We start from the raw sequence: 70,100 nt of genomic DNA, 5'->3' as shown, positions 1-70,100 counted from the left end.
AGTACTTGTTTATTATTTCTTTTTATCTATTAAATTTTAATTATGATTAGACTATATTGCCCCTCCTTTTCCTCTTATCTATCTATCTCACTCTCTCTCAACTCTCACGGGCGTTTGGGGAGAGGGCGACCGGTGACCGACGTTGGAGGGGGCGGAGAGCGGCAGCAGCGTCGACAACGGCGTTGGGGAGAGGCGGCATCGGCGATGGCGGTGGGGGAGAGAGGCAGCGTAGGCGGTGGCGGCGACGGCTGCGCGTCGGGCTGGGAAAGGAGGCGACGGAGTTGGGCTAGGGGTGGCCGAGTCATCGTCGGGCCGTGACAAGGCAAGGATGGCGGCACACTGCGGAGAGGAGAAGGAGGTGCGGTGAGGCGGCGTCAGGCTAGGGGGAGGAGGCGGCGTTAGGCTAGGAAGAGGAACTGGCGATGGCGACGGGCTGGGGGTGGCCAAGTCGTCGTTAGGCTAGGGCGAGGCGGCGGTGGTAGCGCACTGGCGTAGGTGAGGCGAGGCGGCGTCAGGTTGGGGGAGACGGCGGCGTACTGCTGGGTCGGCGGCGGCGGCGGTGGCAGCGCATTGCTTGGGCCTAGGGAGGCACTCAAGTCGTCGTCGGCCAGATGGTTATACTGGCGAAATTTTGAATGAATGATCGAAATATATGTTGTTATGCTGTCAAATTGTGTAAAATCATCTATAATGATCGTATATATTACATTCATCATTTGAAATGAATAAAATCTGAGATTATGTGCTACAATTTCGAATTTTATTAATTTAAGTTGAAATTATTGAATTTGAAATTATATATATCAAATTAACCTCAAATCTATCAAATAAAAACCAAATTTCGAAGTATATTAATTTATGTTCAAATTTATCGAATTTAACATTATATATATATATATATATCAAACTAGCCTCGAATCTATCAAATAAAAACTAAATTTTGAATTATATTAATTTAAGTACAAATTTATCGAATTTGAAATTATATATATCAAACTAACATCAAATCTATCAAATATAGTTCAAACTTTATTCCAATATTTCTGAATAAATATTTACATTTATTTTCTTTAAGTTAACATACAATAGGGTCAAAAGAGCAAGAGCAAATCGGTCAAGTCGCTCTCCATTTAACACCATCATATGGCTTTCATGGAGTAGGGTCACTCAACTGCTTCGTTTTTAAAAAAGATGGCAAAATCTGCAAAGCTAAAAAAATAGGGTCAAATCCGTAGTTCGCGTTTAAAGTAGGGTCAGATTTACAATTGCCCCTTTATTATTATGTTTTGTGCGCCGACATAACTAAGGGCATTCACACTGCACCGACGTGGCGAGGAGCCCCAGCCCGCCACGTTGGCTATAGTGCACATGGGCCCACACTTTCATCGCCTCGCAGAGGACACCGGTTCTTCACGAAGACGCATGGCTCTTCACCTCGGGCTCGACGAAGGCACGAGCTGGCAACGCACTGTGAACGAAGTGGCTTCAGCGTCGGCTTCCGAGAGAGGGTTCGTCGGCGAAGGGAGGCGTGGCGTCGGCCGAGGCCCGCCCAATGTCGGCGCCGTCGTCTTCACCCGGCCTCTGACTCGAGCACCATCGGCTTCACGCCGCCTCGAGCGTCGCGATTGGAGGACGAAGAGGATGACATCAATCCACGTCGACCCGAGGTTCGCAGCCGCCCGACCATCAGATCTGCGTCGTCTCCGCCGAATATGCACCGCCCGCCGCCGGATCTACGAGGAGCCCTAGCCTACGCTATCATCGTCGCCCGCGGCTGCTATGCGCTGTCCACCGTCCGCTAACCCGAGGTGAAGATCTGGCAGACGGCCACTTCGCCTTGGCTGCACAAGCTAGCGCCGTCCGTTGCTGACACCCTCTCGGTGAACAGTGAGAGAGAGGGGAAAAGGTGGAGAGAGAAGGCTAAAATAAAAAAAGATAAAAAATAATGTGGGTCTCACTTGTAAGTAACCTCCACGGTGTGAAGGTGTCTTTTGGAGTGGATAAAGAGGGTGTACCCCACTGAATGCCCTAAGAGCAGGTACAATAGTAGACCATAAGCTAGCTATAAGCATATTTTAAAGAGATAAGAGAAGAGCGATGGACTACTAATTTATAGCTAGCTACAGGACATGCCGTAAGAAGTGGCGTGTATCACGTGCGAGACTATCTGCTAACCGTCTGCACCCCACTCCCGAGCACGGCCTCAGTCAACTCACTCTGTCGTATCACCTCGCCCAAAAAATCCCCATTCCCCTTGATCTCGCGATAATGGAGGAACTAATGGATGACAACGGATGGTCGCTGCCGGCGGCGATCGCCAGGGTCGTCGGCAAGCTGCGTCTCTACCTGGGGAACATCGGCGACTCCCACAAGTACAAGGGAACCATGAAGGTTCTCGATTCGCTGGAGGACAAGCTCAAGATCCTCCATGGCGAGAACCTGCTGCGTGTCGACGCCGACAGGGACGAAGAGATGGCCGCGTGGCTGCGGCAGGTGAAGGAGGCCGCCGCCGAAGCGGAGGAGCTGGTCAAGGCCATGGAGGCCGAGGCGGCGGCCGGCGAGTCTAGCAACCTCCTCCTCAGGGTGAAGTACACCGTCGGTAAGCTCGTTGGCGCGTGCTGTGAAGTCGAATCGCTTCTCGCCGTGCCGGACCTGGACGTGGATCGCCTGGAAAGCCGGGGAGATGATATCGCCTCTTTGACCCCTGACCAACCCTTTGTTGTTGGGCGAGATGAGGAAATAGGCATCATATTGGACATGGTACTGAATGATGCCTGTTTCGTGGCAGATGAATCAGGCGAGGGCAGAGCCAGTGCTGATGGATCACGGATTTCTCAGAAAGGATGGATCATCGAGGCCCTCCGGAGCATAGATCTATCTGACCAGAGAAAGCAAGCTGCAGAAGCTGCTGCCTGCCAGAAAGAAATGGGCAGCAGAGTGAAATATACCAGGGTACAAAACGGGAGTGTTAGTAGAATGTGCAATCCAACTATCATTCCCATTGTTGGAGTAGGTGGAGTGGGCAAAACAGCCCTTGCTCAGTTCATCTACAACGATAGCAGGGTCCAGGAGCACTTCAGCGGTCAGTCTGCCTGGGTCTATTTTACTGACAGCATTAGAAAAGAAGAACTGATGGCGCAAATCTTCGTGTCATTGCAACCTGAGCACAATATTCTGGATCATGCTTTCAGTCTAAACAGCCTCCGTATTCAACTTCAGAGTGTCACAGAAGGCAAGAAATTTTTGCTTGTTCTTGATGATGTATCTGATGAGATTCGTGCAATATGGGGTGATTTAAGGAGTGCACTGAAAAAAGGAGCACCTGGAAGTGTTGTCTTGGTAACAACCCAAATGTATAGTGTGGCCAGCTTTGTGGGTACTACAACTCCGATATTTTTGGATTCTCTTCATTGTGATGACCAGTGGAAACTTTTTAAGCATCATGCATTTGCTGGTGATCAATGTACAGAAGCTCTGGAATCAATTGGTAGAAAAATAGTAGATAAATTTCATGGATCTCTTTTGGCAGCGAAATTTATTGGGGCATCATTAAGAAATTGTTTACATGAAGCACATTGGGGGAGACTCTTAGAAAGTTGGTGGTGGAATATTTCAAGCAGCAGCTTTGATATTCACATAATATCATCTCTCGGAATTTGTTACAGTGAATTACCTGCATATTTGAGGCAATGCTTGGTGTTTTGTTCAATCTTTCCTAGAAATTATTTATTTGAAAAATATGAGTTGATCCAAATGTGGATAGCTAATGGTTTTGTTGAACTGGACAACACTACTGGTCCAAGAATACTGGAGGATATAGCTGGTGAATGGTTTGATGAACTAGTCAATAAATGCTTCCTGCAACCGACTGTTTGGAAGGTTTGGTATATTATGCATAGTTGGCTTAGAGACTTTGTGATTGCCTTATCTTCTAATGAATATCGGGGTGTTGATTCTACTCTGGGAGATCTTCCACTGAGTGTCCGCCATTTATCCATAGATATGGATGTTATGAATGTAACATGGACTGACTATGGCATTAAACAGTTGCGGTCATTAATATTATTCAGTGGCTTCTGTCATACCAACTCTAGCAAAGGCTTCAACAATGTTGACATCATTTTGGATAGCAGTTATGATGCTGTTGATAGCATTTCTGAGAGATCTTACAACACTACTGACAATGACACCATTGACAACATTTCTGATTGGTCTTCTTTCACTTTTGAGGATGAAGTTGATCTTGTTGCTATTATTTTGAAAAGGTATTGTGACATTATTGGTAGCATTCTAAATAGGTCAAGAAGCTTGCGCTTGTTGAGTTTATCTAACTTGAGAGCAAATTCAGCAACAGCATGCGTTGGTGATTATCCACTTGAAGAAGATGGCATTGCGCAATTTGTGGAGTTCACTACAGCACATCAGATGCTGCCATATTTGACTCACCTCAGATACTTGGATTTTTCACACAGTGGGATAACCAAACTCCCTGATTCAATATGTAGCTTGTGCAATCTCCAAGTTCTTGGTTTGAGAGGCTGTAGATTCGCTCAACTACCAAGAAGAATGAACTCACTAGTTGGTCTACGGCACTTGCATGCAGATGCAGATACAGTTGCTTTAATTCATGGCATTGGACAGCTAACCAGGCTCCAGGACTTATATGAATACCGTGTTAAAGCAGAAGATGGTCACACGCTAATTGAGTTAAAGGACATGAGGTATATCCAAGGATCCCTTTGTATATCAGATCTACAATTGGTGGCTAATCGAGCAGAGGCAATTCAAGCTAACTTGGGAAGTAAGGAGAATGTTAACTGTTTAGTTCTGAAGTGGGACAGAAATCAGTCTTCTAGAGGTAAACATAATCTATATGGAATGAAGTTGAATCAATATGATAGAGGTCAAAAGGAGCCACTTCAAGCTAGCTTAGTTGAGAAGATCTCTACTCCTTCAGATATGTCAGGATGTCTGATCAATCCACTAGAGATAATTAAACCTGATCAAGACATGGAGATATTAGAGTGTTTGTCTCCACAAAGGAATCTGCAGAAGATACATTTTTTTGGCTACACAGGGTTGGCTTTTCCAGATTGGGTTGTACAACTCCGTTATATAAAAGTCATTGAGATAAACCATTGCACAGAACTCCAGGTACTTCCTCCTTTTGGACAGCTTGAGCATCTTAGTAAGCTAATTTTGCATGAGTTGCCCTCCATAAAGGATGTTAGTTCTGATGTCTATGGAAACTCATATGTGGCCTTTCGATCTTTGGAAATCCTGAGTTTTGAGTCTATGGCAAAATTAGAAAAATGGGCAGATGCAGGGAACGAAGAAAGCTTTTCAAACCTGCAAAACCTGCAGATTAATAGATGTGACAACTTGAGGGAACTACCTTCGATGTCATTGGGCTTAGCTACCAGAAGGCTTTCTCTTACGGGTTGTGGATCATATGCTGGAACAGTCTCAAGGTATTTGGAAAGACTAACTAGCCTCACACACTTAAACATAAATGATTGCTCCCAGAAGTTAATCCTTCCTTGTCAACACCTGATACCGTTGGAGTACCTACACCTTTCAAATTGTAAGGAGCTATACTTTGAGGGTGGAATTCTTTGTCTCAACAACCTGAAAAGCTTACATATTTCTGGCTGCCGCAAAATTATATCGGATCTTGAGGAAGAGATTAACCAACTGTTTTCTAATTGGGAAATAAGGTTGGGCAAAGATCAATCACTAGTTCTCAAAAGTAGATTGCTCAAGCTAGCCAAAGATCTGGGAACAAAAAGGAGGGAGCTCCCCCTTCCTGGTTCTCCACCTAAAGAAGACTGTATTCATGCTTTGCAGTCTCTCACTGAACTTACAATGGATAACCTTTCCCAGTCTTTAAATCTTGATAATTTTCTTTGCAAGCTTTCAGCACTACGAACTCTGTGTCTCCACAAGATCCATGTAATCTCTCTCCAGCAAGAGAAGTGGCTTGAGCAGATTACATCCCTAGAAGAACTTGAGTTTTCTTGTTGCTACGTGCTAAGGCAGCTCCCATCAAACTTGGCCGCTCTGTCATCCCTGAAGAAGTTAAATATGCAGTCATGTTTCCAAATTCACTCGCTACCGTTGAAAGGCCTACCAGGTAACCTAAAAGAGTTACAGATATTAGGATGCTCGCCAATACTAGAGGCGCGATGCCAGAAGTTAGATGGAGAGACATGGGTGGAGAAGAAGAGAGGTGAATGGCAGAAAGAGACAATAAACGAGTACCGACAGAAGAAAACATGTGAGTTCTGGAATGGGTGGTTAGAGTATGAGGAAGAGTGGGTGAAGAGTGCAACAGGGGATCTGAACGACAAGGGAGGGTGGTTGAATGAAGAAGAGGACTGGCTGAAGTGTAATACAGAGGAACTGGAAAATAACGAAGACGTGTGGCTCAAGAGTAGGGGAGAAGACTGGCCAAAGATTGCTCATATTCCTTATATCCGTGTGAATGGAGATATTATACAGAATTCTTATCTCTGAAACTGCAGAGGCAGCTTTCCAAAAATGTGTAAAGGTGTTATCCGGACCTAATTAAATTATGGTAGTGTTTAATCTTTTTTTGTATGTCTTCTGTCGTTATAATTTCCTTTCATTTGCTCATGTTGCCGCCTGCCTACTTGGCTACGTGGTTCACTTTTATTCACCTTGTCACTGAATTTTTTTTTTGTTTGCCCACTTATTACTGCGGTAAATCAAATGCAAACTATGGATACTTGCTGTGCCGTTTATATGCCAACCCTAATTATGTTGTCACCAGATAAGCTTGAAATATTCCCCCAAAATAATTGCATTAATAGAGTTTGGCTTGGATATATTATAAGGTATTGATACTGAGCCAACTTTAGCATGATTTTTTATTTTCCGGAATAAACACGGAATACACTCATTATCATTTTTTTATAAATCACAAAAATAACATTCAAATTAGATACGATAGTACAGATGGTCAAGTTTATTTGGGAAAAAGATGGCAAATTTCAAACATAATTTCTGCACATCTATGTCGTTGGCTAGGGTATTATTTCAATTCTTTTTTTATGTCTGCACTTTGTCGTTTGGTTGAGAATAAAGTGTTGTTTTGTACGCATGGTCTCCAAAATGCAACTCGGAACACTAATTTGTATTGTAAATTTATAATATGCTTATATAAGCTAGTAAATTGTAGTGTTACGCAAATGCTCCTCAAGATAAATCTACACGTGATTGGTGGGGTGTTTCGTGGAAAAAAGCCAAACAATATATTTACAAATAAAAAATAATTTATTAATAAAAATTTTATAACGTACTCTTAAGGTTGGTTGGAAAATAAATTTTGGTGAGAAAAAAACTTTAAAATTAACTCTAAATTTAATGTTAAAAATTTAAAATTTGATTTATAAGCATGCATACAGCTGATTTCATGCATCCCAATAATACACTATTTTCTCATTTGTGCGCGCGCGCACGAGAGAGAATCTTTTATAGGCTTGTATTTTTGTAGAGATTTATATGGATAATCCTCGTTGCTTGTCAGTGAGTTGAGAGCAGTCTCAGTGCCTTAAGCCCTTAACTGTTGTATCACGGAACTTATTCAGAATTAACAAAACGAACCAGGTTAAATGGGTGCTAGTGTTAGTGTTGATCAGTAACATTTGACCTATCTAACATATTTCCTTTTATGAATTCTTAGCCTATCTTAAACAGATGATCAGTAACATTTGACCTTTAAGATTTGTGCGTGCCTTTTATTTCGTTTGAAGGAGATGTCGATTCTAGAATTTACCTGATGCTGTATCAGGGGAATTTTTTTTATTAAATAAATTTTTTTCGAAATAATTTTATTACTAAACCACCATGAAAAAATTTTTAAAGCTGAACTCTTTGGCCACGCCAGCTAGACTGGCGTGGGCAAATGACACAGCCACGCCAGCTAGACTGGCATTGCAAACGTGCCACCGTGGCAGTCAGCGCCCGTGGACTCGTCGGCCTGCGCTGATGTGGAGTTCCTTTGCCAGAATCGCTATTGTTTTCGTATGAACATGAAATTTGAGGTTAGTTACACTTAACAAAACATATAAATATTTTGCTTTAGGCAAAGTAGATAGGACTTTATGGATAGCAGTTCATTAGATAGAATTCGGTACTGATGTTGTACTGAAACTTGTGACCATGAAATCGATACAGGCGTACAATAACAAGCAGTACAGGGGGTTGGGTTGGCTAGGGTGACACCAGTACAGCATGCAATAACAGTTAGTGCGTAATGCCTCCGGTTCCCTTCTTCGACGTTCTGCGCGTAGTAAGACCTCTTCTGCTTTCCGTCACTTATACTCTTTATGTGTCTCTGCCTCAGTAATTCTATGGTAGTTGTAATTTGGAGAGATACCATCCATCCATAATGTGAATCCGCACAATCTAGAATTGTCCTAAAAAAATTAACAGACAATTACTCACATTATGCGTAGTGTCACTAATTGTGCTGTATAGGAAAAAAAAACCAAATATTTGTAACATACAACCTATTTTTTATTTCAGGGTTTAGGCCGTTCTTATCCAACCCGACCCCAACATATTCCGTTGTAAACCTTACACTAGACAGAGATGAACTCCAGCAGGGAAAGGAGGAGCATAGATGGCGACTTCCTCGCATTAAGATAGCATATATATATATATAGGTGCGTCTTAAAAACACTTTAATAAAATAAACATTTACTTACTTTCTTTATATATATATATACTACTTTAAAAATATTAACATTTTTGTCTTGGTACGTCGTGTTTTTTTATCATTTGTGGCCTACTGTGCCAAGATCGTCATGGCCTCATGGCATGATGGTGCCCAACGATGGGGCTGGGCTTTCGTATTTACTTTATGGCCCTTTTTACTGGCCCCTGGAGGACTGCCTGACTGGCATTATTTTGTTAATTCCTAATCAGCTTATATCACTTGTACTAAATTACTCGTTAAATTTACTCTCTCTCTCTCTCTCTCCTATTTTAAGCTATTGATTATTCCCTTTGGGTGATCGTTAGTATGGTGTATTATAATCGATCGTTGACTTGTGATTCCACTGGAGGTGCCGTGACATGTCCTTGTCCAATGTTACCTCTCTTCCATGCTTAAGCTTCAATTGAGCACTATTTTTTTTCAAGTACTCCCTTAATTCTAAAATATAAGTATTTTAGTATTTGAACATAGTATTTGTACCATGATACAATACTACTTGTCATGTTAATCACATCTTATTCTAATTTGTTTTTATTTTATCCATATCTACCCTCTCACACCCATAAAAGCTAGAGACAATAGAAATGATAAGTTAATTTGCATGATATGTCAGGTATCTCCACCATTGCAAGTTTTCAATACACTGACATTTTGCCAGTATTAATAAAAAAATATAATCATAGATATGTTTTAAATACTATGTCATTGTTCAAAACAATAGGATTACTAAACTGGAGAGTAGTTAACTTGAGAGTAGGTTTATCATCTTTGAAGAAATATATCTATCGGTATTAAATTTTGCGCTAGAAAAATTGGCTAGAGCTGTGTAGTATTTAAAGGTATTAAATTTTAGACTAGAAAAATGCAGTGCCTCAATAACCTTCTTAATGATGTAAAATTGCCCTAACTTGAGACCTCGTGTCGACGCACAATCGCTGACTAGATAAACGCAAAGCCGAAGACAAGGAGGCCGACGAACAAGGTGACGGCCATCCTCCAGAGCAGCACGCCGGCGAGGCTCGACCGCACCGGCCTCGCCACGTGCTTGGCCACGTGCGGGCTGAGCGGCTCCTCGAAGACCCCGACCCCCACCACTAGCACGCCACGCCGGAGCATCGCCGGGACGGCCCGCAGCAGCGACAGCGGCTCCCAGTCCGCCAGGTTCCCGGCGAGCACCAGGAGCAGGGTCAGCGCCATCACCGGCGGCGCCATCCTCTTGTCCACCGGCAACAGCAGGAAGTAGAGGCCGAGCGAGAACGCGACCAGCATGCTCCTCGCCGCGTGCTTCATCAGCACGATGGCCTGCCGGAGGTTGCGGCTCCGGACCCTCGGGTCGACGCTGTCCGAGGCGGCGTACGTGAGCCAGACCGTGGCGACGATGGAGCACAGGAAGGCGAGGGAGTCCGACAGCAGCAGCGCCTTGAAGAGGTACTGGCCGGCGCGGGAGGTGGTGGCGCCGGCGTCCGCTGCTCTGCCGACGAGGCCGAAGAAGGCGGAGAAGGAGGCGGTGGCGATGAGCGCGGAGACCATGGTGAGGTTCTTGGGGATGTTCTCCAGCTTCCTCTGCTCTGCGTCGGCGTTCTCGCCGATGTCGAAGTCGTCGATCAAGTGGTCCAGCCGGCGAGGGCCTAGCCGAGCGGCCGTCCATGCCAGTTGGCGCAAGATGTCCATTTGTGCGTTCTGGTGGTAAATATCAATTCAGAGTATCAATCATCTTAGCAATTTTAAAGCACAGGAATTTTGGTACCATATATTTATCTCTTTTTGACAATTATATGTACAGTTCACCATGAGAGTTTACCCATGTACTGAAGCCGAGGTGTTTAACGTCATTAATGTGTGAAAAAATAATCACGATGGTAAAAACTAAAACAATAGTAAATTTATCCGGTACAAAATAAAAATATAGTTTTGAGTGTGGTCCAAAGTAAAACTTTGGTTATAAAATGTGTCCCAAAATATAATTTAATCTTTTAAAAATTTGTGTATATAATTATCAATTATTTTCTGTGATTGGATTTATTACTATGTGTATTTTAATTATAACTTATATTTTATATTACGTAAATATTTTAAATAAGATGAATGGAGTGGCATATATTGAAATATGGATGGAGTATCACTAAACTATTAACAATAGTAGAACTTATAAATAAACAATTAAGATCAACTTAACTAATAATCTAAACTCTCTCCATTTCATAAACTTATAATTTATAAATTTATTATAATATAAATATATGATCAAAGTTAACCGCAATATATATTCTTGAATTAAGGGGTAACTATAAAACTTTATTCTCTTGAGACCGTACGTATACCAAGAGCAGGGGCGGATCTAGCATGGGGGCGACGGTGGCTCAAGCCCCCGCTTCCCTCGCTGACGCCATTAGAGTACTAAAATTTTATGGCAAAGATCAATAGAAAAAGAACTAAAACTCTATCTAACATGTTTAGATCACTCTAACCTCGTTAGCCAGATCAGTCACTAACTAAGAGTACTCACCAGAGTGTAGACAAAGCCATGATCCATCCCTTTCACGACGAGGTCGAGAGGGGTCAGGCGATCGCCGTTGACGAGGCTCATGTCAACCTCCGTGTTCGCCGCAAGAACCTGGACACACTTGTGGTGCTTCCCTCTCACGGCGAGGTGCAGCGCCGTGTTCCCTTCGCTGTCCCTGGCGTTCAGGGCGCTCGCCGGCAGCAGCCTGCTCCCGTGGCTCGCGAGCTCGACGACGGGGAGCCGGCCCCACGCCGCCGCGACATGGAGGAAGCTCCTCCCGCCCTTGCCGAGCAGCTCGTAGCTGTCGGGGCACTTCTCCAGGAGCAGCCTCACGACGTGGTCGTTCCCCATCCTCGCAGCGACATGTATGGGGTACTCGCCGGAGTTGTCCGGCCGGTACACAGAGGAGACGTTGCGCGTCAACAGCACGACGACCATGGAAGCCTCCCCGATGGATGCGGCAAAGTGGAGGGGAGTGCTCCATCTAGAGTCCACCCTGGTCGTCAGTGAGCTATCCCAGTCTACTAGTAGTCTGGCAATATCTGCATGCAACAAATACAACATATCGATAGTAAAAAAAGTTAACGGTATCGTATAAAAAAATAGAGACTACGTGTGGATATATTGCATCTGGTGGTATACCTAGGAACTTAAAACAGGTTTTTTTTTTGTGAGAAACCTAACATTCATTACAATGAAACATAATTTAGGGTGATAAGCCCCCACTCCCCGTACACATCTCCAAACAGAGAAGGGGAAAGCAAAGAACCACCCATTTGCATGGAATGGCAGCCTACACTAAGAGCAAGATCAATATCAATAGAAGAGCTAACCACTAGCTTTAAAATATTTTTATGCCACTAAGAGCTAAAATAGAGTCAACTTATACAATAGTTGCACACAAACATATGTTGTATCATTAATGTATTATTCATCTATCAGACACACACAACGTCATGAGGGTTGTGCTACAGCTGGCTGTAAATCTGTAGTTCACTTTTATTCTCTCTCCTCTATGTAGGTATAAATATGGCATGACAATTTTTAGAGCCTGCTTAATTACATCACTTATTGTACTCCCTCTGAGACTACAAACTTCTTAATGAAACCAAACAGCAGTATGGATGGAAATGGTTATGGTATGGATTAACCTAAACCTTTTTTTATTGAGTTCATAAACCTACATTTCAATAGGGTCAATCCATATTGAGCTCATTGCGTGAATAGATTATCTATGGATAACCATATCAGTAGGAGAAAAGACATATGTGGGTCCCACATGTAGAAACAGATCAAAATTTATATTGCTCTGGTACATAATAAAACATCTCACCAAATTTCAATCAAATTTGATAAAATTTTATAGTGCGAAAGCGTTTAAAAATTTTAGGTCCGAGTTTATTCGTATGAATAGAATGGTTAAAATGAGTATAACAAGTAGAAGGATCAATCCATACATCATAAGGTTATTAAGGTTAGAACATTTGGTTCGATAAATTTTAGGCGCATCATTTCAAATCCATCGGAACATATTATAGATAGGTTCAAGCCAATAAGCAGATTGAAACCTAACCATTCTCACCCTAAAACGGCAGTATACGGGCAACCAGTTGGGAGCTGTGGCGTTGGCATGACGTTCGCATCGTTGGGCCTCCTTTGGTAAACCAATAATTCCGTTAGGTCACTCCACGGGGAATGACACAGTCTAGAGGTTTTCTTGTCGTATCGTAGATTTTGGTGTGGGTTTCGCCGGACTCGGTTAAGGATTTCTAGGAGCTCGTAGATGAATCTGATCGAGAAGCTTAATTATGCTCAACCCAAATAGCAAATCACGCATGGATAATACCGCCAGGGACCAAAGAGCAAGAAGCTATATATCCAAGTCCATCCACCCTTGTGTTCTTTGATGAGCTCGAGAGGCGGCCAAAAGAAATCTCGTCTTCTTGGATCAATAGGGAAGGTTGGGAGAGTGGAAGCCCGTAGATTATGGTTGTCTATCTAAGGATGAACCCTGTACGCTTGCTTCCAATCCATCAAAGGCAAGGTGTCAAGCACGTTGGCGAGGATGACCCCTAACCTTGGACTGCTGGATAAGTTGAGTGTCAGGGAGAGTAGATTCTAGACTCTCCAGGAAACATCCCATCATCTATTGCATGCCATCTAAATAGTTATAAAAAATTTTAAAAAAATAAAGATATATTAATATGATATATGTCACTCCACAAACATGCAAGTTTAATTTAACAAATTTAAACTCTGAATATTATAAGTGTCGATGATTTGCATCGGCAATATATATGCGGTGGCTAGCGAGGTGCAAAGATTGATGGCTAGGATGAAAACATAGGGTTATCCAGGTTCAGGCTCTCGGCTAGCGAGATAATACTCTATTCCTGCTTAGCGATTGTATTCAATTGTGGGCAGATCAACTAGAGAATAGTCAATCTGAATATGTCGTGTCCCCCTTATATAGTGGGGAATAGAGCTTATAGATATGGTAAAGTCATAATTTAATAAGACTAAGATCTATCCTAATACGGTTACAATCCAGATCCGGTACGTGCGGCATGCAATCCGGCAGTTACCAAATTCTGATCGATACCATACAGATATAATTGCTTTACTATTCAGTAACCCCCTACCATATGTATATGTATAGTCTACAGATACCCCTAGTACAGGTATTTCACAGCAGCCTCCGGAGTCGTACATAGCCGCGCAAATTATACGTGTAGATTGTTGATCATCAGGCGTATCTTCACGCAGTATGCTTGACGTTATCCGAGTGCTTCCTGGGCGCTCCCCTCTCCGAGTGCTTCTCGAGTGATCTCAAGTACTCTGTGATGATTGTAGAGGTCGTGGAGAGCTTCCGTATGAAGAAAAAAGATAGGTGCATCGCACCTAATAGGTGTAGCCTCCGACTCTATGTTTAAATGTGTAACAATTAAACATAGTGTCTTCTATGGACTGTTACTTAAAGGCATTCCTCGAAATATCGAGAGTCCCATCTCGAGCAGCACTGTTCTGAGTGCTTTCGGACCCGAGTAGTACCAGTTCTGGTTGCTCTTTTCGAGCGATTTGAACCTGAGTAGTTTGGAGACAAATAGTTGTCGTGTTTACTCAAACAAGTATTACAGTTATCTTGCCTGAGGGGTTATGCTGAATAGCTTAACCGTTACAGCCGAGTAGTTAGTACCGAGTAGATTTGGGATTACAGATATGGCAGAGTTCTAATCTGATAAGACTAAGATCTATCCTAATGCGGTTATAATCCAGATCTGGTACGTGCGGCATGCAATCCAGCAGTTACCAAATTCCGGTTGATACCATACAGATATAATTTCTTTCATATTCGGTAACTCCCTACCATACGTATATGTATAGTCTATGGATACCCCTAGTACGAGTATTTCACAATAGGTATATTTATAGTCATATTTGTTATATTTGTTATAATTTGTAAAAGTCATATTTAAACTTGAATGTTTGTGGAATTGTATATTTAGTATTAATATATCTTCATAATTTTTTTTAATTTTTTGATAATTATTTGGATGATATGTAATAGATGAGGAGATGTCCACCAAGGAGTAAAGAGTTTAGAATAGTTTTCAAGTGTTAGGCACCGTTGCCAACAACTATTGATAAAGTAGTGATGACCTGTGTCACTAGCCAGAGAATGGAGTTGGCATTACTTCCACTGCCAGAGGTTCGGTCAACACAGCCAAACCACGGTGTGTGCAAAGAGGAGCTCTCGCCGCCGGCCATGTTGCAAACCCACATAGGCTTGACAACCCCACGATAGCCAGTCGTGCATCTGAATCTCCTCCCCATCGCTCCTGGCTCTTAGAGCATCTTCAATGGAGTGGATATTTGTCTCTTCGAGCTAAATTTTAGTAATTTTAATCGAAATCTAAGCTTTAATAGACTTCTCAACCCGATGGTTAGCCAAACTGTTCCTCGTGCTAGCCAAAGTAGGCCAGCCAAAATTGTTTTACCAATCATGGCCCCACGTATGGCCCTACCCATCTTTACTATCTCCCCTTCTGTCTCATACTCTCTCTTTCTCCTAGATCGATCGTGCATCTCCAGATCGAGCGCACAGCTCGTCGCCCCTCCGTCGGCCCTGTTGTCCGCCGCCATCCTAAACCGAGACATGTCGTCCTTGGATCAAGTGGTCGCCACCGTCGTCCCAGATAGACATCCTCGTGTTAGGGTTATCTCTAGGATCACCTAGATCTAGCATTAGTCGGGACTCTATCGGATCAATGGATGACATTGTGAGTGAGGGGGAAAAGGGTTAGTTACTGACCGGTCGAGTTGCTCGTGGAGGATGAGGATGCGCCGACCATCGTCGTCTTCGCTGCGGCTTGGAGCTGATGGCGATGACGGTGGTCGGGGTAGTCCGATCGAGGTCGCGACACCGCGGTGGCGTGGCCAGTGCAGTTCGGTCAAGGTCACGGTGGTGGCGAGTTCCCGTCACTGGCGGCGTCCCCTCTAGATCGGCTAGGGTTTTGTGGGGTGGAGTGGCGGCGGTGATGAACCTCGTGTTGTGTGCCGAGCCGGCCTCCACCCCCTGTTTATATAGCGCAGGGTGACAGGGGGCCCACCAACCTATTGGGCTGGACACCCCCGATCATGGCACGGTCAAAGCCCTCTTGAGCCGTTGGGCTCAAGAGGTGGAGATCAATCTAACACGTCGACCCTGGATCAAGAGCTTGCCATCATCCTCCGGTTTCCACCATCGTCAACAACCCTACCCTTGCTACTATACATGTCACTGGGGAGGATATTGGGTAACACATACCCATACCCAAATTTACCCTTATCCATTTTTAAGAAAATTATCTATACCCAAACTAAATGGGTATTATCTAATGGTATGGGTAACTAATAGGTAAGGGAAGAGACATGTGTGGGTCCCACAAGCAGAAATTGATCAAAATTTACACAAAGTTGCTCTTATATATAATATAAATTATCCCACCATATTTTAGTCATATTTGATAAACTTTTATAGTGTGAACGCGAGTTTGAAAATTTTAGCTCCGAGTTTATACGCACTAAATGGATATGAATAAAGCAGTTAAAATGGCTAATACCCTCCCTATACCCAAAATTTCAATGGGTAATTATTTTTTACCCATATCCTATCCAAATGACATAGGTATGTGTATGGGGTAGATAATGAATAACCAGTGGTAGATCTACTTGCTACCCAATCTACTCGGACGCCTACAACCTATTGGTAAATAACCATAAAGATGAAAATAAAGTTGTTGTTGTTGTAGTATGTAGCAGATCTGAAAAGAAATCTTTTTAGCCAGTTGGCCAAATAAATAGATAGAGAGCTAAAAATAGTTATGCCGTCGAAGATGTTCATATCAGACCATCAAGAGGATCCTCAGCTAGATTTACTCCAGGAGTTTTCTCATGCTTCACATCGAAGTCGATCTCCATTGACAGATTTCACCACAAAGCAACGCCTCCACCACCATTAACCACCGCCAGGGTCGTCGGATGGTCTGCCGACCATCCGGTCAAGAAGAAGAAGACGAAGAAGAACGGCTAGCGGAATAGGAAAACAATTAGCCCCTCCCTAGCATGTGGCTGGATCCCGTCCTCCCTCTTCATATCTCTTCCGCTCATGCTCACTAACTCTCTCTTGCTAACTTTTTTGCTTGGTTTTTTTATCATCCTTAGAAAAGTTTTACTCTTATTCTTTCTTTTGTACCTCGAGGTACCGGTATCTCGAGATACCAAATCGTTTCTCACCATTAAATCTAGCTAAGTAGAATATACACTGTTGGATCCAACGATCAGAAACGATTTGGTACCACGAGGTACCGGTTTCTCTAGGTATAAAAGGAAGGATATTAGTAAAACTCTCCTTAAAAAGTACCTTCATGTACAAAAAATTTTAATACAAACTTTTGGTATCTTAAGGTACAATGTATCTTAAGGTATCACACTTTTTACACTACAAAATATGATAACTTGAGATAATTTTTCAAGAATCGTAAAAAAAAACTCTTTTTGCTTAAGTGGTAGTAAGTCAGCTAGTCAAAGGAGGATGTGGCATTGTCACCGTATCCTCAAACGTCAAACCACCCAGAACGGATCGGATTGGGTTAAATGAACTGTTTACATCTTTTGACTTTTGGCTTGCAGTCAGAAAAAAAAGTCAACTTTATGTTTATAAATTAAATTTTATATATGTGTTTTTAGTGGTTAAAAGAAAAACTAAAAAATAAATTGCGATGAAAAAACTGTAAATTTAGATTAAGAATATTTTCATGTATAATTTGGTCTTACCCTAATGTTTAAAAAACAAAACTTGCTGAGTTGAGTCACTTGCCTTTATTCCGTAGCAGAACGGCCGCATGTAAGGCCGTTTGTCCATCAACCCCAGCGGACGACACCGCTGACGGCGTGACTTTCGTCCCCTCCGGCGACCGGTGCAGAAGCCACCGAACGACGGCCTCATGCCCCGACATCGCGGCCAGGTAAAGCGCTGAGACGCCCTCATTGCTCACTACGCCGGCGAGGTCCTCGTCCTTGTCCAGCAGCAGCTTCACCACGTCCTCGTGGCCGCCACGCGCGGCCTCGTGCAGCGCCGTCTCCCCGCTACGGTTCACCGCCCTCACCACCACCGCGGCATCCGCCGGCAGGTAGTGCAGGAGGTATCCGGCGATGCGCGCGTTGCCGGCCTTCGCCGCGCAGTGCAGCGGCGTCTCCCCCGCGCGGTTCCTCTCCGTGAGGAGTGGCCACTCCGCCTGGCACAGGAACAGCGCCAGGTCGGCGTGGCCGAGGCCGGCGGCGATGTGCAGCGCCGTGTTGCCGCCGCACGTCCTCGCCCCGTCGAGGCCGGGGCTGGGGACGACGTCGGCACCGCGGTGGCAGAGCGGGGAGAACGCCGCGGCGGCCGAGCACCTGGCGGGCGCCTGGGCGACGGCGAAGGACGACGATCGTCCGCGCTGCCTTCGGAGATGCTTGAACCTCTCCACATCGCCGGCTCTCGCCGCATCCAGGACTTCGCGCGTCCACGGGCTCTCGTAGCCCGACGAGACCAGCGGCGCCGCCATGGAAGCAAACTGGGAGCGTGAGACTGCGCGGTCGCGTCGCCGCCGTCGCGTCGCGTGGGAGTCAAACAGGAGGCGGGAAGCAACGACGAGGACACTGTACAGCGACTTGTCGGAGAAATTAAAAGGAACCAAGTTTTCAAGGGGAGCGTATACGAGAGCGGCAAAGGGAATCAAGTGGTTTGGGAGGAGACCAAATTGGCATGTTACTATGCAAGTCTCAAGTGCTAATTAAGCTGAGCAGCTTGCATGATGCCATGCCCCACTTGAAAGTGATTCCTGATTTTACGTTGATACCATTCTTGGTAGGAGTACTACTGAAGATAAAATTCAGTTCTGCTAGAAGGTACTCCCTCCGTCTCAAAAAAACTAATTTTTCATTTTTTTAGCATTTGACCATCCATCTTATTTAAAAAAAATTAAGAAATTTTAAAAAAATAGTCATACATAAAGTACTATTTATATTTTGTCATCTAATAAAAATAAAAAAATATTAATCGTAAAAACTTTTTGAATAAGACGAAGAGTTAAATATTGTATCTAAAAATTAAAAAGTTGATTTGTTTTGGGACGGAGGGAGTAAGACGGTAGGAGTACTAATTTAATTTTACTGTTTGCCCTTACTACTAAGAGCAGATACAATAGTAGGCTATAACACATCTATAAGTATATTTTAAAGAGACAAGAAAAGAAAGAAGAGAGAAAAGCAGCGGGTTACAGATTTGTAGCCAGCTACAGCACGGATTCCAAAACACATGTATGTATGACATGTGGGTACATATATTAAATGTGTAGTATATGACTATTGAATAAATTAGGCATTTGGCTACTAAGTTGGCTATAGACCATTTAGAGCCAACAGTTGGCTATTCTATTGAACTTGCTCTAATATGTTGTGTTCGGCAAAGCATGCTACTAACTCATATCCCCTATTTTTCCATGCACACGCTTCTCAAACTGTTGAACGTTAAAGCATCTCCAAGAGTATGCTATCCCTGCTCACCATCCCTTTTTTTTGGCAAATTAAAAAAACACTCTCCAATGGTTTGCCATATGACTTTCCCAAATTTAGCTCCTACATTTGGGAGTCGAAGTTTTGTTTGCCATTCACATAAAAGTACGACGCATTTCTCTCCCGCACGTGCACGGAACTCGCACGTGCTGACTCTGCCTCCTCCACGCGCCACCGCCGTGTCCTTCGTCACCACCGCACCGTGCGCTGCCGCATCCGCGTGCCTCGTGCCGTCGCGTGCCGTCGCCGGCATGTGCGCGGCAAGTAAGCGGTGGGGGCGAACACGAACCGGCGTGGGCAAACAGGGATCGGCGTTAACGAGACTTCAACTTTCAGATTGAAAATAACAGATTATGGGCATAATTCTAGTTTTGCCAACTGAAATATAAGATTGAGTACAATTTCATTTGTCAAATTATTTGGAGACTTGCCAAAATAACATATTTGGGAAACAAAATTTGCTCAGCCCTTGGAGATGCTCTTATATTTTTTTAAAAAATTATATATGAAAAATTCTTTATAAATTTAGATTAATCTATTTTTTATATTTTTATAGTTAATAATTAATTAATCATATATTAACTTGTTGTTGCGTTGTCCATCATATAATAATCCAACTGCCGAACAGGGCCTAAGTGCCACAAAATTTTTCAACGCTCAATTTTCATAGTTCAACTGTATTCGTATCGTTTGGCGTTACAAAACAACGCTGGAGTAACATAGTGGCGCACAGCGAGGGAACGGAAGGTACTATGGCAGTATACGTGTGTATATATGGTATGTATAGTATTGTAGAAAATCACTATATCAAAAAATAATAATAACGTACCGTAGCAGAGATATGGCCATCCATCTCGAAACAAATGGCTCGAATTCTTCTTATATCATCGCATTGTTATTCTCTACCATTATTGTGCAAAGGCATAGGATCCAATTCATGTTCGACTATATATAGGACTCTTGTAAAAGAGTCTATTGGTTGCAGTGACTTGAGTAGTATACAAGGTCATAGGTTTAAATCTGCATAGGAGTATGAGTTTCAGATTGGATATTTGAAGGCCTAAGTCCTCTACTTGGGCTAACTTACTTATATAGCTATCAATTATTTTTTGATCAGATTTATTATTACGTGTATTTTAATTATAACTTATATTTTTACATATTGTACAAATGTTTTAAATGAGATAAATGGTCAAACACATGTTTAAAAAAAATCAATAGTTGCATATATTGAAATATGGATGGAGTATCACATAAACTATTAACAATAGTAGGATTTATAAATAAATAATTAAGATCATCTTAACTAATAATCTAAACTTGCTCCATTTCATAAACTTGTTATATTTTATAAAGTTATTATAATAAAATATATGATCAAAGCTAACCCAAAAAAGTTAAGCAATATATTTTAGCTTGAATTAAGGGAGTAATTATAAAATTTATTCTCTAGAGACCGTGCGTACACCAAGAGCAGGGGCCGATCTAGCATAGGTATGGCGGCAGCTCGAGCCCCCACTTCCTCATTAAGGCCTTGTTCGGTCAGTGATTTAATCCCCAAGAGTAACCTATCCGGGGGATTGGGTGACATAGGAGTCCTTGTGGGATTTGAATCACCAACTTTCCCATAATCCCTTCCATAAAAACATCCGTTCGATTTAGTAAGGATTTACAGAAAGTAGCAGATTGAGATTTTACACACATCACATAAGATGATGAGATTTTTTTCACACCACTGATGGAGATGATTAATTCATCGGCCAAGACAATTGGAAAATCCCAGGATGGGCCGGACTAGCACCCCGACTAGGTTTAACCAAACAGTGATTTTTCTGTGGGCTAGGATTTATTCCACGGGGGAGAAATCCATGGGGTTGTGGCCCAATCCCGCCCAATCCCCCTCTAACCGAACAAGGCCTAAAGCCATTAGAGTTTCACAAACACCCTACTAAAATTTTACGGTAAAGATAAATAAAAAGAGGACTAAAATTTTATCTAACTTGTTCAGATCCCTCTAATTTCGTTGATTAGATTCGCCACCGACTAAGAGAGAGTACTCACCAGAGTGTAGACAAAGCCATGATCCACCCCTTTCACGAAGAGGTCGAGAGGGGGTCAGGTGATCGCCGTTGACGAGGCTCATCTCGACCTCGGCGTTCGCCACCAGAACCTTCGATGCACCTGTGGTGCTTCCCTCTCACGGCGAGGTGCAGCGCCGTGTTCCCTTCTGCTGCTGCAGCTTGCGAGCTCGACGACGGGGAGCCGGCCCCATGCCGCTGCGACATGGAGGAAGCTCCTCCCTCCCTTGCCGAGCAGCTCGTAGCTGTCGGGGCACTTCTCCAGGAGCAGCTTCACGACGTGGCCGTTGCCCATCCTCTCGCTCGGCGACGTGTATGGGGTACTCGCCGGAGTTGTCCGGCCGGTACACAGAGACGTTGTGCGTTGGAAGCCTCCCTGATGGCTGCGACGAATAATTAACTTTTTGCTACTCTTACAGCCAGGGGCAGAGACAGGAGTAGGGCGGCTAGGGCTGTAGCCCTACTCCTGATCCTAAATATACATTGGAATTCCATTTAAAAGCTTCAAAAACTAGAAGATAAAGACAAAATTATATAAGTTCAACTAATTAAGCTCTATGTTTAAAAAAATTATGGCTCTGTCACGGCTTACGTGTGGTGATAACACATTTATGACTAGACCCATATGTCGTAGATATATAAATGCTCACATGTCATAGACAGCAAAAAAATAGATCTATTATCATTCAATTTTAAAAGTAGCAAATAGTTAAATGCCCCATATCTGCATGCAGCAAATACAACACACCGGCAGCAAAAAAAAAAGTCAAAACACATCTATAAAAAAGAGGGGGAGCATGTGAATATGTTTGATTACGATTCGAGCTTCGCTTAACATGTGGATATGGTATACATGGGAATTGAAAACAGTTTTTTTAACTTAACGTTCATTGGCGAGTTGGATAAGTTAAATTATCCGGGACAGAAAACGTAGCAATAGATTAGTACATGATTAATTGATTATTAATTATTAAAAAATATGAAATAGACTAATATGATCTTTTAAAGCAACTTTTCTATAGAAAATTTTTGTAAAAAATATACCGTTTAGCAGTTTGGAAAACGTGCGCACGGAAAACGAGAGAAATAAGATAACTTGTCTTGTATGCTGAACGCGACCATTATAATGAAGACAAAATTTAGGGTGATAATCCCCAGTACACATCTCCAAACAGAGAAGTGAAAAGCAAGGAACCACCCATTTACATGGAACGGCAACCTGCACTAAGGCTATAAGCTTCTTAACGAAACCAAATAGTACTATATGAGCAAATTGACTGGGAGCTGCGGCGTTGCCGTGACGATCACATCCGAATACCCGATCACATCGTTGGGCCTCCTTTGGTAAACAGATAATTCCATTCGGTCACCTCGGCAAAGGATTTCTCCATAGTTCATAGATGAATCCGAGAAGTTTATGCTCAACCCAAATAACAAGAGTTTTTTAACCGTCCATAACAAATTACTTCAAGATAATAATTTTTAGTGCGATGTACATTTAGATATAAAAAAATTGTACTGAAATTGTTGATACTTAAGTAAAATAGCCTAAATAACAAATCATGCATGAGACAACCGCCAGGGACCAAAGAGCGACAAGCTATCCAAGTCCAGCCACCCTTGTTCTTTATTCTTTGATGAGCTCGACGACTACGATAATTACCGTGATACGAGTCGCGATGCTGACGCTCAACATGGTGGAGGTAGAGATGGTAATAGGCCTAACTATTTTAAATCAATTTTAAAACAGGTTAAAAATAAAATCATATAGAATTTTAAATAAAAAAATTTTAAAAATTAAATAGATTTACGAAAGAACTCACGTCAGATCGCCGATTCCCACCCCTAGGGGGAGGCGCAGCTCCAACGTGCTCCCGCTCGGTGGCGGGCGCGGGCGGCGCCCCGAGGACATCGACAGAGCTGCAGACCCAAAAATATGTGCGACGGTATCCTCAGTATTTAAAAAACAAATGACGCAAGCAATCAGCTATCCCGGCATCCGTGGGAGTGGGTCCAGTGGGACCGTGGAAAGTGGAAGAAACAGAAATGTCATCGTTTGCTCTTCGTCTCGCGATCTTCGTCAGTTCGTCGCCTGATCGCATCGCCTCGTCGGTTTGTTTCCTCCTGGCTCCTGCCCTTGGGCCTGCCGGCCTGGGTGATCACGACCGGACGACGGACGCTCACGGTAGCGGCGCGGCGCGGTGCATGGAGCGCTCGGCCGCCGGCCGCCCCACGCGCACCCCAGTCCCCGGCGTAGGCGATCCGGCGACCCCGCATCAGGATTCAGGCGCCGCAGCAGGCTGCAATCTGCACAGACGACGCGGTCACGCGGGCAGTGGGCAGCCGGCAGACGCAGACCGACAGATGCACGATACTAGTACTAAACAATTGAAAAGTTTTTTGACAGAAATGTCACATCGGACGTTTGATCAGATATCGAATGAAGTTTTCGGACACGGATGAAACTAATTAGTCTCAAAATAATCGTCTCACAATTTCTCACATAACTGTGCAATTAGTTTTTTAGTTCATCTATGTTTAATGTTTTATTTAGATATCCAAAGATTCGATGTGATGTTTTTGGGAAAAATTTTGGAAACTAAACAAGACCAGTTAACTTTTCTCAAAAACATCCCATCGAATCTTTAGACATCTAAATAAAGCATTAAATATAGATGGAAATTAAAACTACAGTTACAGAGGAAATCGTGAGACGAATCTTTTGAGCCTAATTAATCTACGATTAGCCATAAGTACTACAGTAATCAACATGTGCCGATTACAAATTAATTAGACAAATGTGTGACCGTACGCGTCGATGTGACCCATCTCTTAAACGAGGCCTTATTGACAGCAATCAAACAACTCAACCCTCAACAATAAAATTTTTACTAGGTTTCTACTTGTACAATTGTACTTGTGTATTTTTTTTTATTTTGCAGTTCTAAAAGTTTAACTCTTGTTATGTGATATTGAATTATTAATTGTATTACTATATTGTAGATTGTGAAATATGAAAAAAGATGGAGATACTGCGTCTCTTTCTTTCAAGTGGACAAAGAAGATATTTTTAACACTTTTACGAGGCGCAGACCCGAAAAAGAAAAAGTAGCAAGGTATCTTTTTATTTAACTTTTCTAGTATATATGCTTATTTGAGTCAACATTTCACTTTACTATTGTTTTTATATGTTTTAAGATGTTTTCACTTTTGATCATTTTTATTATCTATACTTACATTGTATATATTAGCATCATTCAGGCCATTGGTGGGCATGTGCGAGGTGGGTAGCTAACCAGGGCCCCAAAATTTATGTGCCCCCATCTTGCATCCGTCAACCGCGAGCGGTGAGCCACAAGTCGCATCATCACAACTTCTTGTATTCTGTATTCATCTTGCATCATCGCACCCTCTCGTATTCGTCTCTATCTTATGTTGTCACCGACAACAGCAGCGGGCTAGCAGCATGTACAGATGATGCCAGACAGATGATGCTTTTCTATAGAACTTGAGGTCAGTGATACTTTTTTTTTAATTTTGGAGTTGATGTTTGCTATATTTCTGCATATTGTATATTTGTATTGAAGAATATATATTTAAGTTATCTATTTGATAAATAAAATTAGTTTTGCTGGTCATTCATTAAAGGGCCTCAATTAGTATTTTGAACCGGAGGCCTTAATTTATAGAGACGGACCTGCCATCATTAGATTAACTGTGCTTGAAAAAGAAATTGTTGGACTGCCCATATGCCAAATCGTAGATCCACCGCTGCCCGAGGACGACGACGACACCGAGGTGCGCGTGGTGCGCATCGAGTGGAAGCTGCGGATGGACAGTGCCACGAACGAGCTGGAGGACCTCCTGGCGGACATGGAGGCGGCCGTGGAGGCGGAGAAGAAGGGACGGTGGTGGTGGGTGCCGTGGCAGCGGTGCAGGGCGGCGACGGAGGTGGTGGCCGGGTGGCTGGGGTCCGACGCCAAGAACAAGGTCAAGATGGAGCTCGCCGTCGGGAGGCTCGCCGGCGTGTACGTACAAGGCGGAGAGCTCTTCGACGACGTACGTGGGCCGTGACGACGACGGGCAGCTGCATTGCGGTGCAAGGATGGTGGCGCTCGTCAATCGGACGCCATTGTAGCACGCGAAACAGCCGAGTCTTCGCCGTCGCCGCTCGCAACGACGCCACCCAGTTAGCGACGAACACTTCGATGTGGGTTGTAGTAAAAGGAAATAATTTCGTGATACACACTGGTCTCGATACCAACTGTACTTGTAGAATTAGATTTACTATTCATCTTAATCAATATTTTTACATAATTAGCATTAATAAAATTAAATATACTATAAACATGATTTATTTATTTTTACATATTTATATAGTATTTATAAATGAAACTACTGATAAAAAGAATAAATTTAAACAATGTCATTATAATTTTGCAAAGTGGGAGATATTCATCAGTATCTCACTAACAGATGGAGCATATGAGTTAATGACACGTTTGGGATGACACATCTCCAATTTAATAAAATTATAATGATACATTATGATCGTTTTAAAATTTTTCCTTTTAAAAACCTTGTTTGAATGGGCCTAAATCCAACCCCGGACTATCCACGTATGGGCCGGGATTGAGGGAGGCCTCAACACAGTATGGAAGTAGGCCCAAGTGTACATCCACCCGAGCAATGACAAATACACACACATATATACTGACCAAAGAATATATCGAGCCTTTCTGTTTCAAAAATCCCCCACGCGTTCGCTTCCCATGTTCCATCTACATGGCGAATTGGCGATAGGCGAGAGGACGGGCTCGGAGAGGAAGTGCCGGCGGGCGGTGGTCTCGGCGAGCCGGGGTTATCCATGCGCGTCCCGGCGTCCGTGCCGCTGCAAGAAATCCACGCGCGTACGTGGGTGCTGGCGCGCCGCTCTTCGCAGCGGGGCTTTTTCTTCGCCAGGTGAGGAGGCACTGTGGTGTGCCCGTCAGCTGCTCGACGAAATGCTCACTTCGTTTTGTGGCTACTTTTTTTTTTCTTAAACCGTTGGAGCTTCGGATTGCGCAGGGATACAGGAGGGTCGTGTTTCATTATTTTTGACTTCTTGTTTGATCTGGGTATTGGTGGATGTGAATTTGACTTCTTGTTTGATTTTCATGGCCTATGTTCAACAACGGGACAACGAGAGGTATGGGCACACGATATGGCATTGATTCTAACCAAATTGCTCCATTGAACAATCTCTCCCAGGATTAGTGCGTAGTATTTAACAGGTTTGTGAAAACAAACCATGATTTTATAACGAGCAACAAGTATAGATAGAGGACCTAGACCCGACTCTTCGACTCATGGGGTCATGGTTGCTGGCCGAGAAGGCTATGGAGTTGGAAACGTGCTACTTTAATAGTCCTCAGGAACCGGATTAACAGCATTTTGTCAGCAATCTCGTCGCACGGTTCTAGCAGTTGCCGTCCCATCATCGTGAGGGCCTTAGCATCCTCACACAGCAGTTTTTTTCGGGCAATAGAATTTTTCCCGGAAATTGAAAGAGTAAGATCATTCACCTGTTGTTGTACCTCGTCAAGCTCTTCATATAACATGGTGGGGGTACGTCTTCGATTTGCTTTGCTCTTTCGTATGTTTTCCACTGGTCCGATGTCCCTAGCGCTCACCGGCTTCATAAATTGCCTTCTTTTTCCTCTCCAAGCTTGCAGAGGTTATTTAGGGCTACTTATATTTCCTCAGGTATATTGTGACCAAGCTCGGCAACTAGTTCCTTTGTGCAATCCATATTATTGAGAATATCAGATAGTCCATTATTATCAAGTAGGTAGCTCAAGTCCCTAAGAGTGTGCTTAGCACTGATATGGTTTCCATGCGACATTTGAACACTTCCATCATTTTTTTTCCTTTTCTAGCACACTCACCATAGCATCAAAATCCATAATATCAAAGGTAGCTGGTGCCTCTGGTAAGGGTGAAATCACTCATGTTGCCGGAAAGGGGAAACTGATTGGCTCCGTATCTGGAGGTGTAGGTGCTGCAGCGCATGCAATCAGTGGCATTTCAACTGTTGACACTGAAAGAAAAGAACATTAGAATTTCTCTACTTCTTAAAAGGATGAGTTGATGATGGTGTTTGTATGCAAAATCTATGATATACATCTATTTGATAACTGGCGCAATGCCCGAGCGTGAGACACTAAGCTAGTTATAAGCCAGAAATAATATTACAAATATAAGCAAGCTAACTTGGGGGACTTCAATTTAATTTGGTGAGAAACTAGGGCACATGAAGAAGGATAGTAGGACAGGGCACGAAGTGCAAGTTGCCATCATTGATCTTACTTTTGCTAAACCTAATAACTTAATAAATAGTCTTGCTGATCAAAGATTTGCTTTTCTGATCCTTAAACATTGTGAGGTCCAAAGAGCTAGATGGACTGTCTTATTGGTGTCCATCTCACTAAAGGCGTTGGGCATTTCTATCTTTTACAAATACAGGAAAGATTCTTAACATAAAGGAAATTAGGAAGGAGAAATATTGTAAAGTTATCTTCTGGGATCATAAAGTTGCTAATGGAAATCACCCTCATCTTTTCGCTTTTGCTTATGCTTATAAGCCAAAATGTGAATTTCTAACCTTAAATTTAGAGTTGATTTTGGGTGTTTTTCATCGTAATTTATTTTTCAGCCTTGGCTTTTAGATCGCTAAGAACACATATATAAAAGTTTTATTCACAGATTATTTTTCGTTTGCAAATATGCCGTTTGGCTTTCAAGGAAAAAGCCAAATGATCACCCAAAATGTCTATAGATGACATTTTTTTCATCTCCAAGCCACAAAAGCAAGTGAACTGAAATGAAAAAAAAAGGAAGAAATAATTGTAAAGGAAAATAAAATCAACTCTGATTTGCTAAAGGATGAATGCTATAAATGTAACATACACTAGATGCACAGGATTCTACCTGAAGACATCTTCGCCTGCATGAGTGGTTCTATTATATCTGGGACCTCACCATTTTATTTTATTTGAAGGAAGGACCTCACCATTTATCACCAAACACCTGAGATTTTGGAGTTGTTCTGTGCCACCTCCTAAATCTATTTTGCTCCCATCATTTGAAACATTCAACACTGAAAGTGATGTCAATGAAGGACATGAGAGATTGATTGCACCAGAGTATTTGCAGACTCTCAAATGCTTTAGTTTTCTGAAACCATGAAGACATCCCTCACCCATTAAAATTGAACCACAATCTGATAGAACAAGTTCCAATAGCGTTTCTCTGAAGCAATGCAATGGTGCTTCCTTCAATTTAGGACAACTTTCAATTGTGACCTTTTTGAGCTGTGGCATGGATTTCCTTCTTTCTAATGCAGACCACCCATCGCATGCTGACATCCTTTGAAAAGTTATCTCCTCCAATGACTGGAATGCTGTTCCATAATTTCCATAAAAAGCATCGTCAATTTTTTCTATAGATGGTAAGTCGGCGAGTAAGAGAAATTTGAGATTGGGAATCAATCCAAGAGGTGGAAGACATCCTAGGTTCTTGCAATGACTAATATGAATGCTTTCTAGACATTTGAAATCTTGATTCGTCTCTGCCCACTTTGGAAAGGTAGATCCTCTGTAACCTTGGATCTTCAGCTCTTTAAGTTCTCTAGGTGGTTCTAGGGCTTCAAGGATGGTCCTGCAATTATCAGAGTCAGATGAAGTTGGATCAATCGAATTGTTCCATTTTAACTCCAGCGTTTTGAGGTTTGTTTTTCTGCACAATTCAGCTTTATGTGCAACATCTTTCAGTGACACCTTTTCAAGGTTAGCAATACACAATTGTCCACCAAGTTTCTTCAAGTTCCCCAGTTCTACTATCTGATTTTTCTCGCTGACATGAAATTCTTCTAACTCTTGCAAGTTAGTTAGTTGCCCTATTTTATGAATCAGAGATAATGTGCATCCTTCTGCATATAGGTACCTTAGGTTAATTAGTTCGTTCATTTTTTTGGCAAACTTTCAAAATGACATCCTCGCAGACCAAGAACTTGTAAGAGCTCTAGCTTACAGAACGAATCTGGAATTTTTGTGATCTTTGTGTATGAGAGATCTAAAAACCGGAGATTTTCAAAGGTATGAATGACATCAGGAGGACTGATACCAATGGAAATTCTGATCTGATGTGAATCACCGGTTGGATCCATCAAATCCATCCTTAACGTTAGACAAGTCTAGCACCCGCAGATTACTTGAATGAGACAAAACTTCATTGAGTTTTTCATTCCCCGTGCTGTAACTATCAGTAATTACCATGGTTCTCAGTTTACTTAAATCCAAATGCACATCAAACTTACTAATATAAATGATCCGGTGGTGATCAAGTGCTCGCTTCCCTCTGCCTCTCTCTGTAGCATCATATAATTCATCCCTGTCAATTGATTCTCTAAGTAGATCATGCATAGCATACATATTTTTCCAATGCACTGGCTTGAGAAATGATATGCTGATAAGCTCATCTAAAAATAGTTCTTTCATTGATTCTATGCCTTCCTGGTGTGCAAAATTTGACATCCACTTGTGCATCCATCTATTCTTTTCAAACAAGTATCCAGATGGAAATATTGAACAATAACAGAGGCATTCCTTCAGGGGAAGAGTGAAGTATTCACATACAATTTTCACAGAAGGAAAGGCAAGATTGTCCCGATCTACAGCATATTTCCACCAAATACTGTCAGAAACATTTGTCCAATGTTCAACATTTAACTTTTGTCCCAGCAGCGGTCCAATTAACTCTGCTAGCAGAGGTAAGCCATGTAATTTGCCAGCTATTTTCTGACCAATTGATTGCAGGGATTCGTTTTCCTGTTCTTGAAGTGTATGATCCTTTAAAATGGTCCATAGCGTAGACTCAGGCAGATGGGGCAATGAAATACAATCGTTTTTTTCAATAATTTTACCCATCCTTTCTGCAACATGATCTCGTGTTGTCACCAACACAATACTCCCTTGCTTTCCCTTAGTTAAGATAGAGCTCAACTCTGCCCATATGTTAAGAAAATTAAGCTGTATGTCGTCAAGGACAAGTAAAAATCTCTTGCCTTCCAATATGCTAGCGGGATTGCATTCTGAAGAATGTTGCTGCTCTGCTTTAAAAGATTGAACAACACTCTCACATATGGTTCCTTCAGCACATTTATGGACAAAAACCCATCCCCTGATCCCGAAAGCTTCCTTGACAAAATGGTGGTTATATATTACTTGAGCAAGTGTTGTTTTACCCACCCCAGCTGCTCCTTGAATAAGAATAAGTCTTGGATGGCCCATGCACGATCTCCCTCCTGCTTCTTCTTGCTCGGTGGATTCTGGAGGATGCACAGAGTTTGACTTGTTGTGCAGTACCATGTCTAGCAGCTGTTCTATTTGTGTATCTCGACCATGCACAGGTTTGCTTGTTGTGGATAAGCGAGGATGCAATCCAATCAGATACTCATAATTATTGTGTGATTTCAGAATGCCGAGAATAGATTCAAGGTCAGCACGACTTCCATCGAGTTTTTCCGACACAGTTTTCAGTCTTTTAATGCACTTATCATCCATAGTCAAATTTTCACTAACCTCGCCCTTTATTAGGATTTTCTTGACCTCGAGCTCATCAAGCAAATCTTCTGCCTCTGAAACATAACCCTTGATCACGAGCAGAGACGGTTTGAAGTTAGCGTCGGCTGCGGTGACCCTGCGATCTGCCTCACGGAGCCGTTCCCGGACAAGATGAACGAGGGTCGACAGTTTGCGCAGGTTCTTTTCAGCACCATCTTTCAGCTCCTGATGATCCTCGTAGATGGAGCGCAGCTTGCCGAGACCTGTGCTGATGCCAGACCCAGCGAACCACCCAACTATTCCCACTATCAACGATTCTGCTACCATCTCGAGCTTTCCCTATGGATCGAGGAACAGGTAGAGAGCTAAGATTTGACAGCAAGGAAATCAGAGAGAGCAAATGAGATCTCAAACTGGAAAGTGGATGATCCACCGCTCACCACTTCACCGGAGCACAATGCACCAGATCTGAGATTCTTTGCCGTGAAGTTGACATCACCAGCACTCAGCAAAGAGACTGAAAACTAGGTCTCGGTTGGACGGGCCTCAATGTCTATTAGTAGTAGTATATACGGAATATATGTTTATATCTCTATACGAGGACATATGTGGCTGCAAGGCCTTGTTTAGAGATATAGGCATATACATACATGGACCGTTGAGGAATTCGATGGGCCTGAATTAAAGGGCCTACTCGACGAGCTCTCTACTGCGCCTTCACGCACTGCAGTGGAGTAGTTTTAGCAGACTAGCACAGCCTATTGAGGTCAACGCCGTCTCCTCTCCTACCTTAGCTCACCTTTTCTTCAACAAAGTTCGTTCTCTTTCCCAAGTACTCAACTTTCTTGAAATCTTTGCAGAAGTACAACGATGGATCCAGGAGCTTGCTTGCTCGTGTCCACGGCGATAATCAAGGTGGTGTGGAAGCTGCGTTCCTACCTGTCCAACCAAAAGGACTCCTACAAAGGAACCCTGGACATGCTAGATCTGTTGGAGAGCAAGGTCCAGATCTTCTGCATTGAGCATCCGCTCCATGTCAAGCCTGACAAACAGCTAGCTGCTGCTGAATGGTTGTGGCGGTTGAACAACGCCGTCGACGAGGCAGAAGAACTACTGCACGACGAGGCAGAACAACGCTGGTGGCTCTAAGGCTTCTCATGTTTCATTTGATGCATGTGACCTAATTTCTGCTCAAGTTGTTGATTGGCTCCGTTATGATAATGATAATCTCCTTAGAATGAAATCCACGATTGGCAGACTTGCAAGCATATGTGCAGAAGGTGGATCTATTATTGATATGCCAAACATGGAGGAGACTGATTTAGTTGACCTGAATAAAGAGGGCACTTCCGTGGCCTCTGATATCTCAGGAAATGAAACTAAGTTTACACCTGATGATGCCTTTGTCATTGGTCGTGATAAGGAGATAGATATGATATTGGACATGGTACTGCATGATGGTCGTTATGTAACATCATCACTTGAAGGTAGGGAAGAAGCTGATAAATTACAAATTTCTCAGAAGGGCTGGGTTATCAAGACCCTTGAAAACGTTGATCTGCTTGATGCAAATCAAGTACACTCAGAGGAATCACCTTACCAGAAGGAAATGTGGAGTAAGGTACATTACACTCATATAACTCACAGTGATATTGTTACTAACCTACGGAATCCTATGGTTATCCCCATAGTTGGAATTGGTGGTGTGGGGAAAACAACTCTTGCTCAACTCATCTTCAATGGAAAAAGGGTCCGGAAGCACTTTTGAGATCAATCTGCATATGGATGGGTTTATGTGACTGATAACATCAGTGAAGAAAAACTTATGGAACGTATGATAGCAGCTTTCATCAATCAGGATGCTCTAACCAGTACTATAGATCTCCATGTTGAACTTCAAAGTATCATAGAAGGGAGAAGATTCTTTCTTGTACTTGATGATGTGTGGGATGATATACATGCTATCTGGAGTAACTTACGGAGGATACTGAGCAAAGGAGCGCCTGGAAGTGTAGTCTTGGTAACAACTCAATTGTACGACGTTGCCAGTTTCATGGCAACTACATGCCCTGTGGTATTGGATCCTCTAGAGTCATATGACTTGTGGAAACTTATCAAGCATTATGCATTTGCTAAGCCCTGTAATTACCAATATGCAGAAGCTCTGGAACTCATCGGAATAAATATAGCAGCCAAATTACATGGCCTACCTCTGGCAGCAAAAATAATAGGGACATTATTGAGAAGTAATGTAGACGAAGGTCATTGGAATAGATTATTAGAAAGTTGGTGGTGGAAGATTTCAAATAAAATCGTATGTGCCAACATTATATCATCACTTGGAATCAGCTATTGTAGCTTACCTGAATATTTGAGGCAGTGCTATCTATTTCTTTCCATTTTCCCGAGAAATTATGTATTTGAAAAATACAAGCTGAGTCAGATGTGGATAGCCAGTGGTTTCATTCAACCTAACAATATTTCTGGTTCCCAAAGGTTAGAGGATATAGCTGGTCAATGGTTTGATGAACTTGTCAATTTGGCCTTTCTAGGACCATCGGGATGCAAAACTGGATTTGTTATGCATGATTTGGTTCGAGATTTTGCACTTGCTTTATCTTCTAATGAATTCCGTGGTGTGAAGACAGTCAATGATTCTTCACAAATTCTTCAGTATTTGTCCATTGAAATGGACGATTTGAATGTGAAGCTGTCCGACTTTGAAATCAAGCATTTAAAACCAATAATGTTTTTTGCTGACTCTGGTCAATGTAGCTCTTCTGATGTTCCTTATAAAGTTGAAGAGAGGCCCAAAAGCCTATGCATATTGGATTTCTCTTGTAGTAAGTGGTGTGCACCGACATCATACCTGGGACAGGACACAGGAGCTACAATACGCACCATCAATGCTATAAGTAGATTGAGGCATCTCAAATATCTAGACCTTTCTTTTACTGGGATCAATATACTGCCTGATTCAATATGCAGTTTGTGCCACCTCCAGGTTCTTGGCTTGAGAGGATGTAAATTTGACAAATTACCTGGAAACATGAATCGGCTGATCAATCTACGTCACTTGCATGCTAGCTCGGACACAATTGCTCAAATCAATGGCATTGGCAAGCTAGCTAAGTTGCAAGAGCTACATGAGTACCGTGTTAAAGCAGAGGATGGTCACAGGATAACTGAGCTCAGTAAGATAAACGATTTGAGAGGTTCCCTTCGTATCTCAGATCTTGAGATAGTGACTGATGCCGAAGAGGCGCGTGTTGCTAACCTAGATCAGAAGGTCTACATTACAGCTTTGGAGTTAAGATGGTCCGATGCTTTGTCGATAGATACTAGACCCTATCTGTCCAATAAAACACTTGGGTGTTTGCGTCCTCCAAGATATCTGCAAGACCTAAAACTTGATGGCTACTCAGGATTTGATTTTCCAGAATGGGTCGGAGATATGGGACAACTTAGACATGTACGAGCCGTAGAGTTAAGTTCATGTAAAAACGCGTGCAATCTTCCTCCACTTGGACAACTCGAGCATCTCAAAATACTCAAGTTGCATCGGTTGCCTGGAATAACGGCTATAGACTCCAAATTTTGTGGAAGCTCAGACGTGGTCTTTCGATCCTTGGAGGAGCTGAGCTTTAAGGATATGGAGAGCTGGGTGAGCTGGACATATGAAGGGGGTAGAGACTTCATTCCGAACCTACAAAAGCTGCAGATACGTTCATGCAAACATTTGAGAAAGGTGCCTTTCGAGTCCTTGGGCTCAGCCACGAAAGAGATACTTATAGATTGTGGACTATATGATGATACGGGTGATATGGTTTCAAGGTATTTGCAAGGGCTAAATGGTCTGTCCCGTTTAGAGCTATGTGGCTACAACTACCAATGGTCTGGAAGCAAATTATTCCTTCCATGTAAACAATTGATGTCCTTGGAGTATCTAGACATCAAAGAATTTGAAGATGTGTGCATTATAGGTGGACTGTGGCATATAAGAAACCTGAAGGATCTACGGATTATTGGTTGCAACATAAGGATTGCAGAATTAGATGAGGACAAGCAAGCCCCAATTCAGATCGATCGCGTTATGTATTCTCTCACTCACCTTACCTTGGGTGGCACTAAACGGCACGTACTTCCTGTTCCTGAAAATGTCTTCCCCCACACTCCCTCCCTCCGAAATCTGCGCCTCTACGGTTTGCACAGCCTTACTAGCATTACTGAGAAGTGGCTTCAGCATCTCACATCTCTACAGGAGCTGGAGCTTTCTTGGTGCCACGGACTTCCATCAGGATTGGCCTCTCTATCATCCTTGAATAGGTTCATTCTGAAGCACTGCGGCCAGATTCACTCAATACCGTCAAGCAGCCTGCCAGGTAACCTGAAAGAGATGCGAATAGAGGGGTGCTCGCATCAACTAGAGCAACATTGCCGGAACCCAAGTGATGAGGTCTGGCAGCAGCAGGGGCAGAGGATGTTGTACTGGCGGAATAGTAAGATTCGGGATTGGCCTCGGGCCAAGATGCACGAGAGAGAAGATCGGCGACATCCTTGGTTTCACCAGGAGAGGACAGATCAGGCAAATTTGTGGTCTAGAAAGCATCAGGTGGACGAACAGTCGTTCAGCGAGGTGGAGAATCCGTCGAGTGTGGACGCGCAGCTAGAAGAAGAAGAACAGGAGTGGCTGAAAGAGGAGGAACGCAAGTTCCTCGCAACCATGGGAAAGGACTGGCCAAGCATTTGTCACGTTCCCTACATCCGTGTGAACGGGCGCATCGTACAGAATCTTTATACCTGAAGCTGCAGCCTCTTCAGATGCTGCCCAAACCCCCCCATTTTCCTGCGTATGTTCTGCCAACTCATCTCTTACATATAGTACAATATGCTGGCTGGCTCTAGTAACTTCATTATTTCTTTGCCCTCTTCTTGCAGTTCACAATTTACATCTTCCAGAAAGGGAGATTTTGCATCTACCAAGATAATGCTTTTGCTTTGAGCATCATCTACTCACCTTGCGCACTTGAGGTTAGCACAAATATCTGCAATTGTTTTTAAGACAAACTAAGGTTCTAGATTCCACAGTTCTTTTGAAACGATAATAAAAGGGCTTTTTTACCCTCAATGAAAAGTACCTTAAGGTACCAAGAATTTTAGTACAAATTTTTGGTACCTCAAGATACCATACCTTTTACACTAAAAAGTGTGAGCTTTACTCTCATCCTTCCTTTTGTACCGCGAGGTACTTGTACCGTGAGGTACTAATATCCTCACTCATGCTATCCCCCACAAACAAGCTAGTAACTTGAGGTACCATGCAATCGTGACCATTCGATCTATCATCACCAACAGTCGGGATTTTAATACCGACTTGATCATGAGGCGGATATCACGAGTGAGGATTTTAGTCTTACTCCCATCCTTCCTTTTGTACCGCGAGGTACCGGTACCTCGCGGTACCAAATCGTTTCTGATCGTTGGATCCAATAGTGTACATCTAAAAGTACAAAAGGAAGGATGAAAGAAATACTCTGGGAGTAAAGCTCAAAAAGTATGTTATCTTGAGATATTTTTTCAAGAATGATAAAACAGCTCGACAATAAATATTTAGAACTGTTGTTTCTCCATATGGTGTGCTCCTGCATTTCTGCAAGCCAGAAGATAGCATTCCACACTTGCAGTTTCTTCCTTGAACTTTATTTATATTCTGTAAGTTAAGGAGGATATCAATGAATACTCATTCAATGATCTGCACGGTTAGTCTGAACTTTTGAAGCATAACCAACCTTTTCATTTCATTTTCTTCAGGCTGTGTACTCGTGTCTTGGTAAATGCATGGAGACAATCTTCAGGCGACTTCGGTCGGCCGTTTGAGGAATGGTGGTCGACGGCGAGGACATGTTTCAAACCGAAGTTCAGGAAATCCTTTGACACCGGCAGGCGGCAGCCTGCTAATTTGTTGGTTGATCTGGAAGGAACGTAACGCTCGTATCTTCGAGAGCAAAACGAGATCACCGACTCAGTTGTTCAACGAAATTAGATGTGAAATTGCCACATGGGCGGAAGCGGGGTTCTTTGATCATTGTGAGTAGTCCACCAACCCCCCTCTGTTAGAGTTCCCCCGGTTTTCATCGGTCTCAGCAAGCTCTGCTGAGTTTTGTAAACTCATCATGTACATGCTTCCCCAATCTTAATGAAATTGGTTAACCCGGTCTGTGTTTTCCCGGCCAAAAAAAAAGCCCAATCTGATGGAGCTGTTTCCTCCATGAAGAAGCTATTTTTCCCATGAATATCTCATTAGGTTTCTTGGAAGTTCGCAATAAGAGAATTGCATGAGATGGTGCAAAATGACTGTACAAACAGAAAGGCAAACTAGCTAGTTGCTACGTCGTTTCTCCATGCTGGTTCGATGCTTTTAGTGCTGGTTCTTAGTTTTTTGCTGGGTCGGCCTAAGACTGGGCGACCAAAATATATTAAGACTTGAGGAATTTACAGGTCAGGGAAACGAAAAAAGAGCAACATCGACAAGAAGCTGTCGAAGTAAACAGCAGGCTAGTCGAAGACTCCCCTGAACCTCCTCTGAAGCTGCGCCTGGCGACTACCCACGGTAAATTTTGAACAGCCCCACGACCCTCCAAACATCTACTTCGTCCTTGACATCCCCGAATAGCCTCCTTCAATCTTGACGTCCCAACTGGACCAAGGCTGTGTTCCGCGGCCGGATATATAACCGGACACAAAAAAAAAGCGTAGTAATAAATTAATATATGATTAATTAATTAGTAGTTATAAAAAATTTATAAAATATATTAATATGATTTTTAAGCAACTTTCATATAGAAAATTTTCAAAAAAACACCTCGTTTAGCAGTTCAAAAAGCATGTGCTCGAAAAACTGAGCGAATCTGGGTAAATTGAAGGGGTGTCGAACGCGGCCCAAGCAGTGGGAGTTATCCCTGTAGCGCATCCAGCACCGTGTCCTGGCCTGCAGCCACCACTCTCCTAGCGGCATACCTGCTTTAGCCGGCAACGGCAAGGCGAAGTCTACATTGCTGGCCCAAGTTGTCAGCTTCCTCCACAGCACGGTGGTGTAGGCACAAGTGACGAAGAGGTGGTGGCAGTCTTCATTGCTGGCCGAGCAAGGTGAACAAACTTGCTGCCTTGCTGGTGCGGCCCGGCCACCACTGCGCGAGCATATATGCATAGAAACGCCTTACACTTCTTAATTAATCAGGATAGCCTTGCTGAAGCAGAAGCTAGACTTCTAAAGCAAAACGCAAGCCTGGGTGAGGTGCAGCATAAATTGGATTCAGAGTAATGCTTTGTATCTTCTTTTTCCCCTTGGATCGCATTCAAGGTGTAGATGTTGTTAGAAATAATTATGAGATAACACTTAATCTAATATTAGGCTATGCATGATCATGTATATCTTACGCGGAATTAAACGAATCTAACCGGTGTAACTTGATGAACCCATTACACAGATCAAATGATGTTATGTAATCTATGAACTTTAAGTGAGGGTGATGGTGAATGGAATTCACCCTTCGTTCCCCTCCAACGCCTCTGAGGATCGGTAGATTGCAAGACTTACCATATGCTAGTCACATTATCATCATCGCGATGAGTCCCCCTGCTTATATACGTTGTTGGGGGTTTAGGGGCGATTCCTCTCAAAGAACGGCATGTCTGATGACACGGTAGCAGTGATGAGACTGTTATGCTCAATTAGTTAAAAAGACTAATTTGACCCTCCTCCTACTTAAGCAAATGACGAAAATATCTATAAAAATTAACGGTGATAGATGTATCTACTGTGCTAGTGCCTTACTAAGTTGGGGATACTGTAAAAGCACCATATTTTTATATAAAATTTGGTATCTACATTAACTACTTATCTAAATTTTAATACCTAGAGCTACTTTCTCATGTATGTATGGTAAAATTGTCCACCTAAATAATATGCTTAACCTGAAGAGGATAGTTCTGAATGATTTCTGCAAGCTCCACTCGCTACCACCGAATGACATGCCAGATAACCTAAAAGGGTGAGATGGGGCAGCCGCTGGAGGTATGGTGGCAAAGGGCGCGACGATGTTTCAGGCGCAAATCATTACATGCTCGGAAGCTGGGTTTTTCAAAGATTGTGAGGAGTAGCCTCTTTTTTTCCTTTGTCGTTAGAGTTTCCCGGTGGAAACCGGACTCAGCAACCTCTGCTGAGATTGTAAACTAAAATTGTACATGCTTCAATCTTAATGAAATTGGTTGGCCTAGTCTGGGCCTCCCGGCAAAAAGATAACCTAAAAGAACTCCATGTCTCTGAGCAAAGATGTAAAAAAACCACAGGGAGATGAATGGCCGAAAAATGCACATGCCCCGTACATTCAGATAAATGGCAAGACAATCCATATGAGTTCGTGTGATCTCGGAAGTTAGCAGCCCTGTAAGGCTGTAACATGGTTACTCCAAGTTAAGGTAGGTACGTACGTATGTATGTATGTATGAGTTCATGGGCATTTTGGGATGAGAAATTGGGGAATATCACAGTTGGTATTTCGTTAGTAGGAATTGGGGGTTCCAGAAACTTGTTGGATGATATGGAAGGAGAGGAGTGCACGGGTTTTCGAGACCACTCGGAATTGGGGGCTAAAAACTTGCTGGATGATCTGGTCGGACAGTGGACAAGGTAGCCGACGCCACTACGGAGGATTGCTGGACTTGCGTGCCGATCACACGGCCATAGCTGCTGTTGCTGATCGGCTTGTGGTTCTGCTTTTCAACAGTCCTGTTGTTGATCGCAGAATCGATCCTTCTCCTCAATCTTAGGGCTTGTTTCGATTGATGCCAAGTTTTACCCTACCGAAAATATTTGTAGTGCCAAAGCCTTGGCAAGTTTTGGTACACAACCAAATTTGGTAGTGTGAAAGTTCTACTAATATGGGTAAAAACTGGTAGCAAACCAAACATACATATGCTACTATTAATGTTGCCAGAATTTTGGTAGGGCAAGAAAAGTTGACTTTAATCCGGACCGGGGGAGATGCCTAACGGCAGACAACTTAAACAAACGAGGGTGGCCGCATCATTCAACCTGTGTGCTCTGTTCCGCGGCCCCGGAAGACTGCGTACATTTGTTTGTATCCTGCGATTACACTTCGAGAGTCTGGCGCTTGACTAGGCAATGGACTGGAATCACATTCGCGCTTCCCAGTGACACAAACCAGTCGTTGAGCGAATGGTGGCTAGATGCTCGGGAAAACTGCCGGAAAAGCTACAGGGATAACTTCGATTGCCTTGTGCAGCTAGGGTGCTGGATGCTGTGGAAGGAGCGGAATGAAAGAATTTTCAATCAGAAATAAGCAACAGCGCAGCAAACCTTTCTGAAGATCAAAGAGGAAGTAGCAACTTGGAAGGCGGCTGGAGTTTTTAGAATAGATCGTGAGTAATCCGCAAGCCGCAATGTTTGCTCAATAAGGTTCCGGAGGAACCAGGGCGACAGCTATACTGTCGTTGTAAAATTACACTGTACCACCCCTCCTTAATCTTAATAAAAATCTGGTTGGCTGCTTTCAGCCGACCCAGCCAAAATCCAAACAAGCTCATATCCACTGCTCTGGCTTATGAGCTATGTCGCGTATCATCTTTTATCTGGATATACAAGTCAATGTCAGCAATCTGCTTAAAGAATGAAACGAGCTAATAAAAAACTGGAAAGTAGCCGTTTCAGAGAAAAGGAGAGTGCTCTAATCATTTTTCTGATGTTTTTACAGGATGCCATTTTTTCTCCAATAGCTATGAAATCATTTTCGAATGCAGGCCGTGTTTGGCCCAGGGGTAAGTTATCTTAGCCCCCTCGTTTTCCGCGAGCACGCTCCCAAACTGCTAAACAGCGTATTTTTTACAAAAAAATTTCTATAGAAAAGTTATTTTAAATAATTATATTAATCTATTTTATATTTTTAATAATTAATAACTAATTAATTATATACTAATCTATTAATGCGTTTTCCGCGTCGAATAACTAACCATCCCTCTAAACCCAAACGAACGCGGTCTAAGGGATTGTTTGGATCCCTTCTACCTTTTTTAGTCCATATCATATCGAATGTTTGGAGTCTAATTAGAAGTATTAAATATAGACTATTAATAAAACTCACCCCATACTCCGGACTATTTCGCGAGACAAATCTATTGAGCCTAATTAGTCTATAATTAGCGAATGTGATGCTACAGTAAATATTTGCTAATCGTGGATTAATTAGGCTTAAAAATTTGTCTAATGAAATAGCCTTTATTTATGCAATTAGTTTTGTTATCAATCTATATTTAATACTTCTAATTAATGTCCAAACATCCGATGTGACGAGGGACAGAGAAAAAAAAGTTCCTGATCCAATAGAGAGCTTTCTTCATGGGTATTCCATTTTTTGTTATGCTTTAGCAATCCAGATATTTGGAAGCACTGAGCAGCTGGAAGCACTGAGCAGCTGGATTTCGTTCATTGATGACAGGCATGAGATGCAGACTTTGCAGATGCCATCAGGCATACTGTGACTGTACTACTACTTCTCATATCACACTGATATTTTTGTATGAGATGCACGATAGTACGTACGCTATTTTTGTATGAGATGCACGATAGTTCGTACGCTACATACATTGTTACGGGTTATTACTCTATATCTGTTCTCGTCTCGGATAATAAAAGAGCTTTATATAATCCTGCTCAATTGCGTTGTTGGAGTCCCCATGCTTGAAGCACAGAGAGCCATCATGCAGTCCTATAGCTTTGCATCTGCACTGCACCTTTTCAGAGATGCTAATCAAGGAGTTTCCAAAATAAATGTTCAACCGAATGATATATTTCAGCAACTAAACCTGCTTGCAAATGCCCCGCAAATCGGTCTAATACCGCCTACATTATTTGTCGAGCATATTTTTACCAAGATATTTGAGTGAAATTCTTATGTCTTATCACATTTCCTCATATCTTTTTTTATCAGGGCAAAGATGAATACTGGAATTGTACAGGGCAGCAGGAATATAACAGCAGAGAAAACAGTACTTGTACAAAACACCCTGATTCATAGGGATAAGAGAGCATTCACAATTGAAATCTTTTTACACTGATCGTCGGATGGTTTGGCTTATTACTCCATAACGTCTGCAAGCATGACAAGAGGTTATTCCTTGCAAGGAACCCCAGCTAATGAAAGCTACATTTCGCTCTCAGACATCAAACATGAGGCTGAACTTGGTGGCAAGAGGAATGGATATAATGACAGCTCCCAGGGCAGCACCAAATATACGGTGCGAGATCGAAAACGTAGCACTCAGCTGCGGCTTCTTCAAAGGAAGATGGGGTGATAGTGGGCGGTTTGCAACAGGAGCCGACAGGGGACGACTTGTGTGCAGGGGTCGGGTTCCAGATGGTGACATTTTTGGTCTCACAGCTCCTAGGGGTGAAGATGTGTAACTCCTAGCTTGTCCAGAACTTGAGGACTGGTTCAGATAATCCATGTTGTTGAAGGATGAGTTTGAGCTACCAAGTGCACCTGAGAGGGATAAAAAAAACGAGGGGAATCTTATTTCATATCACTAAAGCTGTTGAAACACAATTGTCTAGATTTGCATTGCAAAGTATGCACAGAATTCAGCAAAAAGAAACAGACAAAGATGCACTCGGTGGTAGATGCATGTTTCTCTATGAACCTGTACACCATGCCATATAAACTAATATAAATACAAAAACAACAAAAACCATGCCTCATTGTTAACCAAGAACAACCTACTCTAGTGTGGTTGCAAGCAGGTGTATGACCTGCCTCAGATACAAGTCAATTACTGCATTGTATATGGTACACAAGAAGAATGTACCTGGCTACTTGAATAAATGATTGTGTGCAACCCCTTATGACCAAGATGGTGGAAGCGATGGTGTAATTGATTGATATATCAAAAGTAAAATAGAACGGCACGAGTATAAACATTCATGCAATATATTTTTACCACGGAGAGCAAATGGAGCGTCTCTGAAGGGCACAAACCGAGTGTTGCTCTGATACTTCCCCATTCCTGAAAAAATACAAGCAGTAATCAATCATTTTAATCAACACAGAATCACATATCAGTATAATAAGGCATTTCTTCATCCTTTCCTTTTCCCAAACTGAGTTTGAGGAAGAGGATTAATGCTGCAGATCTGGAAATCAGCTGAAATTACTGAACTTCATACCTAGATCACGCAGCACAATTTTAGAGAATTTGTAGTACAACTCAGTGTTACGAAAAGGCTGGCATACAGGGGAGCAAAATAAAACATATCTTGTAAATTAAATTGCATGAGCAGATCGATCTCACTGCAACCATGTACAATTGGCACATCCTAAGTTCCTAACATAAAACCTTACATTTTTTAGGGAGAGATTTAATTTTTTGACACCATTAAGATTGAGGTTCGATTATTTGGCATCCCGTACCACTATCATTGACTGTCCACAGTCCACGTAAACAATTTGGCAACCAATAAAGTGCCAAATCATCAAATTTATCTTTTCTTAGGGCATTTGCTAATGCGTGAACCACCGACCCGAGCTAGGATTAGGGGTGGGGATTGGATTGGGGGCAGTACCCGTGCTATCGATTGAGGAGACTGGATCGGTCTGTGACCCGCAGCTGGCGAGGACACGGAGCTAGGGCTACGGCTGGGGCGGGGGTCACCTAGCAATTAGGGTTAACGGTGGAAGCAAAGTCGCCGCGGCACGGAGTGTGCACCGGCGGCCACGGGGTGGGGGACGCGGGGCCATGGGGCGTGCAGATCTGGGGCCGGACTATCGGTGAGGAGGAGGAGGAGGAGGAAGAAGAGGGCAGTAGAGCTTACCGGATAGGACAGCGTCGGCGGAGGGTCGCGTCTGGGCGGGGGCGGCGGCGGCGGCGGAGATCGCTGGGGTGAAAAGTGCTAGCTGCGATGGAACGGGGCCAGATCGCGGGGGGAAACGACGAGAGGCGCGGTTACTCTTGCGGGCGGAGAGAGCATGATTAATACAAGAGTTAGCTCAAGATCTATAATACACACAGATAAATGTTACATCATCCACGATGCATGTTTCATCTCTGAGACATATATACATATATATTGTTTTGAACCGTGGCTAAAAATACATAGGCTATTTTTCTTTTGTCTCATTTTATCTCTCCTTCACGTAAGCATAAATATAACGTGGTAATCTTTGAAAAACCGTTTGCATCACCTATTGTACTCACTCTTATCGGTTGGAACTTTGCTTGATTGGACATTTTGACTTCTGGGTCCGCTATTCAGTATATTTACATAATTATTTATTTTGATTTGTTTTAAACATATTATAATTTAATATACTTGTATAATTTTTTTGAGAGAGATAAATAATAAAAATGAATTTAAAATATTACACTGCCTCATCGGATGTCTCGTACTATTTAAAGTATTCTGTGTAGATATATTTTAGAACGAAAGGAGTGTTTAGAGTACCGCAATAATAAGCTGCATGATATAAATTCTGTTTTAAAATTCAAAAAAATCGCATACAGAGACAATTTTACATACCGTGGGCACGAGAGGACCAATACTTTTAACCACCGAGTATTCTGTCAGAAGATAAAATAAATATGGGTCAGTCTAATTTGATGTGTTATTCTATTAATGTTTAGATTTATGTCTCAAACAACAGCTTCACTCCATATCAAACCTTTCTTCCATCATATAAAGTACTGGAGATTTGATCATAATAGTTCTTAAACTCAACCACATTCCACGAAACACTATTTTATATTACTCCATTCGTTTTATACTGTAAACTGTTGTATATAGTTTGTATATATATATCTATATTTATTACTCCCTCCGTTCTAAATTCATATGGATGCTAATGAATCTAGACGTATATATAAGTTATATGCATTCATCAATTGACGATTTTATGCAAGGTTAAAAAGTCTTAAGGTATAAAATGGAGGTAGTATCATATATATATATATATATATATATATATATATATATAGTTAAATAATAGAAAATCTTATATGTAGTACTAAACAGTGTTATGTAGAAAACAACCTCACCTAGGTAGGTAATATTACCAATTTAGAATATATCATTTTGAATCTACACCATTGAAAAACAGAATAGAAAAAGGTAAATATAAGAAGAGATGAAAGAGAAGCGAACTATTCGAGAACAATAATATTGCTACTCAAATAAGCGGTCATAAGGTGACGTCTCTAAAACTATGACCGAGATGAAAACATGACATTATAATAATTTATAATATAAAGAAATAAATAGATTGAATAATGAACCCATCATATATGACAGTATAGTATAACTTATCAAAGAATAGAATGGAACTTAATATGACAAATTATGAGCACGGTGTATGACTCCATGTGGTTTTTGGAGCACATGCTTTTTCAATCGTAAAAGAATGTTAAAAAAGTTTTTAATTTCCTTTCGACAGTCAAATATGCTAAAATGAGATCCAACTTTCTTCTAATAACACTTATTAGCGGCGGAATCTATAAATCTTTTAAGCCTAGATAAAACCAATTAGAGGTAACAACTAACAAAATCAAACACCAATAACACATCTTCATCTTTTGCCACATGCTAGAAAGTGTGGTTCACTAATAAAGCTCACCATAGTTAACAAACAAAGAAGATGTTTTATACTCCATAATTGTTATGAATACATGTTACTTTCTTCGGTTCTCAACGGTTATTTTTAAGTTTTATTATCAGATAGAAAATTCTTGTTGTTACGACGGTTCTATCGAGGTTTAAGATGGTTTTTTTATAGGTAGCGACGCCTATCAATTCTAAAGTTGAAAAAAAAACATATGTTGAGATCAAAACTAGTTTTTTAAAGTGCAATACACATGTACTGAACTATCTCAATGTGATATCATACCAGGCTTGAATATATCACTTAGGTTGCATTCTTTTAGCAACTTATCCCTAGATTATTCATTGGTTATCACACGCGTATTTTTCGAACCATAAAACAATAAGGCATTTTTTGTAAAAAAAGTTATATATAGAAGATCATCCTCTCAATTTTCAATTCTACAGTAGTTAATTCTATCGTTTATACAATTAAATAGTTATAAAAAAATCAGATAATCTTTCACTAGAACAAGGAACACAACCTCAATGATATTTAATATGAGTAGAATACTACTTGTGGAGTGATCGTTGGAAAAACGGTATATTTATGAAAGAAAAATAATTTATAAATAAAACTTTTTATATATGTATTCTTAACTATCTAAAAGCCCAAACTGAAAATAAACTTTACCAAAATCCTCTAAAATCAACTCCAAACTAAAATTGAAAAATCTAAATTTTGGATTATAAACAAAAGCGAAAAAGACTAAGGTATTGGTCTGCGAGAAATCTAATCTAAAAATTGTTACGGCTTATTCGGTTTAGAGAAATTTCAACCCAAATGAATAGGTAAAATGAAGAAATAGATGTGTATGGCAATGCCAATCTATAGGAAATTTTTCAAGAGGTTTAAGTGGATGGAAATTTTTCTATGTTGTTCTCTCTGTGTTTTGTAGGAAAGAAAAATTTCCTTTGAATTTTTATGATTTATTCGTTTAAACCGAATAACTTTTAAAAAAATTCAATCATTAAAAATTGAATTTTTTCCTTGAATAGGCCGTTAACTAAAACTCGATGGAAATACCGTTACAACCCTGATTACAAGCACTGCTCAACCTCGTGCTCGCACAGTGCGCTTCTAGAAAACCCCGGCCGTGTGGAAAATTTCGGTAGTGGAGATCGTAAGGCAAAACCCCGACCAAAACTCCAAAAAAAAGCAGAGCAAAGAGAAAAAAACAACCGAGGAAATTCCACCGAGACCAAACCAGACCAAACGAACGCCCAACGCCTCTCCCCCTCCGCCCTCCGCTTCCTTCCTTCCTCCTCTCGTCTCGTGATCTCCTCGTCGTCCTCCTCGCGTCGTCCTGGCCCCCGAGCCCTAGCCCTAGCCCTAGCCCTAGCCCCCCGCCATTTGATGCGGGGGCGCCCGCCATGGCGTCGTGGGGCCTGGGCTGGAAGCGCAGCTCCGAGATCTTCCACCTCACCCTCGACTACGGCGACCTGTCCGACGCGCCGCATCACCAGCACCAGCACCAGCAGCAGGTGCAGGTGCAGCAGCCGGGTTCGCCTCCGACCTCCTCCTCCGGCTCCGGCGCGGGCTCCAGCCCGCAGCCGTCGTCTTCGCCGACCGCGAGGAGCCACGGGGAGTTCGGGTTCCGCATCGAGCTCGACTGGTCGGCGGGGGACGACGAGGACCAGGTCGCGCTGCGGCTCCAGTCGCAGCTCATGGTCGCGCTCCCGCCGCCGCACGACGTCGTGTGCGTCGATCTGGCCCCGAGGGAGGAGGGCGAGGAGGGAGGGACGATTGCGGTGGAGATGCGGGTGGTCAGGAGGCGGGAGGCGCTGCGGTCGGTGCGCGTGGCGCGGGCCGTGGGGTCCGCGGTCGGGAGCGGCGACGGCGCCGGGGTGCTCGCGCGGCTCATCAGATCCAACCTCGCGCCCGCGCCGGCCGTCGACGGGGCCGCGGCCACGGGCGTCCCGGTGCTCGCCGACCACTGGCGCTCCGTCGCCGTGCTCAGCCTCTGCAACTGCGGCTTGTTGGTGAGTCCATTTTCCTATTCGTTCGCCTCTGATCCGGACGAAAATCTTCCATTTCGTACGGCCTAGTGTTTTACCACATGCCCTGATCAATGTAGAATTATGTTACCGCTGTGCTGTAGTGATCTAGGAGGTGGCATTGTAGTGTTGTCGTTTTTTGTTAGGAAAATTTGATTGGATGTGTATAAAGGTGACTTGCATATGTTTGGTTGCTTGCTTCACATTCCTTCACTTTTAGCTATAGAGATTCTGATCAGGTTTAATCACACATTGCGCAACTACATCCACTGACAATTTCTTAGAGATGCTTGCCTGTGCCTCTGTGCAAATGTTGTTCTCTTGTCAGACCTCCTTAATGACTTATTTTCGTGAAATCGTGTTTGGTTTCATAATGGTTGTTTGATTTCTTGATTCGTACTGGTCCGTACAATACATCCTGGTTTAGTTGTGCAAAGATGCATGGATGCTTGATGTATTTCTCCAATCATCCGACAAGAATATTTTTGTTTTGTTCGTGCCTTAACCTGTGGCCATGAAAACTAAGTCGTGGACATATAGACTTAACTTGGCAGGTGTTTTTGTTTTAGTTGCGCAAAGATGGGCAGTTGATACATACTATAATGATGAATGATCTAACCATGAAATGTTATATAAACTTGGCAGACGCTTCCAGTTGAATTAACTCGCATCGCACTTCTTGAGAAGCTACATCTTGACAACAATAAATTGTCAGTTTTGCCACCTGAAGTTGGTGATTTGAAGAAATTGAAGGTGCTGACAGTCGACAACAACATGCTAATTTCCGTCCCTGGTAAGTGAACATGCATGCAACTATGTTAAAAACAGAAAGACGTTTCCAGCTAATATCAACTGCCCATGCACTGTTTTAAGATCTTATTTCCCTTTGACCAAGCAGCAGAACTGCGGCAATGTGTTTTGCTGGAGGAATTATCACTGGAACATAATAAGCTTGTCCGCCCATTATTGGATTTCAGGTTATTCATGTCTTACAGAGGCCTTTTATATTTGATTTTTTTTCCTGTTTGTGTCATTAAGCTAATTATTCATTCTTGGTTCCCAACAGGTCAATGCCTAAGTTGCGTGTCTTGCGCTTGTTTGGAAATCCTCTAGAGTTTCTCCCAGAAATTTTGCCACTGCATAACCTTAGGCATCTCACACTTGCAAATATTAGAATTGAAGCACTGGAAAGTCTTAAATCTGTCACGGTGCAAATTGAGGTTGATAACTCCTGCTTTGTTATCATGTTACCTATGTTGTTTCACTACTAGCAACCCTTTTCATAAGTATATGTTTTGGTTATATTTTCAGACTGAAAATAGTTCCTACTTCATTGCGGCCAGGCACAAACTTAGTGCCTTCTTTTCACTTGTTTTCCGGTTCTCTTCCTGTCACCATCCTTTACTAGCCTCTGCTTTGGCCAAAATAATGGAAGATCGTAGCAACCAAATCGCCATTAGCAAAGAAGAAAATGCTGTCAGGCAGCTTATAAGCATGATAAGCAGCGATAATCGCCATGTGGTACATACTTAATGCCCTCAATTCATTTTGCTCAGTGTTCTGTGAAAACAAAATATTCATTTCAAGCATACGGCATTTCCTTTCTTTAATTTAGAAGTTCTTTTGCAGGTTGAGCAAGCATGCCTTGCTCTTTCATCACTGGGATCAGATATTTCATCAGCTATGCAACTGATTAAGTGTGATATCATGAAGCCCATTGAAGCTGTACTGAAATCATTTGATGAAGAAGAATTAGTATCAGTATTGCAAGTTGTAGTAACCTTAACTTTTGTTTCTGATCATGTTGCTCAAAAGATGTTAACGAAAGATGTTCTGAAGTCACTGAAAACACTTTGTGCACACAAGAACTCTGAGGCAAGATGATCTGGATTTAGACTCTGGTTGATGTGTTGTTTGGATACCCATCGGTGAGCTCACTTGTATTTGCTCCATTTTTTAGGTGCAACGTCTATCTCTATTTGCAGTTGGCAATTTGGCTTTCTGCTTGGAGACTCGTCGCACCCTCATGCACTCTGAAAGTTTGCGGGACCTTTTAATTCGCTTAACTTTTTCACAAGAGAAACGTGTCAGCAAGGCAGCTGCACGTGCTTTGGCAATTCTAGGTATGTTTGTTTGGGTGCTGAATCTTGATTTATGTGATCTGTTTTTTGTGTGTTCAATAATCATAACATGTGTTGATTAGTTTTTAAATCCATCTTCAATTTTTTTAGGTGAGAATGAGAACTTGCGTCGAGCAATAAGAGGAAGGCCAGTTGCAAAGAAGGGTCTACGCATTCTATCAATGGATGGTGGTGGCATGAAGGGCCTTGCTACTGTCCAAATACTTAAACAGATAGAGCAAGGAACTGGGAAACGCATACATGAAATGTTTGACCTCATATGCGGCACGTCAACTGGTGGTATGCTTGCGATGGCTCTTGGGATCAAGCAGATGACTCTTGATCAATGTGAAGAAATATACACAAAACTTGGTGAGTATCTTTTGGCTCCTGAAGTTCAGCATTTTCCTTATTGTGTAATTGTGTTACCAAGTTGCAAAGTGCACTGTTGATTTCTCCAGGTAAACTTGTCTTTGCTGAGCCTGCCCCAAAGGAAGAAGTTGCTACGTGGAAGGAGAAGCTTGATCAGCTTTTCAAAAGTTCATCCCAGAGTTTCAGGGTGGTTGTACATGGTTCGAAGGTAAATAACACAATAAAGATGTTAGTGGGGTGGTGTTTCATGTTACACACGATGTAGTGACCAAAGTATTAATTACAGCACAGTGCTGATCAATTTGAGAGGTTACTAAAGGAAATGTGTGCTGATGAAGATGGTGACCTCCTTATAGAGTCTGCTGTAAAGGGCATTCCGAAGGTTTTTGCTGTATCTACTTTAGTCAGTGTCATGCCTGCCCAACCATATATATTCCGAAATTACCAGGTTTGATACCTTAACATATATATAGTTTGTGCATGACCATTTCAATGCTTGTGCTTATTAGTCAGAAAGGGAGGAAGAGTGATTATTCGCCAAAGTCCTTTTTCTCCCTTCTTGAATATTGGACCATCTATTAACCTAATAAAATATTCCAGTATCCACCTGGCACTGTGGAAGTATCATCAGTCATGACAGAAAGTCCATCAATAAGCTCAGTTGGAACGCCTGTTTCTGGTGCCCCAGTCGGTATCAAACCAATTAACACGGTTGGAGCTGCTGTTTCTGGTGCACCTGTTGGTATTAAACGTGGTGCTTTCATGGGGAGCTGCAAGCATCGCATATGGGAAGCCATAAGAGCATCTTCTGCAGCTCCATATTATCTGGATGATTTCTCTGATGGTAAATATCCCTAAACTTAAACATGAATATTGTTTTGTGCAATAACAGTATGCCTCTATTTGTTGGATTCCAAGATTTATTATCTACCTCAGTCCTTATTGCTCTTTTTTTTCCCCTTCATTTCTCTTCAGATGTAAATCGCTGGCAAGATGGAGCTATTGTAGCAAACAATCCCACAATCTTTGCAATAAGAGAGGCACAACTTTTGTGGCCTGATACAAGAATAGATTGTCTACTTTCAATAGGTTGTGGTTCAGTTCCAACTAAGGTAATATACATTACAGTTCAGTTTTCTGCTAATACTATTGTTTGTTACTAATAAATATTGGTGGTGTGCCAAGAAATAGGTAATCCATGTGCTAAAACAAATTATTTAATGAATTCTTCACATTTTAAAGATATATCTCTTTCCCAATTTTGTAATACCAAGAACTTTCTTTGGTTCAATATTGTTCTAGGATGGTAAATTTAGAGGCTAACTTTTAGTCAAGTTCAAATATTAAAGGTTTTTTGGCACACAATATGTGATCATTAAATTGACACAATAATATTTAATCTCTAGTTTATACCTGTTGGAAACCACATATCAAGGCATATATTACTAGAAGAAACACCTGACTAATCCAAGATGAACAATATGTTTTAGTTTGAAAATTTAACTTCTATGGACGTAATCTACACTCCCGGTGCACTCGATGTAATATATACATCTCCTGGTGCATTGCTTATATACATAAGTTTATTCCATGTATTATGTGTCTAGAGTCGTAGAGGTGGGTGGCGCTACTTGGACACAGGACAAGTTTTAATAGAAAGTGCATGCTCTGTGGAGAGAGTTGAAGAAACTTTGGATACACTGATACCAATGCTCCCAGAAATGCAGTATTTCCGCTTTAATCCAGGTAATTTGAGTTCCAAGGATGTCCTCAAACCACAACAACTCGATCATCGTGTGTGTTTTATTGACTTATGAGCTTTGATACTCAAAGAATGGGAATCTTCTTATTGTGGCAGTTGATGAGCGGTGTGGTATGGAGCTAGATGAGACTGATCCTTCTATCTGGCTCAAGTTGGAAGCTGCAACTGATGAGTACATCCAAAAGAATTATCAAGATTTCAAGAATGTTTGTGAACTTTTAGTTCCAAGATACCAAGAGGAAGAAAAATCATCTGAAATTACCAAATCCATGTCATTTTCAAGATTCAAGCCATCAAATTCAGGTTTGTCTTCTCCAGGTTTTTCATTGTGTAATAATCTGAAGGAATATGTGGCTGATTCATTTTTCGATCCTCTATTTCAGGTTTTAGTGAAAGTAATCCTACCTTAGGATGGAGGCGTGTGGTTTTACTTGTAGAGGCTTCATATAGTCCTGATTTTGGGAAGAAAGTAAATCATGCCCGTTCGCTTGAAACATTCTGCTCCCAGAATGGTATTAGGCTTACTCTAATGAACAATGCTTCTGGATTTGGAAAGGCGGCTACCACGCTTCCAACTCCAATTACTTCTCCCTTATTTACTGGTAGTTTTCCATCTAGTCCACTTCTATATAGTCCAGAGGGCGCCCAAAGAATTGGTCGAATTGACCTAGTTCCGCCACTTAGCCTGGATGGTAATGCGAAGTCCTCGCCGCCAACGTCACCACTTAAGTCATGGCAACCATCTGTACATGTTCGATCACTATATGATAAGTTGCAAAATATGCCTCAAGTTGGTGTGATACACCTGGCACTTCAAAATGATTCAACTGGTTCAATATTGAGGTATTTGTGATTAGAAACCTGTGAACATCCTGTGCTCTATGTTTTGTTTTTTATCTCTAGTTCTTATTATGTGATGCAAAAATTACTATTGCAGTTGGCAGAATGATGTGTTTGTAGTTGCGGAACCAGGGGAACTTGCAGACAGGTTTCTGCAGTGTGTCAAAACCAGCCTGTCAGCCATGTTGCATGGATGCAAGAGAAAGGGTGTATATTCCCTGTCAAAGATTTCATGTTTGTCTGAGTTAGTTGCAGAGTGGCCATCGTTTGAAATTGGTGGCATACACCACCGTTACATAGGGCGCCAAACACAAGTAGGAATTTCTTTCAATCTTTATGTTCGAGATAAATCATTTTGTATGTACTAAGCTATCTTTTCACAGGTAATGGAAGATAACCAAGAAATTGGTGCTTATATGTTCAGGAGGACAGTGCCTGCTGCTCATATGACACCTGAAGATGTTCGATGGATGGTATGCCAACATTGATAACTTGCACTTCCCCTGAATTGCGGTTCAAATTCTATTCTTATGTGATGTACTAATTGTGCTTAGAAAGGACATATTACAAATTAAATTGCGGTTCAAATTAAATTGGATTCTAGTTCCCAACTAAAATCTGGTTAGTACAGTACTGGTATTTGATTCCTCTATTCAACTATATGTTCGAGATAACCCTATATATTTTTTCGTGGTGCAGCCATCAAATACCACAGAAGAGATCATGTTTGGTCAGGGTCATTACAGCTATTGACCAAACCAAAATTTGATCATGACCAATGTTCACATGACTGAAAATTTTAGTCAGGAACCAAATGTTAGTCATGCTCTAATTGCTACAGATGCTGTAGCAAAGGAAAAAAATGCATTGTTCACGTAAAGTGATGCTGTTAGAGCAAGTATAATAGCATGCTACAAGCTAAATGCTGATGTGGAAGAGAGAAGCTGGCTATAAGTTTATAGTCAGCTCAGACACAAGAACCAAGACACCATGTGAGACAAATATATGGGTCCTGCATTAAAGATGAAGAGCTAACCGTTATATGAGCGGGCTATAAGAAGACTACACGGAGTCTTATAGCCAGCTTGTTGGCTATATTATTAGCCTTGCTCTTAGCATGCTTTTGCTATTTGCATTTACAGTTTAGGCACTATTTAGTGCTGATCCATTAAATGCATTTGTTTTCCCAGGTTGGAGCATGGAGGGAGAGGATAATTGTATGCAGTGGCAAGTACGGCCTTGCTCATGGCCTCGTCAAGGCATTTGTGGATTCTGGTGCCAAAGCTGTCATCTCGTCATCCATTGAGCCTCCAGATTCCCAGTCTATAGTATACCATGGGATGGATGTAAATGGCAACCTTGAGAATGGCAAGTTTGTCATCGCCGATGACGAAGCTTCTGAGTCAGAACCCGAGCCCGTTAGCCCCACAAGTGACTGGGAAGACAGCGATGCGGAGAAGAACGGCGATCGCAGCAAAGATACTGATGATGAGTACATGGCTCAGTTCATCTGCCTCCTCTACGACAAGTTGTTCCGCGAGGGCGTGACAGTGGACACAGCTCTCCAACAAGCGCTCAGGTCACATCCAAAGTTGAAGTACTACTGCCATTTACCCAATGTTTTGTAGGTAGTTTACATTCACAGTCCATACAGAAATATACCAAGATGAATATAGAAGAAAGGAATAATAATATGATCTGGTGGATTCATGACGGGGGTTATAGAGTTTATACTCGTATTCGTTGTTGAGGCGGTGATCAGAGACTGTTCTCCCCAAGTGAATCTTTCGGCGAATGCCGTTGTAATACTAGGGTAGTAGTACTGGTACATAGTGCATGTACTGACGAGTTAAGCCTAAACAATAAAGGATGAAAGTTTTGCATGCTGTTGCAGTGATGCTTTGCCTGAAGTTCAAGCTGTTGCCTGCTGCTAGGGTTTCGCATCTTAACATGTTAGAGCTTCCAATCCTATGGGTGTCCACTCCTGTATCCAAACTCTTCATACTTCATGATGAAATACTCATAACATCAATTTCTACAGAGCATGAGGTCACACAGTGAAGAAAGTGAAAGATACAGATGAAGGTTACTACTATCTCTTGCATTGGAAACAGCCTGTGACTCTCCCGGCTAAACTCTACTACCAAACAAAACATGAAAAAAGATTTAAGAAATTTAAAGTATACTACAGCTGAGTCGTCGTCGTCGTCGACGGCCAAGTGATCAGGCCAAGGTTTTGGCGAAGCCGAGGATGAAGTCCCTGGTGTCGTCGGAGGCGCGGTCGAGCGCCGTCCGGCCGTCGACGTCCTTGACGTCGTACTTGGCGCCGGCGCGGAGGAGCTCCTCGATCTTGGGCTTGTCGCCCTCGGAGGCGGCGAGCATGAGCAGGATGTCGACGGGGTGGATGTCCTGGTTCAGCAGCGCCTCCATCTTGTCGTAGGTGCCCTCCACCGCCAGCATCCCCATGTAGTTGAAGTACTGCAGTTGCACGCACATGTTCAGAATCCTTTTGCTACTTCAGAAAATCGAAATTTGCTCTGAATCGAAATTTGCCATGTCCAGATGCTATTCTTCAATCTGAATGTGCTAATCCACAGCTTCTGTTTTCCGGAACTGATATCTGGATTAGCATATTCAAATTTTTCAGATGACCTACAGGCTGAAGCTATAGCTTGTTTTTTTATGGTGACGGAGGAAGGATCGAGAGGTTATCTGAGTATTATAATAGCTACTTAAAGGTATAACAAAAGATCATGATGAAGAACTTCATATAGGCTTTTTTTATGTATAAAACACACCGTTTAGGAGGTTAGAAAGTGTTGGATTCTAGCGTAGGCATTATGCATGAAGACTAAATTGTGTGGTGTGATTGTTTTTCTCCCCCTTTTTGTTACTGGCAAGTGGCCTACATGAGATTATATATAACAGAGTAGAAATGAAATGGGGCATTGCTGTTACAGGTAACAATGTTGGCCTCAATTCAACTCAAACGCTGCATCATTTGCGCTCTTAAACCAAATACAAAATCGGGTTGTCTCACATTAGAATCAACCTTAAAATTGACAATCACCAAGTTAGCACTAGTAGTGGTAGGCTAGTATCTCTGTGACATTATTGCTTGCTTAGCAAACTCATCAGCTCATCCATTCCCCCCGGCCATGGATGGAAGAGCAACCAAGAAACAGAGCAAAAGCACTGACCTGCTCGACGTCGTCGCGGTCGAAGTCGTCCCTGCCCTGGCTGCCATAGATGCCGGCGCCCTCGGCGTCCTTGTTCCCGAACTTGAAGAAGCACGTCGGCCCCACCCTCCCGCTCTCGCTCGCCGGCACCACCGCGCTCAGCCGCGACAGCCGCACCCACCCCAGCCTCGGCGGCGCCCTCAGCCCTCCCGCCCGCTGCGACGGCGAGGCCGCCCTCGCGCTCAGCTGGAAGGTGCACGGGATGGACGCCATGGCCGATGGCTTCTCGCACGTCCGGTGCAGAGTAGCGAGAGGTGGAGAAGGGGGGAAGAGATATATGGAGGGAACGGATAAGTTGTATGTAATCTCAAACTGCTCGTCACTTTAGAGTCTGAACTGATTGCTGTCAGGCTAGAGCATCCTAGATGTCTAAAATTGATCTATAAAATTGAATTTTAAAAATTAAAAGTTAGAAAATATATCTCCAATAGACTACTAAAATTAGCTTACTTACACATATATAAAATTAGCTTATTTATATCCTAAAATTGAGGCAATAATATATGTTCCTAATACAAGTTATTTATTTTTAAATTTCTGTTGAAAAAGTGTGTAATTTTTATGTCTAATATTTTTTAAATGAAACCAATATACTACCTTTTTAGAAAGTAAAATATTTAGCGTTCTTTTAGAGATGCTGACACTGCCTAATTCTGAATCTTTCGTTATGGGGCTATTTGGCTGTCAATCACACTTTACCACCGTGTATTAAAAAAATCATACTTATCTAAATTGAGAACATCAAATTCTTAGCCACGCGAGGGCAAGACTAAGAAAATATTGCCATATTTTTTTATAGTATTTAGCATGAGGGGTCTAGAAAGAAATTTGTTAAAACTCTGACGGTAAACAAATATATGTCAAGTTGGTTAAACTTCGCTAATATTATATATAACAATGCGTGGTAAAGTGTTCGCCAGGAACCAAACATTCCTTATTTTTCTTTCTCCAAGTAAGACAGGACATGAGGTGAGATATTCAAAAGGTGCTGCAGATATGAAAAAGAAAGTGCACGATGGATGCCTAATCTGTGAGATATGGGTCGGTGTGAGATATATTCAAGCTTGGGCTTAGACAGCTAATTACCATGTGAAAAGCCAGTGTTCGCAACCTCGTTGTAGGGTTTAAAATGATGGATTTGGTGGAATTCGATGAATTCCATTCAAAATTTGACACAACCCGAGTGTTTGAGAGATACCTGAATTTTGGGAGACAAAACTAGATGAAATTTGAACGAATCTGTTAGCCCTGAAAATGGGCACATCTGGAAAATGTGAAAAATGGCTCTGCAACTTTGCATCCTTAGGGTATTGCAAATTGAATAAATTGTAGAGAAAGTAAGGTTAAATGTTGAAAGATAGATTTTTTCGGTGCCACATAGGGACAATAGCATACTGCCTTCTGTCCATTCCTGGAAAAGGGAATCCGTGTGCTCAGCTCTCAGTTTGGGCTTTTGGCAGCTCCTACCAGCCTACCACCTGCAAAACATGTAAATTTGGGCTTTTGGCGGCTACCGCCTGCAAAACAAGTAGCGGCAGGCTTTACATGTCAATCATGCAGTATTTTAGAGCATAAATAATGCTCCTACGTGACGTGGGTGGTTTCAACAGGATGCTTGTGGCTTCTGCAGGGGATGATGGCCTTGCCAGAGAAAAGCGTTTGGCCACTCGTGAGCAGTCGCGTTGGGGAGCTTCTTGCCCAGCCATGGCTTGCAGCGGCGTTGGTGGAGCTTCTTGCCGAGGTTGCCACCGCCAGTTGCCGCTACAAAGTTCCCGCTAAGTCGGAGGGCGCGGTGCCGGCGGAGGGGTCGGAGGGTGCGGCACCAGTGGAGGAGGAGGACGGAGACACCGCCGAGCTCCGCCGTTCCCGACTGCGGCTAACACCGTCGATCTACACTGCACCGTGCCCCCGAGCCGTCGCTGTCGATCTATGTTGGCCAATGCCACAGAACCGTCGTCGATCTACGCGAGATTGAGGAGGGTGGCGGTGGCGAGGCAGTAATGGGGCGACGATGACGGCGCGACGGGGAGGAAGCTGGGGGTGACGACGATGGCGCAAAGAGGAGGAAGTTGGGAGCGACGGCGGCAGTGCGAAGAGAGGAAGCTGGGGGTGACGGTAGCAGCGTGATGGGGAGGGCAGTGGCATGATGTTTGGGACTAGTGAGTGATTTAGATTTTTTTTCCCTTATTTGTAAGCTATACAATGTAAAATTTAGGATTTCTCCATACAACGTAAAAATATAAGGACTATAATAAAAGTTAACGATATATAAAACTAAAGACAATTGTAAGCCACTTTGCACAGTGAAGGAGATAAGTGGTCTCCGGCCACGTGTCACGTTATCTCTCCTCTAGAGCCACTTGATGAGGGTAGATGCATTATTCATGTACTTAGGAGCATCCTTTTCTATTTTTCTGCATCATCCTTTTACTTTTGTTTATGCTTATAAGGCAACATTTAAATTATTAACCTTAAATTTGGATTTAATTTTGAAGTTTTTTATTCGTAATTTATTTTTCAGCTATTGACTTTAGATCAATAAGAATACATGTATAAAAGTTTTATTCATAAATTATTTTTTAGCAAAACGATGACCACCAAATTGTTTTAGAAGTGTTTTTTTAGTTCAGCATGTTCTGCAGTAGTTCGTAGATGGCGCATGCTAAAAATGTACCTTAGAATGACTAAGAAAGTAATCTGCATACTCTAGCATTATATTTGCTCCATGGCATATTGGCATATTCCAGAACTGAGAACCAATTCCCGGTGTAAGCAAGCAGCCAGAAAACAGTAAGATCTTGTTCTGAAAGCCCAACAAATACCTGTCAAGATCTCAGTCCCAAGCCCAAACTATTTTGTCTTGGGCCTTGATTATCCTAACCATTATTTGACAAATGATTGATTTTGTAGATACAGATCAAATGATTGATTAACACTAAATTAGAGGAAGTTCCTGTTTGCTCCCTATAAAACACTGCACATTTATCATGTCTGGTAGGGTTGTTAAACTAGCTCATCATCCAGCAACCAATCAAAGAGAGCTCTGTTCACCGTCGTCACCATTAGGACTCTGTAGGAGGTGCTACGTTCCCTCTTGTCTCGTTCATATGATATGCAACAGCAAGAGAAATAGTAATGATCTGACATTGTATTCAATCATGAACAGCTCAAATAGTCACAATCTAACCTTATTTTCGAGTCACAAGATGATTTCAGACATATGTGTTTGTCAGGTTTTTTTCATAATTTGTGAATAAAACTTGTATATACATGCTCTTAGTGATCTAAAAGCTAAGATTGAAAAATAAATTTCAGGGAAAAAAACATTCAAATTTATTGTTAAAAATTTAAATTTTGATTTATAAGTATAAGTACAAGCGAAAAGATCGGGTTGTTTCAACAAAGTCCATAAATCCCTACTATTTCCAGACATCGGTGGAACTAGGCCAAAGCAATTAGGGCTTGAGCCCTAGGACTAGGTCACAATCCCTTAAAATTATATGAAATTATCATATAAATTTTAAAAGGGACATTTACAAATTTATCACTCGTTTTTTCTAAATTGCATAGATGTCACTCGAATGACAATTCTAGTGGTACTTTTTTAATTTTCTAGTGGCAGTTTTGCAATAATATTTTAAACCAGTGGTAAATTTGCAATTATCCTATTTTAAAAATAGTTAAGAGTGCAATAACTTAAGCTATTCTCTTGGATTTTTTTTTCTGGTTCTGCCCTGATTTCAGACATACATTTTCCCATCAAGTTTGCATTTCCAGATGACAAACGGCACCCTTAATCCAGGCCTGTTCATCTGTGCAAGATCTGGACCGTCGAATCAAGATCCGGTGGCGGTAAACGCGCCAACTCATCGTCACAAAAACCACGCAATTGAGTACACAGCATACATCACCATGAAGAACTCGCATTCTGATTGGCGAAAAATGCTTCTCATAAATTAACTTTGGTCATACATGAGAGAAACCAGCAATGAAAATTTTAATAATTACTAGCAATATATAATGCAATCTGGACATTGCAATTTAGCGACAGGAGATAGCTGCCGTCAGGAAGACGGCCTATTCACCGACGGTTTTCAGTCTACGCGAACGTCTCCGACAGCTTGGAGAAACCCAGCCTCCTGAGCCGGCTGCTCATCGGGTTGCCGCACCTGACGTCCACCACCTCCACGCCGGCGACGCGGCACGACGCCGCCGGCGCCTTCTTCTTCCTCGGCTTGCTGCTCCGGTCAACGAGCACGCCGTCGGAGCGCAGCATCGGCGAGCTGGCCGCCGTAGAGCTCCTCCTCGTCGTCGGCTTGCAGGCCACCGCCGCCGCCGCCGTCTCCTCCTCGGCGCTCACACGGTCAGTCCTCCGTCCACTGCTGCCATGGCCGCCGCCGCCGCTCGAGACGCTGGACGAGCTCTTCCTCAGCGTGATCTTCCTCGGGCTGGCCCCGCATGGCACGGACACCGGGCTGCCCTGCCGCCTCAGGCGCGGCGTCGTCGCCGGCGCGGCCTGCGGCGGCGGCGCGGCTTTGATGGCCTCAAGCTCCCTCGTCATCAGCGAGCCGATGGTGCCGGTCGTGCCGACCTTGACCGCGCCTGCTGCCGCCTCGCCATTGGCGAGCTCGGCAGCGCAGGGCATGATCTGCTTATCACAAAGATGAAATTTTTATCACAACTGAAGAAGCAGCAGCAGCAGCTTGGAATGAAATTTTTACTGACAAAGAGGACTGAAGCTAAAGGTAGCTAGAAGTGCACTGCAAGGGTTAAAGAAAGTTCAGGATAAAAAAGTTGCCTGACAACAAGAACAAAAATCATGATGTTTTTCAGCATGCAAGATGGTGGTATATGAGAGGTGCATCATGGCATGCACTTTGCCTCCATGATTGCAGGTTGGGAAAACAATGGGGCAAAGACAAGACTGCAATGACCCAACCACCATGGTAACATGGCATCAACCTGTATGTATTCCTAATTCATGAAGAAAAAAATCCTGGTTCAAGAAGTTATGATATCATAATAAACAGAAGCAATTTGCTCTCCTAATCCAATAAATTGTGATGTCCACACAGCGAAACCAACTAATATGTTCTCCTAATTCAAATTTTATGACATCCAAACAACAAACATGACTATTTAATTTTCCAAATTCAGGAGTGTTGTGCTATTTGCTCAACAAATTCTACCATTGGTCTTGTTAAGGGTACACTATAAAACTTCCATCCATAAATCTAATTAAGAATGGAACCGGTCGGATACAGCACAAAAACTGAACTTTTCTGCAAGAACACATAACATTGAACTTATGGTAGTGCTAAGTATCGAGATACTGAAAATAGAAATCCGATGAACAGAAGCCAATAAAATAGATCAATTCTTCGGTTGACACTCTTTGGATGGTAAATATCCAATTCTGTCATCATAATACTACAATCAATGCAATGATGGCATATAACACAGGGATTAAGAAATCTCAACAAGATGTTCTAAAGTTGTGGTCCAAGTATTTACAGGAGTTATGGAAGGCAATGTCGAAAACGATATGCCATCTGTGTGATATCAACGATTTTAAGGACAAATTGACCAGCAATTTTAAGTTGTGGACTTGCACTATGCTCAAGCTACCCTTTTGGCCCCTTTTCTGTCCCTTCTTTTCTGCCTTAATTTCCTCGTTGCATCTACAGTTCTACACACTACTGATGCCAACTTTCTAGACCACATATGTTGGCCACATTGTCTTGTTCCTTCTTTTCTTCTTTCAGACTAAAAAAGTTAGTACTAATAATAATGTTTACCACCAACAGCAGCAAGAAATAATCAAATGCAAGGAAGCATCACTTCAGGGGATGCCAACTGGGCAAAGAAAAGAACCTACTCCCTTCTGTCCCCTGTTTCTTTGCAATTTTTTTATATGTATCCTAATGGTCTTGGATTCCTTAGGTTATTAATATAATGAATAAATCAACTGCGGCACCAAATCATGTGGCATTACCAAACTCCTTATCAAATACAGGGATGAAAGAAACAAGAGCTAGGCCACAAAATTGTTACAGATTTTCTTGAGAAGAGGCAACAAAATGAGCAGCACTAAACAATAGCTTACATTCCCACTCCTGCATGTAGGACAACATACAGTTTTTGAGATGCAGATTTAATGCTTACAACCACAATCTTTCAGGTCAATGCCCAGAAGAAGCATGGATTAGAGAACAGAAGCTGACAATTTGATTGTAAAAGGAATGCAAGAAAGAAACCAGAAAACTAAATGAACTACTACTCTCTGTTACATACAACAGATCATTTGGTGTGTGTGTGGGTGGGGGGGGGGGGGGGATAGAAGAGAGGCTGAAACTGCCATGAATTACCCCTCAAGAACTCCAGGCATGGAAGGATTTGAGGGAAATGGCATCAAGAAAAACCAACCCAACAAATTGCAAGAGGAAATAGCACAACCAGAACTTCTGAATCCCCAATTAAGGGAGCCTCAAACAAACAACTAGTAATGGACCAATGATTATGCAGCAAATCTCCAATCTCCAGCACCAGATGGGCCAGGAAAACTTCAAGAAATCATCATACAGAGTAAGCAAGAAACAAGAAAAGAGACCATACCAGCAAGACCTGTTCGATCTTGAACCGCTGCAGTCTGCACACCAGAGAGGGGAGGGGAGGAGAAAGCAAAATGGAGATAAGGACAGGAGCAGCCTCTGAACCGAATTGAAGGGGGTGAGGGGAGAGTAGGTCTCATTCAAATGACCATGTTGTGTGTGTGCCTTGAAGGGTGCAACTTCTACACCTCTACCCCCATTTATTGCCTGCCTCCTCCATCTTCTTCCCTCTCTTCTCTGTCACAGTGTCAACTGCCATTTGTGTGTGTGTGAACATTTTTTTCTACTTTTTTTTAATTTTTTAGAAAGTGTTTTCAAGAAAAGAATACTGAATATCGTGAAGGGGTTATATGCATATTGGGCTTTCTTGAAATTAAAGAATTCAGAGCTTGGAGCTATTTGGAGTTTTGGACAGATTCCACCTCGGTGACATAAAAGCATTTTTTTAAAAAGTTTTCCACATGCCTGAGTTGAAATTTCAGGTTAGTTTATATGTGCCTGTGTGTTTTGACTACCACAACAACAAAACATGGCTTATGCTTACTGGTTCAGTTCAGCTAAGCAGAACATTTCTAAATAGTTAGCATCTTGGGTATGTAATATGTTACTTCATTTTACAAGTTAATAGTATCGATTATTATTTTAGGATGCCTGTTTATCCGTTTAACAATTCATGAATGAAGACATTTTACATTGCAGCGCTATTTTGTTTACTACCCCTTAAATTTATACGGTGCAAGTTGTTTGATGGTATGTCAATATATCAATTAGGTTTAGCATGTGTGGCCAACATTATGAAATGGAAGGGGCATATCTTGAACACATCAAAATTTAACAAATTTGCAACCACTTATGTAATTTAATTTAATTTAATCCGTGATGTTTCATAGAAAAAGGTTTTTCCAACTACAATTTAGAATAATTTTTTATTTAAAAAATACCTCTGGCATCCAGTTAATGAGGAGATGGGGCACATCATGAACGCGCTCCAAACAGGAAATTGAACGGCCTGTTAGGTCCTGTTTAGATCCTTTAAAATGGTAAAAATTTTGTCAATCTAAAACACTTTTTGGTAAAATGGATCTAAACACCAGAGTAAAAAATTACAACTTTATATTTGACAATTGACAATCTAAACTAGCAAATTTCGCTTAAAAATACATAGGGACGCGGACCATTCCTCACTTTTGCAAAAAAAATGACAACTTTTACATGTCTCTGAACACCAACTTAAAGAAATACAATGCCAAAACTTTTACCACCAAAACTTTTGCGATTTACCATTTGCCATTTCAAAGTCTCTGAATAGGCGTTAGTCGATATCAGCCAATTTGCAAATCGATGTTTTTCTCTAGGTATTTGTGCTGAGCATGCTGTCTTCCCAAATTTTGATTGCCGAGCAAGACTGCTTATTTAAATTTCTTTATGGACATAAAAAACCCAAAAAACAGTCTAAAAGAAAGTGCAGTCGCTTAAAAGAGAAGAAAGTCTGATAAAAATATTGGAAAGGTCAGTATTCTGGACAACGCAGAAAGGCGGCAGTCAAACACATGTATGGAGTTATGCGGACTCGTCGATCCGTTTATAAATTTAAATTTAAAATTTTTAATATTAAATTAAAATTTGATTTTATAGTTTTTAAATCATAGATTATTTTCCAATATTTGCTTTTAGATCGCTATATATAAAAATTTTATTTATAAAATATTTTTTGTTTGTAAATATGTTGTTTCGTTTTTTTCTTTAAAAGCCAAACAAACACTACTGTAGACCACAATCTGCGCTTTGCCTCTCAAACATGAGCCAGGTGATTGTTTATCTTTTTCATAGAAAAGCAAACATCATATTTGCAAACGAATAATAATTTATTAATAAAAATTTTATATAAATATTCTTAGCACTCTATGAGCCAATGAAAATAAACTTCATCCAAAAAACCATAAAATTAACATTAAAAATTCAAATTTTAACTAACAAGCAAAACAGAACGAAAAGATTGGGTGGAGATGTTCATGATTGGTTTCATATACATTTATTCAAAATAAATGAAGATTGGTTCCATATTCAAATTTTAATCAGCTCGACTTTTCGTGGTATGAACTTGATGAGAATCTAGAATTCGTTCGGTTTGGTGTCAAAATTGGTCTTTCCATTTTTTTTTCTGATGCTAAAATTTGGGTAAGTTTTGGTATGGCTAATTTTGGCGAGCAATAACAAACTCATGTTCAGATTGAAGCCAAAATATAATGTGTTTAGTTTTTTGTAAGCATGCCAAATTTGGCTTCAATCTAAATATATACTTAGCACTATTAAAATTAACAAATATAAGAAAGCATAATTTATGAGACAAACCAAACCAGCCCTTAGAAATCCATAAAATTGTTGTAATATAAAATTTAGTTGTCAAAGTTTCAAAAGTTTGATCAAATGCTATCTAAACGTCAAATTTGATGGGAGGGAGTATGGCGCAGTGAAAATGTTGCAAGCTAGTTCATCGTTACGATTAAATCAAATCAAGCAAAACTACGACCGAATCATCGGCACATCATTTTCTGTCAAATTTTGTTTAGTTTAATGCATCGTAATTACTGTTTTGTCCGGCTCCAAACGACCGTAGTTGGTCGGACATGCAAGAGTTGCCAAGAACTGCTAAAAAACTAAGGAAAGATTAGATATGATGAAGCAGAGTACAGGTTCTTTTGGGGTGATTGTTCGTTTTCTTAATAGAAAGCAGACAACATATTTATAAAAAAAAATTATGAATACATATTTTTAGTAATCTAAAAGACAAGGCTTAAAAATAAACTTAGGTGAAAAAACTCAAAATTAACTCTTAATTTATTTAAGGTGAAAAAACCGAAGCGCAAATGACGATGGTGTTTAATTCACAGTTTACCATAACTACGCCACTATCGCTTTCCATCCGTTATAACCGGAGCCGCACTGCACGTCGACGAATTGTTTTGATCCTCTAGCTCTAATCAAGTCAACGATCGACGGCCACGCCTCTCATGTTACCTGCTTCAATTTGTTAATAATGCGATTTGTCCTTGTAGTAGTTGTGATTGATTAGTGCTGCCTGTTTGACGTACGTACGTGGTACGTGCCACCTGCAGGCCAATTTATATGAGAGTACCTACTTATCTTTGTCTGTTTCTGAAGTAGTAGCACGCGACGTTAGCCAGAGCGAGATGTTGAGATACAGTAGAGAAGGGAGGAGAGAATAGAAGCGTGTTGTAAGTTTATAGCCAGCTCGGCCACAAAAACTTATAAATTCTGTGAGAGAGACAAGTGGGTTTTTAATAATGATTGAAACTATAAAGGTTCTTATAATTGGCCTGCTAGCTATATTATTAGCTTGGCTCCTGGTGGAGTACTATAGTAGTATCAGATTACTTGGCATTATTAGCATGCACATCCTACTACCAGGTAGTAGTAGAATATAAGGATACATTAATCTGAATCGTTGATTTCAGATCTACTGTACTCTGTACAGCACCCTAAAACTACGAATTAGGGGAAATTTAACTAATTGCCACTTTTACATGTTGTGTGGTAATAGATTTGCCACTCATCCCTCACTGTAGCTGTGAGGGGGATTAAGATGATATGAAAAATAGTGGCAAAAAGTTAAAAGTCCCACGAATTAGCAGGCAATACAGACATGTATAGCTATATCTCAACCATGACCCAGATCAAGCCCTAGAAGCACGATCAGGTTTAACAAACCGTTTGACCCGTCGATGTCGTCCCAACCGGTAACACGATTAATATCGCGTGAGAACAGTGAAAACCATGATAAATTCGTCTTTTAAAATTTGAATTTAAAATTAGTGGCAGGGACAATTTTATCGTAGTTCGAGACAAAAACATCACTTATTAAACCAAGACTGGAATCCAGGTTAAGAATGGTTTTGTAGTAGTTTCACTATGGTAAGCAACATGGTTTGCTGCAGTGACAAACATGTACAATACCGTAACACCGCGCATTAGCAGGCAGTACAAACCGGTATGGGCTATTGGGCTGTAAGACAAACTTGACCCAAACTAACCCATGGGAGCTCCACCGATGCGCAGAGAAATTTCATTATACGCCATCCAATTCATGAGCATTTAATTAAAAACTATATCATTATAAATCATCTAACTCGTGAGCATTTATTTAAAAATGACGTCTTTTAAAATTTAATTACCGCCAAAGATTTAAATTATCTTGTTCCATGCCACTTCTATATCCATCCAATTGGCCGCCCGCCGCACATGGTCGTTTTTTACTGAGTTTCAGAACCCAAGCTGAGGCTGGGCTGCCCGAGGAGAAGTCGTCGTCCGTCTGCCACCACCATCGTAGCTTACCGTGGGTCGTGGTTTTTCCGATAATAAAAGATGAAAGATTATCCGATAGCTAATAGTATAGATAATAAAATTAATTATTATACAGTTAAAAATCTACTATAGGAATATGATATAATACAGTTCTATATAAAAATTTTTACCGAGGAGGATGAGAAGTATTTCATCTTTATTTTAATAAATAACACCATTGATTATTTATATGCAAATGACTATTTGTTTTATTAGAAGTTTTCACGTAAATATGCGAAAATATGAGTTATAGTTAAATATATTTAGTAATAATTCTAATCACAACACAATAATTAACAATGTTTTAAAAGATAAAATGAATGATTAAACATGTGATAAAAAATTAATAGTTAACAGAGATATCCGTTAAAATACAATATCGAGATAGTACTTCCAATTCCTATTGTGCGTGCCGCTACCATCAACGCCATGGGGCACTTCTACTCCAACACCGTGGAGGATGATGCAGCTGGACAACATGCGGGCATCGTCGGTGCCAATGGCAGCGCGAGTACTACCCAACCCATTGGTATACATGTAATAATTTACAAATAAAACTTTTATATACATGTTCATAATAATAATTAATAATAATTAGTATTAAAACATAAATCACGATAAAAAAAATCTCAAAACGAACTTTAAATTTAAAATTGAAAACCAAAACCGCGTCTATGCTGTCCCATATCGTTCTCTCGACATCATGGCTCACCTGAGGAGTCACCGGTAAGGCGGTAAGGTAACAGGAACATCAGCTGGCATAGCAAAGGGGAAGGTTGGCCCCGCCGGAGCTCATAGAACGTTCTGCTGCCTAGCGACCGAGGCCGTGCCCGTGCTTGCAATGGGTCTGGAAACGAGTCTGAGGAGGAAGAATCTGGGCCGGCCTAGGCTCGTGCTTTCGACTCGGCAGCGTCAATGGCAGTGAATGGTTGGTACTCCCTCACATTTTTTTTAAGGTTAGTTTCAATTTTAAACTAACCAACGTCTAATATTTACATATATACCTGACGTACTGCTATTTGGATGGACGGAATTGGTACATAACAAAAAGATCGAATCCACGTCCTCGATGCAAAATCTCCGAGAAAACGTAATGAACTTGATGCCAAATTCCAAAAAAGGCTTGAGAAAAATGGATAAACCGATGGAGCCGTGCTCAAAGTAAAGCGTCGCACCGAGTAGGTGAGGACGGTGATGGACAGTTGGACACGGACGAAGGTACAACACGTACGTACGTACGCCGTGTCAACCACCGCTACAGGCAAAGCAGAGACCGACGCATGTCACGCATCATGCGTCGTCGTACGTGCGTGTGGCCTTGGCTTGGCTGGTTCCTCGTGTCTCATCTCCTCTCGGTTGCCGATGCCTCGCTGCTTTCGCCGTCCCGTCGGCACCACCACCACCGCGTGATAGATAGATAGCAGCCAAAACACAGGCGCCTGCCCGGTCCGCATGCATGCGCGGAGGAGCCGCGGCGTTGCATGCTCTGCGCGCGGTCGCCGCCCGGCGACCACTGTACCCGCACCTGCGCCCTTTTGTTTTGACGTATGTTTACCGTCTCTTCGGTTTGGAGGAATTTTAAAGAAATGGAACTGTTTTCTCTAGAATTCTTATGATCCGAAAAAACCCTTACGTTTCTGATTGGGTCTCGCATTACCACCCTTTCTCCGTGATTTATACGACTTTCTGTGGAGCACCAAATATATTGTCCATCATCTATTGCCTCTTGATCCGGTGGCTCGGGGTGCTCTATTACAACATACTCCCTCCGTTTTATAATGTAAGATGTTTAACTTTTTTGCTTATAATGTTTGATTATTTGTCTTATTTAAAAAAATGAAAATATCATTTATTTTGCTTGCGATTTATTTTATTATCAAAAGAACTTTAAGCACAACTTATTATTTTTTATATTTATACTAAATTTTTAAATAAGACGAACGGTCAATAACCAAAAAGACAATCATCTTACATTATGAAATAGAGGTAATAGGTGATAACACATCACTTATGGCTATTTAAACTCTATCAAAGGAAGGTGTTGTAGTCTACTACCTCCACCCATATATAAACACCCATATATCTTTCTCCGTGATCATGTTGCTGCACCTCCACCCATATGATAAACACCTTTAAAGTGGCACCGTCGATGTATCGGTAGGATTAAAATTGTCGTCAGGAAGAGATCATGAAAAATCAATTGTGCAGGGTTATTTAAGATGCATGTTTTTTTATAAACAATAGCATTTCTATATATTCATAAGGCCTAAAGTGTAGGTGCAACAACACCAACTAAAACATTTGTTCTTAATACCACATAATGCCCCATCAATTAATTCCCAGAAAGATTTAATATACTATGCTATTTGGGTGTTAATACAAAAGGTTATATATAAACCACTTGCTACACAAAACGGATTCGTGGGCAGTAAAGAAGACAAATGTTGGATGGTCTTGTTTCTATTAGAAAAAAAACAACAAAGTTTTCCTCCTCTCTAGGACTAAAAACTATATTGTCGTCACGTGAGATGCCATGTAGTATCAAAACCAGGTTGTATTTGGATAGAAGGGTAAATCGGCTAGATGGAGAGTCGTGGGGCCAGAAAGATTTAACCCATACTTCCATGTACTATTACTTTTCATATTTTTATGTGTTAAAATTCCTCTAAACTAAATAAATTCTTTGGTTGGCTTGCACAACGACTATAGCTATTTTTTTTTAATATTTTTGAATCATATGATTTTGCATATGCATTTTTATTCTATTCCTAAGACTTAAAATCCTATGAACCAAACATGTCCTAATTACGAGTGTTTTTTTTTATCAATTTAAGGACTTATCAGATGGTCTTGTGTGACTACTTATTTCAAAGAACTCACCATAGTTTTCGAAAACAAGAAAAAAAAAACACAACCTTGTAGCCAAGAGGGCAGCAGGTCAACCTTCCAGGGCCAACAGCGAGCCGAGTGACCGCTCATGGCCCCCAAACCGGAGGGTCTAAGTCTAAAATTTAAAATTATATATATATATATATAAAAGGTTTTTCATCGTAGTTTAAGTATTTTACGTAACTA

General features: G+C 41.8%; 8 protein-coding genes across 10 annotated transcripts; 3 read left to right on the top strand and 5 right to left on the bottom strand.

Annotated features, from left to right (window-relative positions):
* Positions 1-2,214: 2,214 nt before the first annotated feature.
* Positions 2,215-6,784, top strand: LOC102706301 (disease resistance protein RGA2-like). The gene has a single exon (XM_006657707.3). The coding sequence runs from the start codon at positions 2,269-2,271 to the stop codon at positions 6,514-6,516; it is 4,248 nt and encodes a 1,415-aa protein (XP_006657770.1). The 5' UTR covers positions 2,215-2,268; the 3' UTR covers positions 6,517-6,784.
* A 2,898-nt stretch (positions 6,785-9,682) lies between these two features.
* LOC121054997 (ankyrin repeat-containing protein At5g02620-like) lies at positions 9,683-18,331 on the bottom strand. Its single transcript, XM_040526312.1, has 3 exons — positions 17,605-18,331; positions 11,250-11,788; positions 9,683-10,423 (listed from the first exon to the last, which is right to left on the bottom strand). Exons 1-3 carry the CDS (start codon positions 18,329-18,331, stop codon positions 9,683-9,685), a joined length of 2,007 nt encoding a protein of 668 aa, XP_040382246.1.
* Positions 18,332-26,523: 8,192 nt separating this feature from the next.
* LOC107304584 (disease resistance protein RGA2-like) lies at positions 26,524-31,026 on the bottom strand. Of its 2 annotated transcripts, none has more exons than XM_015839395.2 (2): positions 28,388-31,026; positions 26,524-27,497 (listed from the first exon to the last, which is right to left on the bottom strand). In XM_015839395.2, the coding sequence occupies exon 1, from the start codon at positions 29,422-29,424 to the stop codon at positions 28,435-28,437; it is 990 nt and encodes a 329-aa protein (XP_015694881.1). In that variant the 5' UTR covers positions 29,425-31,026; the 3' UTR covers positions 26,524-27,497; positions 28,388-28,434. Both variants share the same exon structure in this region; 1 of them encodes a protein (XP_015694881.1).
* A 1,802-nt stretch (positions 31,027-32,828) lies between these two features.
* On the top strand, positions 32,829-37,247 carry LOC102715322 (putative disease resistance RPP13-like protein 1). Its single transcript, XM_040526247.1, has 3 exons — positions 32,829-35,870; positions 35,959-36,051; positions 36,832-37,247. The coding sequence occupies exon 1, from the start codon at positions 32,846-32,848 to the stop codon at positions 35,822-35,824; it is 2,979 nt and encodes a 992-aa protein (XP_040382181.1). The 5' UTR covers positions 32,829-32,845; the 3' UTR covers positions 35,825-35,870; positions 35,959-36,051; positions 36,832-37,247.
* Positions 37,248-42,072: 4,825 nt separating this feature from the next.
* Positions 42,073-44,093, bottom strand: LOC102706021 (succinate dehydrogenase subunit 3-2, mitochondrial). Its single transcript, XM_006657706.3, has 3 exons — positions 43,904-44,093; positions 43,033-43,098; positions 42,073-42,578 (listed from the first exon to the last, which is right to left on the bottom strand). The coding sequence occupies exons 2-3, from the start codon at positions 43,094-43,096 to the stop codon at positions 42,253-42,255; spliced, it is 390 nt and encodes a 129-aa protein (XP_006657769.1). The 5' UTR covers positions 43,097-43,098; positions 43,904-44,093; the 3' UTR covers positions 42,073-42,252.
* Positions 44,094-46,892: 2,799 nt separating this feature from the next.
* Positions 46,893-54,851, top strand: LOC102715040 (phospholipase A I). Of its 2 annotated transcripts, none has more exons than XM_040525785.1 (18): positions 46,893-47,704; positions 48,365-48,512; positions 48,618-48,696; positions 48,786-48,939; positions 49,031-49,240; positions 49,349-49,594; positions 49,680-49,842; positions 49,951-50,211; positions 50,301-50,419; positions 50,498-50,659; positions 50,812-51,055; positions 51,187-51,323; positions 51,819-51,957; positions 52,070-52,276; positions 52,357-52,816; positions 52,911-53,127; positions 53,197-53,286; positions 54,004-54,851. In XM_040525785.1, the coding sequence occupies exons 1-18, from the start codon at positions 47,096-47,098 to the stop codon at positions 54,439-54,441; spliced, it is 4,083 nt and encodes a 1,360-aa protein (XP_040381719.1). In that variant the 5' UTR covers positions 46,893-47,095; the 3' UTR covers positions 54,442-54,851. The 2 variants fall into 2 exon arrangements, with proteins under 2 accessions (XP_040381719.1, XP_040381718.1); XM_040525784.1 differs by having other exon boundaries at positions 48,615-48,696.
* Positions 54,801-56,346, bottom strand: LOC102705733 (protein LHCP TRANSLOCATION DEFECT). Its single transcript, XM_040525786.1, has 2 exons — positions 56,014-56,346; positions 54,801-55,291 (listed from the first exon to the last, which is right to left on the bottom strand). The coding sequence occupies exons 1-2, from the start codon at positions 56,263-56,265 to the stop codon at positions 55,037-55,039; spliced, it is 507 nt and encodes a 168-aa protein (XP_040381720.1). The 5' UTR covers positions 56,266-56,346; the 3' UTR covers positions 54,801-55,036.
* A 3,613-nt stretch (positions 56,347-59,959) lies between these two features.
* On the bottom strand, positions 59,960-62,882 carry LOC102714756. The gene is made up of 2 exons (XM_015839167.2): positions 62,668-62,882; positions 59,960-60,700 (listed from the first exon to the last, which is right to left on the bottom strand). Exon 2 carries the CDS (start codon positions 60,695-60,697, stop codon positions 60,152-60,154), a length of 546 nt encoding a protein of 181 aa, XP_015694653.2. The 5' UTR covers positions 60,698-60,700; positions 62,668-62,882; the 3' UTR covers positions 59,960-60,151.
* Positions 62,883-70,100: the final 7,218 nt, after the last annotated feature.

Source organism: Oryza brachyantha, chromosome 7 (genome assembly GCF_000231095.2).
Source record: "Oryza brachyantha chromosome 7, ObraRS2, whole genome shotgun sequence".
Classification (NCBI taxonomy): domain Eukaryota; kingdom Viridiplantae; phylum Streptophyta; class Magnoliopsida; order Poales; family Poaceae; genus Oryza; species Oryza brachyantha.
The sequence above is the reverse complement of the archived record's forward strand: the minus strand, read 5'-3'. Positions and strand labels throughout refer to the sequence as shown.

Bases quoted from the DNA above. Each gene is read 5' to 3' on its own strand.
- LOC102706301 (XM_006657707.3), top strand. From the start codon at position 2,269: ATGGAGGAACTAATGGATGACAACGGATGGTCGCTGCCGGCGGCGATC.
- LOC121054997 (XM_040526312.1), bottom strand. From the start codon at position 18,331: ATGGCGGCGCCGCTGGTCTCGTCGGGCTACGAGAGCCCGTGGACGCGC. The intron at 11,789-17,604 runs GCAAGTGACTCA...TGTTGCATGCAG, and splicing joins CGTTCTGCTACGGAATAAAG to ATATTGCCAGACTACTAGTA. The intron at 10,424-11,249 runs GTGAGTACTCTT...ATTTACCACCAG, and splicing joins ATGGCTTTGTCTACACTCTG to AACGCACAAATGGACATCTT.
- LOC107304584 (XM_015839395.2), bottom strand. From the start codon at position 29,424: ATGAACGAACTAATTAACCTAAGGTACCTATATGCAGAAGGATGCACA.
- LOC102715322 (XM_040526247.1), top strand. From the start codon at position 32,846: ATGGAACGTATGATAGCAGCTTTCATCAATCAGGATGCTCTAACCAGT.
- LOC102706021 (XM_006657706.3), bottom strand. From the start codon at position 43,096: ATGGGGAAGTATCAGAGCAACACTCGGTTTGTGCCCTTCAGAGACGCT. The intron at 42,579-43,032 runs GTAAAAATATAT...TATCCCTCTCAG, and splicing joins CGCTCCATTTGCTCTCCGTG to GTGCACTTGGTAGCTCAAAC.
- LOC102715040 (XM_040525784.1), top strand. From the start codon at position 47,096: ATGGCGTCGTGGGGCCTGGGCTGGAAGCGCAGCTCCGAGATCTTCCAC. The intron at 47,705-48,364 runs GTGAGTCCATTT...TAAACTTGGCAG, and splicing joins TCTGCAACTGCGGCTTGTTG to ACGCTTCCAGTTGAATTAAC. The intron at 53,287-54,003 runs GTATGCCAACAT...TTGTTTTCCCAG, and splicing joins CTGAAGATGTTCGATGGATG to GTTGGAGCATGGAGGGAGAG.
- LOC102705733 (XM_040525786.1), bottom strand. From the start codon at position 56,265: ATGGCGTCCATCCCGTGCACCTTCCAGCTGAGCGCGAGGGCGGCCTCG. The intron at 55,292-56,013 runs GTCAGTGCTTTT...GTGCAACTGCAG, and splicing joins ACCGCGACGACGTCGAGCAG to TACTTCAACTACATGGGGAT.
- LOC102714756 (XM_015839167.2), bottom strand. From the start codon at position 60,697: ATGCCCTGCGCTGCCGAGCTCGCCAATGGCGAGGCGGCAGCAGGCGCG.